This window comes from Drosophila ananassae (assembly GCF_017639315.1).
Source record: "Drosophila ananassae strain 14024-0371.13 chromosome 4 unlocalized genomic scaffold, ASM1763931v2 tig00000061, whole genome shotgun sequence".
NCBI classification, from domain to species: domain Eukaryota; kingdom Metazoa; phylum Arthropoda; class Insecta; order Diptera; family Drosophilidae; genus Drosophila; species Drosophila ananassae.
The window spans coordinates 669,487-741,575 of record NW_025319038.1 but is presented as its reverse complement, the minus strand read 5'-3'; the positions used below and the strand labels follow the sequence as shown (position 1 = coordinate 741,575).

The 72,089-nt window shown below is 41.7% G+C and overlaps 1 protein-coding gene and 1 long non-coding RNA gene across 2 annotated transcripts; one reads left to right on the top strand and one right to left on the bottom strand.

The window, feature by feature from the left end:
- Positions 1-12,855: 12,855 nt before the first annotated feature.
- LOC123257767 lies at positions 12,856-37,966 on the top strand. Its single transcript, XM_044717746.1, has 3 exons — positions 12,856-14,788; positions 37,339-37,571; positions 37,844-37,966. The coding sequence occupies exons 1-3, from the start codon at positions 12,856-12,858 to the stop codon at positions 37,964-37,966; spliced, it is 2,289 nt and encodes a 762-aa protein (XP_044573681.1).
- A 16,224-nt stretch (positions 37,967-54,190) lies between these two features.
- On the bottom strand, positions 54,191-69,253 carry LOC123257764. The gene is made up of 2 exons (XR_006507878.1): positions 68,734-69,253; positions 54,191-54,225 (listed from the first exon to the last, which is right to left on the bottom strand). It is a non-coding gene; the product is annotated as an uncharacterized LOC123257764 (long non-coding RNA).
- Positions 69,254-72,089: the final 2,836 nt, after the last annotated feature.

Here is a 72,089-nt window from a genome sequence, read left to right as displayed (position 1 = left end):
CCAGGAGTGGCCAGCTCGCCTTCCCTGAACGTCGCTATGGAACGTAACGTTCTCAGTCTTCCTTACCTTCATCGGCAGAGTGAACGTAACCTGTAACACATCAAGGAGTTCGGAGAGTCAAATATATCAGATATCAAATATATCAGATGGTGTTCATAGCAAGAGAAATATGCTGCGCTTTGACTTGCATCGGCATGGCCTATCGGCGGGTCACTCAGGCCCGAAGAACCGCGGTCCAACTAAAGGAAATGATCGCCTAAATAGGGTCGGCCGAGGGCGGCCTCATTCTTGAAGGGGGAGTAGTTAACTGAAGTTAACCGAGCAGTGTACAATTCGCGTCTGGCCGGATGCCCGTGCATAGACGGGGAACACTGCATATTTTTGTGGCCGCTATGAAATATATCTTGTTAGCTTTAAGTTTCAGTTTATGTTTGAGCTTCATACATTAAAGAAGTCTTAAATCAATACTCCGGCACAAGCCGTAAAAGTCAATTTATTTGTAAAATTGATTACTTAGCCTCAAGGGCAGTAACAACGGATTAAGTAACTCCCACCATAACTTCCAGCAAGAAGGAAGAACCCCCTAGGCAACCGCCAGGGATAACCACATTACCCGCACCTGAGGACATCGTCATCAGCAATGGACCAATAACTACTACTACTACCTAACATAATTAACTTGTATACATGTTATGGATTGTAAAGCTAATAGGTAGAAAAAAAATAAGGATGACAGTATGGGCTAACTTATAAATTATGTATCGACAGTTCCTAAACAATCTCATTTAACATTTTGGCGCCCCCGGGTGGACTTTGTTTATTATAATTTAATAATTTAAAAGCAACTAGTGACAGTGACACATAAAGAATATATATAAAACAAAAATTAAATTTTTTTTTTTTTTTTTTTAATTAAACTTTGCTTTTATTTATTGGATCTTCTTTTAATTTTGAGACTAACAATAAGTTTTCAAATCTTAACATTAACATTTAACTAACAGTAGACTAAGACTGCATTCTGGTTGCGCGTTCCTCAAGACGGTCGCTGGGTGGGTAGGTCATTGCGACGAAGTCGTGATTGGTTGCTCAACCTTGTTAGACCTCTCGCCAGGTGGTTAGGGTGCGACAATAGCTTGCTAAAGTACTTTTCCTTCTGTTCTGCGATCACATCTTTGACTGGAAGAATGTTTAAGTCGCGATGTATGTTTTCGTTGCGAACGTACCACGGTGCCCCGGTGATTGTTCTCAAGATCTTCGACTGAGCTCGCTGGACTATGTCAATATTGCTATTGCTGGCATTCCCCCATAACTGGGAGCCGTACATCCATATAGGTTTAAGTACCGAGTTATACAGCAGGACTTTATATTCAAGGCAAAGGGGAGACCGAGCGTTGATAAGCCAATGAAGGCTGCTGGCTTTTAGCTTTAGGTGGGTTCTTTTAGCTTCTATGTGCCGACGCCATGTGAGTCTTGTATCGAGGTGTACTCCTAGATATGTTACCTCGTTTGCTTGCGGGAGTAGGGTGTTGTTTAGCGTAAGGGGCGGGCAGTTTTGCCTATTCAAGGTGAACGTAACGTGCTTGCATTTTTGTTCGTTTACTTTAATTCGCCAGTCTGATAGCCATTTTTCAACATCCACCAGATGAAGAGCTAGCTGCGCAGTTGCTTGCATCGGGCATTTTGAGCGGCTAAGAATAGCTGTATCATCAGCAAACGTAGATGTTGTTAGTCGTGTGCTTGTCGGGATGTCTGCTGTGTAGAGAACATATAATGTTGGTCCGAGTACACTTCCTTGAGGAACTCCGGCTCCAACAGTGAATTCGTCAGATATATCTGTGTTGCACCTCACAGCAAATTTTCTGTCGTAAAGGTAAGACTCTAAAAGCTTGTGGGTATTACAAGGGAGCATTGTCTTGATCTTGTACATTAGACCTTCTAGCCAGACTCTATCAAATGCTTGAGAGACATCTAGAAATATTGCGGTACAGTACTCGCGTTTTTCGGATGCATTCCGAATTTCTGCTGTTATCCGGTTGACCTGCTCAATTGTTCCGTGCTTTTCACGAAACCCAAACTGATGTGACGGGATTCCTTCCTGGATCCTTAGGTATGTGTTTATTCGAGTCAGAATGCATTTCTCAAAGAGTTTAGATAAGCATGAAAGTAGGCTTATAGGTCTATACGACGTGGGAATTGTGTGGTCGTTTCCCGGCTTTGCTATCATTATTATAATTGACTTTTTCCATCTCGCTGGAAAGTAGCCAAGTCTTGCGATGGCATTGAAGAGCTGGGTGATAGTGCAGACGCCGCAATATGGAAGCTCAATGATCATTTTGGGAGTTATGAGGTCGCAGCCTGGTGATTTTTTCGGATTTAGTTGGTTTTTGATGATATTAGCGATTTCGTTTGGGCGAAACTCGATTGGTTCATGTTGAAGCTGAGGCTCATATGGTAAAGTCGGCAAAGTAAAGGCACTAGTGGCCGGATTTGGTTGGAAGATATTTTTAAGGTGATTGGCAAATGTGCTGGCTCTGTCTGCATCGCTGCGCGCCCAGCCGCCTGTGGGATTTCTAATAGGCATCACGTTTTCTTTCGGTGAGCTTAGAGTTGGGTGAGCTCTCCATAGTGAGTGTTTTGTACTAGAAGTTGACAATTGCTCTATATAGCGGCGGTGGACATAATCTTCTTCTTGCTGTAGGGCTTTAGTAAGTTGACGTGAGGCATGTCTAAAGCTTTGCTTAGCAGATGGCGATCTGTGGAATTGCCACTCGCGACGTAAACGCCGCTTTTCGAGGACGAGCTGTTCGATTTGTAGATTTGTCTTTTTATTGCTTTGTGTATTTATAGTTTGCGATGTTGAGGCTCGAGCTGCAGAGACGAGTACAGACTCAAGTGAATTAACAAAGCTGTCTACGTTGGCTTCATCGTGGAGATGAGGACTTAGCTCAATGTGTGAGCTGATATATTTTCTGTACTTAACCCAATTGGTTTTCTGTGAGGTCAATTTTAATGGTTGTTCCAATGTTCCTGGATGTCGCAGTAGAATAAACAGGACAGGCGAGTGATCAGATGAGAGATCCGATAGGCAATTGGCGCTTATCAGATTTTTAGGGATGTTTTTGGTAATCGCAAAGTCTATTAAATCTGGTAGTTTCCTTGGGTCTGCCGGCCAGTATGTTGGTGTGCCAGAAGAAACATAGTCGAGCTTGTTCTTGGCTTTGATAATTGCATTATAGAGCTGCTTCCCTTTTGGGTCACGAGACGGGATCCCCAGTGTGTGTGCTTGGCATTGTAGTCTCCTGCTGCTATGAAGTGGTCTCCAAGTGTGTTGAAAAACTGCATAAACTCATCTTCAGCTATATTGAAGCGAGGGGGGCAGTATACGGCGGCTAGTGTAAGTTGGTTGCCAGTATTTAGTTGTATATTTATAGATGTGGCCTGTAGGTAGTTTTTAGCAAATTTGTTTTGATAATGGTGCTTTATGCGGCTTCTGATTAGAATTCCAGTCCCACCATGTGCTTTACCATCTGGATGATTTGTTCCGTAGAATGAATATCCTCGTAGTTGAAAATTGTATTTGTTTGTAAGGTGTGTTTCCGAAAGCAGTATTACATCGATATGATTGTCGAGTAGGAATTGAGCTAACTCAAGTTTATGTTGCGAAACGCCGTTAGCGTTCCACGTAGATATCCGTAGGAAAGCCATTATTTGGATTGTTGTGAAACCAGCATTTGAATCAATAGATTTTGGTTTCGCATTAAATCTTGCATAGTTGTGCGCATAAACGACATAAATTCCGTCAGGCTTTGTTGTAGGCTGCATATCATAGCTTCAAAGTTGCTTTTTGGCTGCTCTGTTGGTTGATGTTGCTGAGCCGTGTACGGTTCTTGATATGCTGATTGCAGAAATGAGCTTCTTGAGGCAGGTGTCGCCGGTCCTGATTTTAAGGCACTTGCATATGTCACGTTTTTGTCAGAGTTAATGGGTCCTAGTGAGGATCTGGCTGCAGTCGAGAAGAAGACTTCAGGGTTTGATCTGGACGCCGTGAACTGTCCATTTTGGGTGCGGGCAGCTATTCCTTTCTGGTGGATGCGACTTTTCAGCTCCTTATAGACTGGGCATCCTCTATAATTAGCAGTGTGGTTGCCACCGCAGTTGCCGCACTTTTTCGAGTTGCTGTCATCTTTACTCGCTGGGCAGTGTGCGGAGTCATGAAGCTCTCCGCAAACTACACACACCGGGCGCAGTTTACAGTATGACCTTGTGTGGCCATATTCCTGGCAGTTCGCACATTGTACCGGGCCATTGCGTTTGTGCGGTTCCTCAACTGTAATTCTGCGGTGCAGCAGGTACTGAAGATTGTATATTGGGTGCACTTCGTATTTCTTCAGGAGCATGGTTTCTGGTTCGAGCTCAACCTTAAAGAGTGGCTGCGGCTTTCTATCCCTGTTAAGGATATTAAAGACTGTCTTGGCGCTAAAACCCTTGTCCTGTAGCGCCTTTTTTATCTCTGCAGGCGTTACTTCAGGCTCTATGCCCTTAAGTACGACTTGCAGGCCCTTGCTGCTTTTTAGCTGATATGTGTAAAAGTTCTTTTTATTCTCGGTTAGATATTTTGATAATACTCTGTAGTTATCTTCAGACTTCATTTGAACTTTTGTTTCTTGAATGTTGCCCTTTACAAGGGGTATTATGTGGAAGTTATCCTTACCAATAAGCTCAATAATTTTGTTGACAAGAACATTGGAACTTTTTTCGCGTATATAGATAGGCGGGATAGATAAAAATTAAATAAAAACAAGAAAGGAAAGCTAACTTCGGGCGGAGCCGAAGTTGATATACCCTTGCAGTTCAGTCGCAGTCCGCTAGGTGGCGCCACCCATCTTATTTTATTAGATATATAGCGGATCGTTTATAGTCGGCCGATCCTCATGAAAATTGGCAGATCAGATTGTTTTCCCCAAAATAGAATCTGTACCAAATCCCATCTTTCTAACTTAAAAAACACCAAAGCTATGCCAATTCCGATCGTTGTATGAAAGCTATAGGATATAGTCGGCCGATCCTTATGAAATTTTGTACATAAGATATGTTGGTCAAATATAACATGTGTGGAAAGTCCCAACCCTCTATCTTAAAAAACAACGAAGTTATGGCATTTCCGATCAATCAGTTATATGGCAGCTATAGGATATAGTCGACCGATCCCGTCCGTTCCGACTTATGTACTACCTGCAAGGAAAAGAAGGATGTGTGCAAAGTTTCAACTCGATAGCTCTAAAACTGAGAGACTAGTTTGCGTAGAAACCGACAGACAGACGGACAGACGGACAGACGGACATGCTCATATCGACTCAGGAGGTGATCCTGATCAAGAATATATATACTTTATAAGGTCGGAGATGTCTCCTTCACTGCGTTGCACACTTTTGACCAAAATTATAATACCCTGGGCAAGGGCATTATAAAATAGAAGCGTTGCTCGCGACGGTAGTGCTGTGAATTTTAAAAACAATAAACAACAAGAAAGGAAAGCTAACTTCGGGCGGAGCCGAAGTTGATATACCCTTGCAGTTCAGTCGCAGTCCGCAAGGTGGCGCCACGCATCTTATATTATTAGATATATAGAAGATCGTATATAGTCGGCCGATCCTTATGAAATTTGGCAAATCAGATTATTTTGTCCAAAATAGAATCCGTACCAAGTCCCATCTTTCTAACTTAAAAAACACCAAAGTTATACCAACTTCGATCGTTGTATGACAGCTATAGGATATAGTCGGTCGATCCTTATGAAATTTTGTACATAAGATATTTTGGTCAAATATAACATGCGCGGAAAGTCCCAACCCTCTATCTTAAAAAACACCAAAGTTAAGGCATTTCCGATCAATCAGTTATATGGCAGCTATAGGATATAGTCGACCGATCTCGGCCGTTCCGACTTATGTTTTACCTGCAAGGAAAAGAAGGATGTGTGCAAAGTTTCAATTCGATAGCTCTAAAACTGAGAGACTAGTTTGCGTAGAAACCGACAGACAGACGGACAGACAGACAGACGGACAGACGGACCGACGGACAGACGGACAGACGGACATGCTTATATCGACTCAGGAGGTGATCCTGATCAAGAATATATATACTTTATAGGGTCGGAGATGTCTCCTTCACTGCGTTGCACACTTTTGACCAAAATTATAATACCCTCTGCAAGGGTATAATAAACAAAAACCATTTAAAGTTCCGCTTCGCGAAACAACAATTATTAATCAACTGGCAACTGGATTTATTCAGCATCTTATTAACTGGAAGGAGTCATCGTCATCCACGTGACCTGAACCTGCATCGACTGTACCAGGAAAGTGACAGCAGGATTAAAGGATCCGATCTCCAAACCGCAGGTATATGTGCAAAAAATTTAAAGTCGAGAAAAGACAAATTAATATTCGTCTTGTGCTGGAATATTGCACCCTCCTTTCAATTCTTGGCTCATACGTACTTCAAAATATTAGAGCTAAAGTGAATAATAAAGTTGTATATAAATTTCATTAAAATATTACCATATAAATGAACAAATGTTCATTTAGAGATCCCGCGAGAGAGCGAGACAAACGCTAGCGCAAGACGGCAGATGCAGGTGGCCGATCGAATGCACGAGAGCGGGCGACGAGAATAGAGCAGGAGACGCGAACATAAATATAAGAAAGTGACGTCTTGAGTTCAATAAAATATTGCCGGCCAAACATTTTTCCGGGGGCTGCTTGACCCGACAGTCAAAAAAATTGATAAAGTGCAGCCAAAAATTATTTATATATTTGTGCATAAATAATTTGGTGAACATACAAATAGATGCAGCGGTGAACTTATCGTTTTCGCCTCCCTCCGTTATCCACTGCTGTATGTATGCACGTATATGCATTTTTGGCGCCTTTTGTTCAATGGAACGCCAAGTGACGCGATACACTACAATTTGGTTCGGTACATTGCTTTCAGTATCACTGGTGAACAAATATTTAATTACTCAGTGCCTCGTCTATAGATTTATTCGACTATCAATTAATTAACTAATTATTTTCTTTGGTTGAAAATTAATAATTTATTCTTTAATTTAAAAATAATAAAAAATTATAATTCGCAGTATTACTTTAAAATAAAAAATTTTAATAAAAGTAATATTTATTAAATTAATTAATTATTGTCGTTTTCGTTTGTTTTGTACCGAAATTAAAATTTAAATTTATTTAAATTTATAAATTGAAAAAAAAAATATTTAAATAAATAATTTTTAAATATTAAAATTTGCATCAGATTCGCTCCATTTTAGAAAATAAATTATTTTTATAGAATGGAGAGGAATAAAGCCAAGCTTAATTCCACGACCCTTCATGTTTTAAAAAGAAGATTAAATGTTAAAGTAAAAAGCATTCGCCGGTTAGAGGAACGTTTGGAAGCTGGATCACTTCCTCTAGAAAAGACCTAGCTAGAGTGTAGACTTCAGGTTTTAGATGAGACAATTTCCAAAGCAAATGAGTTGCAAGACCAGATCGAGCAGTTAGACGAAATGGATGAATTTGGAGTCGAGTTGGAAGAACTAGCAATAACAACCAAGGCAAGGATTATGATCTTATGTAATGGCTTCAATACAGCTGAAGACTCACGCTTAGCTACTGCAATTTCTGCAGCCCAACTCGAGCTAGACTTCCTTTGTTTGGCATTACCAAAATTCAGTGGAAATTATTCGGAGTTCAAAAATTGTAAGTCTTCGAGACCTTGGTACACAAAGATGTGAACATTCCTGTTATTGAGAAATTTAATCATTGAATTTCTTGCCTCTCTGGTGAAGCCTTAGGAACTATCAAGGCATTCCAAGGCACCGAGAGTAATTATGACAAAGCTATCACTAGTCTAAAAAGAGTCTATGATAACGAATGTCTCATCTTTGCGAACCAAATAAGTCAATTGTTCGGCCTTCCAAAAATTTCCTAGCAGTCTGCGTCGTCGTTGAACACTGTGTCATCGATTTATGGATCATTATTATCCATAAGATATGACACTAAAATTGCAAACTCTATAATTATATATTTAGTTTTGAGTATAGTAGATCCAGTGACCAGGGAAAAATGGGAAGAGTCACTAGATTATGAGGTCCGGTTTCGAAAAAATAAATCTTAGCTACCAGCACCTATCCGCTGAAGTGAGGGGCAAAACAAAACAGGAGAAAACTGGGTTTAGCAAGCAACTTAATAGAAGTTCGTTGGCTTGCTCCTCTGCCAACACCAAACCAGCTTGCAGTTATTGCAACGCTCAAGACCATTTTTTGGCCCAGAGCAGTCCGTTCGCTCGCCTTGCTGAATTGCAAAGGTTTCAGTTTGTTAAGTCAGCACCTCTCTGTTTAAATTGTCTACGAAAAGGTCACACTGTAGCGAAGTGCCAATCGACTAGATGTAAAATCTGTGCAAGATCCCACCATAAACTTCTGCACCGATTTACAGTGACTGAAAATAACTTAGCGTTACCACCACCAACAGAAAATTCTCCTCCAGCGTTAACGAATGATGGCCCTTCTACTTCACATGCTTTGCATGCGACGGCTCTAGAAAGGGTATTGTTAGCGACGTCGATCGTAAGCGTTCAAACAAAAAATGGCGAGCACATATTGGCCCGAGCATTACTTGACTCAGGGTCACAAATGAACTTTATTACTGAAGATCTTGCTCAACGCTTACAGATCCGCAGGGAGGAATCGTGCACAACTTGCTTGGAATTGGCCAATCCAATTCACAAGTAAAGAAAAAGATACACACCGTGGTAAAGTCGAGAATCAATGGTAGCGAGTTTCCGTTCGACTTTTGGATTTTAAAAACCATTTCAGGATATCACCCTGACCAGTCAGTGAACGTGAAAGATTGGACCCTACCAAAGAACTTCCCCTTAGCAGACCCATATTTTTATAAACCTCAGCGGATAGATATTGTTGCCGCCGTAATAGAATTTTGATTTAAATTTGAATTGTTTAGAATAAGCACACATATGTAAACTTATCGATAGGTTTAGTAACGGCCAAAAGAAGGCAAAGCGTCGGCCATCGCTATAAGAAAGAACAAGAGAAATACGGTGAAGTTAACGTGTGGATAAAACACGAAGTTTTTTAGCGCCTTTACACTTTTTGTTTCAAGCTTTTGATTAATAAAGATTAATAAAGATTATTATTAAGGAACATTAAGTGTTTGCTAAAGGAACGTGGGAGCCATACGTCCCGGAGACAACATTTCTAAAAAACTTCGTTCTATAGGACCCAGTTCTAAAAAACTTGGTTCTATAAGACCTCGTTCTGGAAAAACTTCGTTACCTACGGATCAAAGCGTCGGATTCCCAGCAGATAACAGCTAGGTCGAGCTGATCACGTCGATTACAGGAACGAAAAGACTTTGCGGATCAAGGCAGAGGTAAAGGCGTGGCTGCCCTAGAAAGAAAAGCTAGGTAAGCATGCAGATCGAACGAAGAAGCACACGTATACATGCAGACGCGTCAGAACACGCACGCCAGTTAGAGTGGAGCATGAACATAGAAGTGTGCCAAATTTGTGAGAACAAGAACGAGACAGCGTCAGAGAATTGGGTTCAGTGTGACGTTTGCGGAAGGTGGTACCATTTTGAGTGTGCCGGCATAGAGGACGACATTGAGAGCAAGGACTGGAGTTGCGATTTCTGCCTTGCGGGTTGCAGCCACATAGCACCGTACGGCAGTATGCAAAGATCACCGGTACAGCCTCAAACACGCGAAGACGCAATGGCCACCCCCGAACCGCACGACAAAGCGCTAGCTGTCGATACTCTAATCGATATGGCCGGCAGCGGAGAGAACACACACGCGCAGGAAGGAAATCCGGAAAGGAATAGGAACCAATTGCTTTTAAAGATGCTAGAGGAGAAATGGCAATCGGAGGCAAAGTTTATAGAAGAAAAGTATAAACTTCTCATGCAGATGAATCCCACCGATGTACCGGAAGCCGGGATGGTTCGAGCTACAGATTCACCAACGAGCAGTCAAATAGCGGCCCGGCAAGCTATACCAAAAGATCTTCCAACATTCAGTGGAGATCCGGAGGAGTGGCCGTTATTTATCAGCACGTTCGAACACAGCACCTCAGCAGCTGGATACACCAACGTGGAAAACATGCTGCAAAAGTCGCTTAAAGGAAAGGCTCGTGAACTGATTAGAGATAAACTTCTACTTCCGAACCTAGTTCCAGATGTCATCAGCACTCTGAAGATGTTCTTCGGCAGACCAGAGCATATCCTAGAAAGAATGGTGGAAAAGGTGCGAAGACTGGCACCACCCAAAGACAGATTGGAGGCGTTAATAAAGTACGCGCTAGCAGTTCGCAACGTCTGTGCGATTATGGAGGCATGCGAACTGAAGGCACATCTTAACATTCCAATGCTGGTTAAGGAGCTCGTAGATAAGGTGCCCAACCAACACAAGCTAAACTGGGCAATGCAACCTCGCGATGATAGGATAGCAGCAGTTAAAGCATTCAGCGATTGGTTGTACAAGATCCCAGAGGCAGCATCTTCAGTAGTGGCGCCATCGTTTTACAAATCAGGCGCAGTTAACACTCACAACAGTCGCGCAACGCAAGGACAAGCACGATCGAACGCGAGCCAAACGGAAGCAGCTCAGCAGCAAGTTCAATCGGGGTGCGTGGCGGGCGGCGACATCAGTCACCGCCCACCACAATGTCAGGTGTTCTTGAACCTCGACACGCAGCACAGGTGGCAGATAATCACATCGAGTAAAGCATGTTTCTGCTGCCTCAAAGTACATCGCAATAGATGCCGAACCGGAAACTGTGGAATTAACGGATGTACAAGGCGGCACCATGAGCTACTTCACACGGAACAAGGCAGTACACAAAATCTCGTGAGTACGCATCAAGACGACAACTACGGAAGTCAATTCTTTCGCATCATTCCAGTTAAGCTACGCAATGACAGCAGGATGATCGAAATCTATGCATTCCTAGACGAAGGATCATCCGTGACTTTAGTAGACGCATCTGTATTCCAAAGATTAGGAATAAAAGGCCAAGCTGCGCCAATGTGTTTACAGTGGACCGCAGAAACAACTCGAATTGAGAGCGAATCCGTAAAAGCATCAGTCCCAATCTCTGAAACCAATTCCGATAGATTTTATTGGTTGAACAACGTCCAGACCGTTCAGAACCTAGCACTGCCAAAACAGACAGTCGAGATGAAAGAACTACGTAGCAGATTCCAGCATCTGAGAGACTTACCGCTAGAGTCCTGTTCTGCCCAGCCGACATTGCTAATCGGGTCGAACAATTGGAAGCTAGCAGTCCCTCGCAGGATCCGAGAAGGGAAATGGAACGAACCGATAGCATCGAAGTGTATGCTAGGATGGACCATCCAAGGATCGACGAACCCCCAACGATCTATTGTCATGCATCACTGCGACTGCGATTGGCAGGAGCTTCATGACGACATCAAGGACCATTACAACCTCGAGACGCTCGTACCACGTAAGCTATATTCAGCCGAAGATAAGCTAGCAGTCAAAATATTAGAGACCACCTGCCAAGAGAAGTCAGGAAAATACGAAGTCGGTTTTCCGTGGCGTGGTGGCATCGACACACTGCCAGAGAGCCGCGGTAACGCTCTGAAGCGCCTTACCTGCATAAAGAAAAAGGTATCTCAGGAACCTGATATGTACGAAAAGATTGACGCCCAAGTCAGGAACCTTCTAGACAAAGGATACGCGGTTAAGCTATCCCAGGAGGAAACCTGCCGTGAGAACAGCCGTACGTGGTATCTGCCGATATTCATAGCGCGAAATCCAAATAAGCCGAGTAAGCTAAGGCTGGTATGGGATGCAGCCGCGAAGTCACACGGATGTGCACTGAATGACTACTTACTTAAGGGACCAGATTGCCTGAACCCACTCATAGAGGTCTTACTAGCCTTTCGTGTCAACAAGATTGCGATTTGCGGAGACATTGCGGAAATGTTTCACAGGATCAACATCCGCGAGGAGGATATGCACGCGCAACGATTCTTATGGTATGACAGAAGCAGCGATAAAGTAGAAACCTATGTTATGCGGGCTATGACGTTTGGGATCAGTTGCGCACCATTCATCGCTCACTTCGTTCGAGATAAAAATGCAGAAGCCCATCAAGAAGATTTCCCATTGGCCTTAAACGCCATCCAAAAGGCGCACTACGTCGACGACTACATCGATAGCATGAGAAACGAACAGGAGGCCATCCAGACCACCAGACAAGTCATAGAGGTTTATCGAAGAGGCGGATTCGAGATCCGCAACTGGTCTTCTAATTCAAAAGAAGTCCTTAAGAGCTTGCAAAGCAATGGCAATGTTGGTAGCCAAACACCTGTGGATTTTTGTTCGACTGAAAAGATACTTGGTATGTCCTGGGACCACCATAAGGATGTGTTTAAGTTTCTCTGCAGATTTGCAAGGCTGAAACGCGACGTCCCGGCAGAAAACGTAATCCCGACCAAGCGAGAAGTTCTGCAAGTCCTTATGTCGATCTTCGATCCATTAGGATTCTTGTCGTGCCACACGATTGGGCTGAAAATACTTCTCCAGCGTATATGGCGGCTAAATATCGACTGGGATCAGGAGCTGCCCGAGAAGATTCTGGAAGACTGGCGCCTTTGGAAAACTCTTTAAGGACTGATCAGGATTTTCGAGGTGCCTAGATGCTTTAGGTGCTTTTCCCCAGACGCATCAGATCCACGTAAAACGGAGCTCCACACATTCGTCGACGCCAGCGAGTATGCGTATTCTGCTGTCTGCTACTTGCGTGTAGCAATGGATGATAAAGTCGACGTCTCTTTGGTGATAGCGAAGTCGAAGGTGGCACCTTTAAAACCACTCTCGATTCCGCGTATGGAGCTGCAGGCAGCAGTTATGGGAGCACGCTTAGCCCACAAGGTGATGAGCACGCGCAACCTGCGAATCGACAACGCCACATACTGGTCAGATTCAAAGACGGTACTGCAGTGGCTGACTATGGACCCCCGTAACTTTCATCAGTTCGTGATGCACAGAGTCGCCGAAATCCTAGAAACAACGCAAGTCGAGCAATGGCGGTGGGTACCCTCGAAGCTGAACGTAGCAGACGGAGCTACAAAGATCACCGACCAAACCCAGCAGAAGACGTGGATAACGGGCCCTGGGTTCCTAAAAGCTGAATCCAGCCATTGGCCAACATCGACAAAGCAGGAGAGCATCATCGATACTTTAGAAATACGGAAGCATGTGATGACAACGTATGCGAGATCAGCGGTTATGTTCAATGCGCACCATTTCTCGAGCTGGCGGCGGTTGTATAGAGCAGTGGCGATAATATTCCTGTTCGTCGATCGGCTACGAGCGAAATGCGCCAAGCAAGACATGCCAACAGCCACGACGATGGACCATGTGAGGAAAGCGAAAATACTACTTTATAAGCAATCCCAAGCCATCGCCTTCACCGAAGAGTTGAAAGTGCTATCCGTGGGAGAGACGCTGCCGAAAGGAAACAGATTGTTCAGATTGAACGCATATGTAGACAACGATGGAGTACTGCGGACTAGAGGCAGACTGAACTCAGATGACATAGCTGAAGACGCAATTATACTAGCTCCAGGATGCCGGATAACTAACCTAATAGCGAGGAGCTTTCACGAGAAGTACCATCATCTTGCTCACGAGACTGCAATAAACGACATCAAGGCTTCGTTTTACATCAGCCGCCTCCGAGTGTTGTATAAATCCGTGCGGAGTGCATGCCAACGATGCAAGGTTGACAGTGCAGCTCCCAGACCACCCCAGATGGCACCGATTCCGAGAGCGAGAATAGGAAGCTTCCAGAGACCGTTTACCTACACAGGCGTCGATTATTTTGGCCCGTTATTGGTGAACGTCGGCAGGCGCAAGGAGAAGAGATGGGTAGCTCTGTTCACCTGCCTCACGTTGCGCGCGGTGCATTTCGAGATCGCCTATAGTCTTGACACAAGTTCATGCATCATGTGCCTCTCCAATTTTATGGCACTTCGAGGGACTCCGAAGGAAATATTCTCAGACAATGGTACGAACTTCAGAGCCACGGAAAAAGCCGTGCGAGAAGAGCTGAAAAAGATCGAGCACGATAAGATCACCATTAAGTTCGATGGCATAAAGTGGCGATTCAACCCACCAGGAGCACCACACATGGGTGGAGCATGGGAGAGACTTGTCCGGACAACAAAAGGAATTTTGAAAAACATTTGCCCAAATTACTCCTTCAACGACGAGGGCCTGAGAAATGCATTGATGGAGGCACAATTTATCATCAACTCGCGACCGCTCACGTTCGTAAGTCTGAACACTGAGGATGACGCCGCTCTGACCCCGAACCACCTACTGTTGGGGTCAGCGAATGGATACAAGCCACTGTCAAAAGAAGGGATGAATCTGCAGCGTAGATGGATTGAGACTCAGCGCTTCGGGGACCGTTTTTGGCAGCGATGGATTAAAGAGTATGCGCCCGTATTAACCAGGCGCACTAAATGGTTTGAGAAGGTACCTCCCATAACCATTGGGAGCATCGTAGTCATCGTAGATGAGCTTCTACCCAGGAACTTGTGGTTAAAGGGACGAGTGATCGACACAATGATGGCCAAGGATGGACAAGTTCGACGAGTAACTATAAAGACCCAGCACGGCGTTTTGGAAAGACCAGCAACGAAGATAGCGGTTTTGGACGTCGGCTTGGAGGATGGTAACTGACCACGAACCGGGATCAATTACGGGGGAGGGAATGTTGCCGCCGTAATATAATTTTGATTTAAATTTGAATTGTTTAGAATAAGCACACATATGTAAACTTATCGATAGGTTTAGTAACGGCCAAAAGAAGGCAAAGCGTCGGCCATCGCTATAAGAAAGAACAAGAGAAATACGGTGAAGTTAACGTGTGGATAAAACACGAAGTTATTTAGCGCCTTTACACTTTTTGTTTCAAGCTTTTGATTAATAAAGATTAATAAAGATTATTATTACGGAACATTAAGTGTTTGCTAAAGGAACGTGGGAGCCATACGTCCCGGAGACAACAGATATGTTATTAAGAGCTGAATCATTTATCGAAGTTTTGTCCGTTGGCCAAATAAAGCACGGTGCGAACCATATCATACTGCAAAAAACGCTCCTTTAATGGATTGTATCGGCAAATTCAGGTCGATTCGAAGACAGACTTCCATTTAAATCGGATCTAAGCGTTTTGGGCAATTCAGTCGAAATAGCCAAGTGCCGTTTTCTGTCGCTCGAGAGAAGATTATCTCAAGATCAGAACTTAAAAAAATGTATTTGGAATTTATGAAAGAATACGAATCCCTAGGTCATATGTCCCCTGGTAGCAATGATGCTCTTGCTAGTCCACACGACGTAATACCCCACCAGTGTGTCTTACGGCCTCAAAATACAACGACCAAACTACGAGTCGTTTTTGATGAGTCGTGTACATCCACACAAAACTGTTTAAATGATTTTTTGATGGTAGGTCCAACAATTCAGGAAGAGCTGTACTCACTTTGATAGCCGACATAAAAAAGATGTATCACCAAGTAATGGTGAATGAAGCAGATAGGCAATACCAGTTGATGGTGTGGAGAAAAGACCCATCTGAGAACTGGAAATTGTGCATGCTCAACACCGATACATATGGCACTGCACCAGCCACATTTCTGGCCATAAAGTGTTTGAGGAGGTTGAGTAAATTCGCGAAAAATGCATTCGCTCGAGCTGCTAAAGTTATTGGGTCTGTCTTTTACGTGGACGACATGTGAACGGGTGCTGGTTGCGTGGAGGAGCTAAAGACAATTAAGTTTGAAGTAACTCAGGTTCTTCAAAACGCTGGGTTTTAATTGAGTAAATGGTTTTCAAACTCGCTTGAAGTTACTGCATCCGAAAGCACCATTAAGCCAATAAAACTTTCGGACTCGGAGCTGACTAAGGCATTAACAATCGCTTGGGTTCCCAAAGATGACGTGTTTAAATTTGAAATTGATACTTCAGTCATGGGTCAAAGGGCGACTAAGCAAAACATTCTTTCCGTGACATCAAAGCTATTCGACCCCCTTGGCTTATTAAGCCCAATCCTTATTAAAGGAAAGATCCTGTTGCAGGAGCTTTGGCTTAATAAGCTAGATTGGGATGATTCGATTCCACTGCATTTGAAATCAGCGTGGATAAAAATTCGGCTTGCCTTGTCATAGTTAGAAGATATGTCAATACCGAGATTTTTGATGAGTGACCCTATGTCACCAATTCAAATTCATGCCTTTTCTGACGCATCGATGCGTCTATATTCGTTGCTAATCTGCGGAAGGTATTAAAGTTTAGTTGTTGACTGCAAAGCCCAAAGTAGCGCTGCTCAAGACAAAGACGCTCCCCCGTTTGGAGTTATGTGCCGCTCACCTTCTCACAGACCTCTGCCGTAAAATCAAGCCTCTTATATAAGTACCGATCGAACGCAGAACATATTGGTCATATTCAGAAGTTTGTTTTTATTGGATACGTTCCCATCCATCGTCGTTGTCAACGTTCGTATCAAATAGAGTTGCTCAGATTCAAGAGTGGTCAGAGGATAGCACGTGGCGGAATGTACCAACTAAACAGAACAGGATTTCATCCTCAGATACCCCGATTATAAAATGGCACTTGATCTAACGACAGATGCCTCAGCATACGGCATTGGCGCAGTGCTTTCCCAAAAGGGACGACCTATTACTATGATCTCTAGAACCTTTAAGGGCAGAGAGTTTAACTACGCTACCAACGAAAGAGAGCTGTTAGCCATAGTTTGGGCACTAGAAAAGCTGCGCCACTACCTATATGGGGTCAGAGACATAAATGTCTACACTGACCACTAACCGCTGACCTATGCGGTGTCGGATTTTAATCCGAACACGAAAATTGAAAGGTGGAAAGAACGCATCGATGAGTGTGGTGCCAAGGTTCATGCCTGGCAAAGACAACCTCGTTGCAGATGTCATCTCGAGGCAGCAACTCAACGCTGTAGAAGAGGAAGAGGCATTTTCAAGCGCGGCCACAATTCACAGTGAGCTGTCGCTAACCCACACCATCCCAATTGCTTCCAAAACCAGATAACTCTGAATGAAGCCCGCTTTTCATCAAAATGCAGCTTTGTTCTCTTTGGAAACATGAGACGGCATAACATTGACTTCACTTGCGAGGAGTCATTGCTGGAAGAGCTCGCGGACGTAATAGTTCCTAAAGGCGTAAACGCCATTCATTGCGATTGCGATTGCGATTTTATTGCGAGGTACTCTCCGAGTACTACTTCCCGAAAATGACCAAAATGCCGAAGGACAAGCTCCGGAACCGGGAAAACGCTTCCCGAAAAAATAGACTGTTCGAGGTTGGCGAAAAAGTTCTGGTGAAGTCCAACAAACGCCTCGGCAACAAACTCTTACCTTCGTGTGAAGAAAAAACCGTTGAAGCGGACATGCGGACCACAGTCCTCATTAAGAGGAGGGTGGTCCACAAAGACAACCTTAGGTGGGCCGAGAGTGACTATATTATCCCTCGCCTGATCATTTTAAAATTTTGTTTTCCATGTTTTCTAGCCACTTGGCATAAGTTTTTTGCTTTCATTATTATTTTAATCACGCTTTGGTGGTGGGCTACCCAATTTCAACAAAACTTACACCACATCCAAATTACAGGTTCTCAACCATATCCCTGATTTTCCTTTTGACCACAACATTGACACGCGTCACGGACTATTCTAAAGCCAAATACATTCCCATCGTTGATGGCCGAATTCTAGTATGGGAAGAATTCGCGTTTGTAAAACAGTCAGCGAATCTTTCGGAATATAGGCGCCTCATAGAAGAAACTAACGGGATGACCGACATGTTCCCTCAGTCTCACATGCAGAAACTCTTGATTGTTGATGTCGCCCATCTACGCGACCTGCTCGACTCGTTGAGCATCGATCATAGGGTAGCAAGAAGCTTAGACTTCCTAGGGACCGCGTTGAAAGTAGGGGCAGGAACGCCGGACGCGGAAGACTTCGAGAAAATTAAATTTAGAGAATTCCAATTAACAAATGCAAACAATAGGCAGGTCAATATTAACAATAAGGTGCCAATTCAAATTAATAAAATTTCCGCTACCGTCAACCAACTTCTGAGGCCAGCTAAAAAGCTGCCAGCTGTCCCAAATTGATACAGAGATGCTTTTAACTTGAAATAGGATGATAACAATGGAGCTGCAGGGTTTAATATTGGCAGTAGCACTTGCCAAAGATAATGTTGTTAGCCCTAGCATCTTAGATCATGCAGACCTGGAAGGTGTGTGGATGGAAGAGCCCACCGATACCGCGATCATCCGTTAAGATCTTACAATCCAATAACATCTTACACTTTATCATTAAGTTTCAAAAATTAAGTCGGCCTGCAACAAGATCACCGTTTTCCCGGTGTCACATCACGACACCATATTCAGGCTGGAGGACAACGTTATTGCTGAATGCGACAGCAATATCCACACGGTAGAAAAAACTGCTCTTTGACAACAGGGGCTACATTTTGTCGGCTGGCGCGAAGAAGATCATGCGCTCAAGAGATCCAGCAAAGCGACTTACACCCCATCACCTACGTTGATGAGGGGATTGTGATTATAAATGATAGCCCGGCTCGAGTGTGTGTGGATAATGGCACCTGTGCCCATGTAAGGGGCACATATCTCGTCACCTTTGAAGAAGGTGCCATCGTCAATGAAACCCGATTGGTCAATCATGACACAGCCCAGAAGTGGGCTCCAGGAGTGGCCAGCTCGCCTTCCCTGAACGTCGCTATGGAACGTAACGTTCTCAGTCTTCCTTACCTTCACCGGCTGAGTGAACGTAACCTGTAACACATCAAGGAGTTCGGAGAGTCAAATATATCAGATATCAAATATATCAGATGGTGTTCATTGCAAGAGAAATATGCTGCGCTTTGACTTGCATCGGCATGGCCTATCGGCGGGTCACTCAGGCCCGAAGAACCGCGGCCCAACTAAAGGAAATGATCGCCTAAATAGGGTCGGCCGAGGGCGGCCTCATTCTTGAAGGGGGAGTAGTTAACTGAAGTTAACCGAGCAGTGTACAATTCGCGTCTGGCCGGATGCCCGTGCATAGCCGGGGAACACTGCATATTTTTGTGGCCGCTATGAAATATATCTTGTTAGCTTTAAGTTTCAGTTTATGTTTGAGCTTCATACATTAAAGAAGTCTTAAATCAATACTCCGGCACAAGCCGTAAAAGTCAATTTATTTGTAAAATTGATTACTTAGCCTCAAGGGCAGTAACAACGGATTAAGTAACTCCCACCATAACTTCCAGCAAGAAGGAAGAACCCCCTAGGCAACCGCCAGGGATAACCACATTACCCGCACCTGAGGACATCGTCATCAGCAATGGACCAATAACTACTACTACTACCTAACATAATTAACTTGTATACATGTTATGGATTGTAAAGCTAATAGGTAGAAAAAATATAAGGATGACAGTATGGGCTAACTTATAAATTATGTATCGACAGTTCCTAAACAATCTCATTTAACATTTTGGCGCCCCCGGGTGGACTGTGTTTATTATAATTTAATAATTTAAAAGCAACTAGTGACAGTGACACATAAACAATATATATAAAACAAAAATTAAATAAAAATAAAATAAAAGAGTTGCTCTCGACGGTAGTGCTGTGAATTTTAAAAACAATAAACAAAAACCATTTAAAGTTCCGCGTCGCGAAACAACAATTATTAATCAACTGGCAACTGGATTTATTCAGCATCTTATTAACTGGAAGGAGTCATCGTCATCCACGTGACCTGAACCTGCATCGACTGTACCAGGAAAGTGGCAGCAAGATTAAAGGATCCGAACTCCAAACCGCAGGTATATGTGCAAAAAATTAAAAGTCGAGAAAAGACAAATTAATATTCGTCTTGTGCTGGAATATTGCACCCTCCTTTCAATTCTTGGCTCATACGTACTTCAAAATATTAGAGCTAAAGTGAATAATAAAGTTGTATATAAATTTCATTAAAATATTACCATATAAATGAACAATTGTCTGTGGACAAAATAAAGACGCATAAATTATTCCACAATCACTGTCGCCCCCTACCCCTCGATCTCGATATTGTGAATATTTGCCAATGTTCAGTTACTGAGCGTTTTTGGTAGCTTTATTTTTTCTGTTCTAAGTATAACCTTTAATAAAAACAACCACAGTTCGATTTAATGATGTTGATACCATGTATTTAATTGTTTTGGCGTTTCTACAAATTATATATTTACATCTGTGACTGATTAGGGTTGACGACCGAATTAGAATGATGTCGCGGGAGCGCGGCTCAACGCTTGATGCTGCGGAGCGACCGAGAGATCCCGCGAGAGAGCGAGACAAACGCTAGCGCAAGACGGCAGATGCAGGGGGCCGATCGAATGCACGAGAGCGGGCGACGAGAATAGAGCAGGAGACGCGAACATAAATATAAGAAAGTGACGTCATGAGTTCAATAAAATATTGCCGGCCAAACATTTTTCCGGGGGCTGCTTGACCCGACAGCCAAAAAAATTGATAAAGTGCAGCCAAAAATTATTTATATATTTGTGCATAAATAATTTGGTGAACATACAAATAGATGCAGCGGTGAACTTATCGTTTTCGCCTCCCTCCGTTATCCACTGCTGTATGTATGCACGTAATATGCATTTTTGGCGCCTTTTGTTCAATGGAACGCCAAGTGACGCGATATACTATTTGGTTCGGTACATTGCTTTCAGTATCACTGGTGAACAAATATTTAATTAGTCAGTGCCTCGTCTATAGATTTATTCGACTATCAATTATTTAATTAATTATTTTCTTTGGTTGAAAATTAATAATTTATTCTTTAATTTAAAAATAATAAAAAATTATAATTCGCAGTATTACTTTAAAATAAAAAATTTTAATAAAAGTAATATTTATTAAATTAATTAATTATTGTCGTTTTCGTTTGTTTTGTACCGAAATTAAAATTTAAATTTATTTAATTTTATAAATTGAAAAAAAAAATATTTAAATAAATATTTTTTAAATATTAAAATTTGCATCAAATTCGCTCCATTTTAGAAAATAAATTATTTTTATAGAATGGAGAGGAATAAAGCCAAGCTTAATTCCACGACCCTTCATGTTTTAAAAAGAAGATTAAATGTTAAAGTAAAAAGCATTCGCCGGTTAGAGGAACGTTTGGAAGCTGGATCACTTCCTCTAGAAAAGACCTAGCTAGAGTGTAGACTTCAGGTTTTAGATGAGACAATTTCCAAAGCAAATGAGTTGCAAGACCAGATCGAGCAGTTAGACGAAATGGATGAATTTGGAGTCGAGTTGGAAGAACTAGCAATAACAACCAAGGCAAGGATTATGATCTTATGTAATGGCTTCAATACAGCTGAAGACTCACGCTTAGCTACTGCAATTTCTGCAGCCCAACTCGAGCTAGACTTCCTTTGTTTGGCATTACCAAAATTCAGTGGAAATTATTCGGAGTTCAAAAATTGTAAGTCTTCGAGACCTTGGTACACAAAGATGTGAACATTCCTGTTATTGAGAAATTTAATCATTGAATTTCTTGCCTCTCTGGTGAAGCCTTAGGAACTATCAAGGCATTCCAAGGCACCGAGAGTAATTATGACAAAGCTATCACTAGTCTAAAAAGAGTCTATGATAACGAATGTCTCATCTTTGCGAACCAAATAAGTCAATTGTTCGGCCTTCCAAAAATTTCCTAGCAGTCTGCGTCGTCGTTGAACACTGTGTCATCGATTTATGGATCATTATTATCCATAAGATATGACACTAAAATTGCAAACTCTATAATTATATATTTAGTTTTGAGTATAGTAGATCCAGTGACCAGGGAAAAATGGGAAGAGTCACTAGATTATGAGGTCCGGTTTCGAAAAAATAAATCTTAGCTACCAGCACCTATCCGCTGAAGTGAGGGGCAAAACAAAACAGGAGAAAACTGGGTTTAGCAAGCAACTTAATAGAAGTTCGTTGGCTTGCTCCTCTGCCAACACCAAACCAGCTTGCAGTTATTGCAACGCTCAAGACCATTTTTTGGCCCAGAGCAGTCCGTTCGCTCGCCTTGCTGAATTGCAAAGGTTTGAGTTTATTCAGTCAGCACCTCTCTGTTTAAATTGTCTACGAAAAGGTCACACTGTAGCGAAGTGCCAATCGACTAGGTGTAAAATCTGTGCAAGATCCCACCAGAAACTTCTGCACCGATTTACAGTGACTGAAAATAACTTAGCGTTACCACCACCAACAGAAAATTCTCCTCCAGCGTTAACGAATGATGACCCTTCTACTTCACATGCTTTGCATGCGACGGCTCTAGAAAGGGTATTGTTAGCGACGTCGATCGTAAGCAATCAAACAAAAAATGGCGAGCACATATTGGCCCGAGCATTACTTGACTCAGGGTCACAAATGAACTTCATTACTGAAGATCTTGCACAACGCTTACAGATCCGCAGGGAGGAATCGTGCACAACTTGCTTGGAATTGGCTAATCCAATTCACAAGTAAAGAAAAAGATACACACCGTGGTAAAGTCGAGAATCAATGGTAGCGAGTTTCCGTTCGACTTTTGGATTTTAAAAACCATTTCAGGATATCACCCTGTCCAGTCAGTGAACGTAAAAGATTGGACCCTACTAAAGAACTTCCCCTTAGCAGACCCATATTTTTATAAACCTCAGCGGATAGATATGTTATTTAGAGCTGAGTCATTTATCGAAGTTTTGTCCGTTGGCCAAATAAAGCACGGTGCGAACCATCCCATACTGCAAAAAACGCTCCTTTAATGGATTGTATCGGCAAATTCAGGTCGATTCGAAGACAGACTTCCATTTAAATCGGATCTAAGCGTTTTGGGCAATTCAATCGAGATAGCCAAGTGCCGTTTTCTGTCGCTCGAAAGAAGATTATCTCAAGATCAGAACTTAAAAAAAGTGTATTTGGAATTTATGAAAGAATACGAATCCCTAGGTCATATGTCCCCTGGTAGCAATGATGCTCTTGCTAGTCCACACGACGTAATACCCCACCAGTGTGTCTTACGGCCTCAAAATACAACGACCAAACTACGAGTCGTTTTTGATGAGTCGTGTACATCCACACAAAACTGTTTAAATGATTTTTTGATGGTAGGTCCAACAATTCAGGGAGAGCTGTACTCAACTTTTCTTCGGATTCGGCTAAGCAAATTCGCTTTGATAGTCGACATAAAAAATATGTATCGCCAAGTAATGGTGAATGAAGCAGATAGGCGATACCAGTTGATAGTGTGAAGAAAATACCCATCTGAGAACTTGAAATTGTGCATGCTCAACACCGATACATATGGCACTGGACCAGCCCCATTTCTGGCCATAAGGTGTTTGAGGAGGTTGAGTGAATTCGCGAAAAATGCATTCGCTCGAGCTGCTAAAGTTATTGGGTCTGTCTTTTACGTGGACGACATGTGAACGGGTGCTGGTTGCGTGGAGGAGCTAAAAAAAATTAAGTCTGAGTAACTCAGGTTCTTCAAAACGCTGGGTTTTAATTGAGTAAATGGTTTTCAAACTCGCTTGAAGTTACTGCATCCGAAAGCACCGTTAAGCCAATAACACTTTCGGACTCGGAGCTGACTAAGGCATTAGCAATCGCTTGGGTTTCCAAAGATGACGTGTTTAAATTTGAAATTGATACTTCAGTCATTGGTCAAAGGGCGACTAAGCAAAACATTCTTTCGGTGACATCAAAGCTATTCGACCCCCTTGGCTTATTTAGCCCTATCCTTATTAAAGGAAAGATCCTTTTGCAGGAGCTTTGGCTTAATAAGCTAGATTGGGATGATTCGATTCCACTGCATTTGAAATCAGCGTGGATAAAAATTCGGCTTGCCTTGTCATAGTTAGAAGATATGTCAATACCGAGATTTTTGATGAGTGACCCGATGTCACCAATTCAAATTCATGCCTTTTCTGACGCATCGATGCGTCTATATTCGTTGCTAATCTGCGGAAGGTATTAAAGTTTAGTTGTTGACTGCAAAGTCCAAAGTAGCGCTGCTCAAGACAAAGACGCTCCCCCGTCTTGAGTTATGTGCCGCTCACCTTCTCACAGACCTCTGCCGTAAAATCAAGCCTCTTATATAAGTACCGATCGAACGCAGTATATATTGGTCATATTCAGAAGTTTGTCTTCATTGAATACGTTCCCATCCATCGTCGTTGTCAACGTTCGTATCAAATAGAGTTGCTCAGATTCAAGAGTGGTCAGAGGATAGCACGTGGCGGAATGTACCAACTAAACAGAACCCGGCAGATATCGTGTCAAGAGGTGGAGACGTAAAGGAGACGGTGGTATTGATCTGGTTTTCAGGTCCAGCTTTATAAAGAAATAAAAAATTAGTAGTTTTTTTTGATAGTGTACCTTTACCTATCCAATATAAAAAAGCTTTCAATAAAATTGTCCAGATAGTTCAAGAGCACGAGTATCAAGAGGAAATTAAAAATATTCGAAAAAAACCTGGTTGTTACTCCAGTCAACAGAAGCTAAATCCATTTGTCCATTTCAATTTGTCCATTGCTATGTCCGATACTTGCACGAGTCGAATTTTCATGTGGCTCCACGAGAACTGGTGAGTCTTTTGCGACAGCGTGTTTGGATAGTAAACGCGCAGGAAGTCTGTAGTCAGATAGTACGCTGTTTTGAATGCAAGCCTCATCTGATGACTAAGGGGGAGATTTACCCTTAGATTGAATCCGTGCTCTGCGTCCATTTTCCATATGTGGTGTGGGTTTCTGTGGCCCTATTGAAACGACATTGAAAATTCGTAGTAGGCTACCCTACAAGTCCTACATTGCCCTTTTTGTTGGTTTCGCGTCCAAGGCAGTTAATTTAGAAGAAGTATTTGATTTATCAACTGATTCCTTTTTATTGGCATTTCAGAGGTTCCTTGGGCGCCGAGGATCCGCAGATCGTCTGCGACAACGCGACAAACTTCGTCGGAGCGAGTCGCCACTTTGCGGCACTGCGTTAGAAAATCGAGGACGAAGCGAACGGACTGCGACAATACGCATCAAAAAAAAAGGATAGGTATTTGCGTTCATACCGCCGAGGGCTCCGCACATGGGCGGTGTTGAGCGATCAGAGTTTTGATAACGACCGAATTAAAGACGAGATTCAATAGTTTATATTCAATTTATTAAGCTAATTCCGCACAATAAAACAAAAAGCGGCCCGTCAATAACAACTCCCAAAATACAACGAGAAGAAGAACCGCTTTGGCGCAGAAGCTCTTCCAAAGCTCCCAAAAGCGCATGCGCTACAAAATGACAACAAAGTGCATGCGAATCTGGGAGACAAAAGAGAAGATTAAATGCCGCTGCAGATAAACAAATTATCAATATTCTAATTAGCCTATCTGGTGGCTGCTTAGCCCAACATCCTCCCCCCTATTGAAGTGCGTGCCTTCAATAACAATTTTGGAAGGGCAGCAGACACATCTTTTAAGGGATATTCCACAGGTTGCGTAGTTTCATTAAGAAGATTAAGAACTCACAGGGCGAAAAAGGCACACCAATTTCTTCCAAACCCTTGACCATGCATTGCTCCCCCCAATAGACCAATGCGGGAGTCGAGTTCTCCTAACGAGTGCAGGGGGACCGGAACGTTGATTCTTCTCCTCTTCTCCTTCTGCATAGGGCAATCCAGCATCCCGCGATAGTCCATTGCGTCCAGAAACCACCCATCCAAATAGTGTATTTTGGACAACTGGGAGGCAGTGACCTAATTGGATTTGGCCAACTGACAATAGGTTGAAGAACAGGCTGGCTCCAATTAGCAGGTCCACACCTTGCGGTCTGTGGAAGTTGGGATCAGCCAGCTCTACGCCGCGAGGAATCTTCCATTTCGAAATATCAATTTTAAGGCTGGGCTGACAGTCCGCAATATGAGACACTATAACCGCCTCTAGGTTCGCACAATATGTGGTTAGTCGAGACTTCACACACACATTAACGGAGGATCCATCCGTAGCAAACTCAGTGCCGCCGAGACCTGCGACCGTTACACAGCTTTTGGTGCGACGAAGCTGAAGTTGACTTGCCAGCCGCGATGAAATAAGGTGAACTTGTGAACCAGAGTCCAATAACACTCTGCAAGGCAGGAAGGCACCTGATCGACCACGGACGAGGATATTGGCGGTTGGCAGAAGCACTTCAGTAGGGCGATCCTGCGTCAAGATCGTGTTGATTGACTGGGAAGGTGGGGCAGCAACGGCAACACCAGCGGCGGAAACCAAACCTCGTAGTGGTGGGGAATTGTTAGAGCTGGGCAGCTGCCCGCAATGGTGCAACATAGCATGATGTCGGCGATTGCACTTTGGACATCGGGCAGCTGAACATCCGCGTGCAAAATGACCATCCTCCAAACATACAAAGCAGCGGGTCAGCCGTCGCACTTGGCAAGGCAAGGAAGCTGGGACATGTAGGAAGCGCGTGCGCCAAAACACCACACAGGGCGCATAGAGCTGGACGAGCGTTGATAATCATGCACGACGATCGGTTATTCGTAGATCTCCCTCGGCCCACTTGGTTAGCTGGTGGATACGCAGCCAAAGAAAAGTCGACGCATTCAAGAGTCCGGCACCTTTGCTCCAAGAATCGTGCCATGGACTCCCAAGACGGAAGGCTGTCGTTGTTTCCGGCCAGAGTGTCTTCCCACTTGGCTTTTGTGACAGGATCCAACTTCTGTAGGACAATCTGGATGAGCAAGCATCCTTGGATCTCGGCAGCTGATCCGGAACTCATGAGAGCACGCATATGCCCATTGAACCGATCCGACAGCTCCCGCAACGTAGCAACAGATCCGGGCTCGATCACACGAAGCTGCAGGATCTCGTTGATGTGAGACTGGAAAATTAATCGCCGATTACTAAACCGATTGCGCAAAAGGTCAAGAGCCACATCGTAGTTCGCGTCAGAAATTTCCAGCGCTCTCACCTTCTCCAAGGCTGACTCGCGCAGGCATGAAATGAGCCACCGGAGCTTTTCCATTTTTGTTAGGTGAGGATGGCTGTCAATCGTCGTCTTAAAAAGGGCAAAGAAATCCGGCCAGTCAACATAGCCGCCGCTAAATGTTGGCATCGGCAACGGTGGTAAGGATGGGGCTGGCTTGTATGGCATGGGTGAGACACCGGCACCGTCGAGAAGTGTGGAGTGGGCAGCGATTCTCATGGAGTGCTTGGCAACCTCCACCTGAATGTCCACCTGCACATCAGTCGCCAGCTGCGAGAATTTCCAATAAAGCTCACTCCCGATCTCGCTGAAGTTAAGCTCCTCCAACTCTTCTTGAAGCGCGGTGAACCGCTCACGCAAACGCTTCTCCACTGACTCCAGCGCCATAATGGTGCCATCCTCATTCCGCGCTGCAGCCTTCACCTTATGATGCAGCGCCTCCATCTCCTGGCACGTCACCTCTGCTCTTCTCCGCAGCGTCCTTTCCCGGCTTGCGGCAGCAGATCCAGTAGTTCCACATCCAGACTCCATCCCGCAAATCTCCAGTGCGAGCGATGCAAATTGACAACCAAGAGATGTTTTTTTTTTTTTTTTTCTAATTTTTGTGTTTTTCGTACCGCAGTTTTTTCAGTTTCTCGGGAAATTAAACTGATTGAACTTCGGGCGCGATCACGTCGGGGTCACCAATGTTGAGCGATCAGAGTTTTGATAACGACCGAATTAAAGACGAGATTCAATAGTTTATATTCAATTTATTAAGCTAATTCCGCACAATAAAACAAAAAGCGGCCCGTCAATAACAACTCCCAAAATACAACGAGAAGAAGAACCGCTTTGGCGCAGAAGCTCTTCCAAAGCTCCCAAAAGCGCATGCGCTACAAAATGACAACAAAGTGCATGCGAATCTGGGAGACAAAAGAGAAGATTAAATGCCGCTGCAGATAAACAAATTATCAATATTCTAATTAGCCTATCTGGTGGCTGCTTAGCCCAACAGGCGGACTATGAGAGGCAGGTGTCAAATCTGCAAAGAACCTACTCCTACGAGTGGTGGGCAGCGCGAGGTTATCCGCAGAGGAGCTGCAAGCCGTCCTCGTTGGAGTCGAGGCCGTGATGAATTCGAGGCCCCTGGGCGCCCTCAGTCAGGACCCAAGCGACGGCAAGGCATTGAATCCCGGGCTTTTATTGACAGGCGGGCCGCTAAACGCCCCACCAGCACCGCGGGCCCCAGGCCACCAGGGTCTAACGTGCTTGCGGCGATGGCGATTTGTCTCGTCAATCAAGCAAACGTTTTTGCAGCGATGATCCCGGGAGTACGTCTTGGGCCTACAGGTGCGGTCACAGCGGCATCGGGAGCAGGAGGACGTCAGGAAGGGCGATCTGGTCCTCGTCGCAGAAGATCACCAGCCGCCAAAGCAGTGGATCACCGCCAAGGTCGTCGAAACTCACGCCGGCGCGGAAGGAAAGGTCTGGGTCGCCGTCGTGAGAAATAGCGCTGGAGCTATATTTAAGAGGGCAATTCATAAGCTGGCGAGGCTGCCGGTTGGTTGAAGCCGGATGGAGGCCTTCAACGGGGCCGGTGTAGCATAATTAGAAAAAAATACTGAAGTCTAAAACAAATAGAAGTCTAGTCTAAGTTAGCATAGAGCGGAGCGGGAGCGAAATAAAAGCTCAGTTCCGCTCTTTTGCGAATTCGCCCCCTTCGACGCAACAGATAAGCTAGGCTTAAGATATTTTTGTTGAATACATATCGAATTATAACGTCTAAATATCGAATTTACGTCGTTTTCGTCAATAAACAGACACCTTTCGTTTTTAAATTTGTTGAGATAAACTAATCTCATTTAACACCTATTGTATAATTACACAGGCCAACAGCAAAAAATCTCCACGCTTAATTTCACCTGCTCCATAACCTTTAAGCTCCCTTGAAGCAAAGTTCAGAACAAACATAGGTTCTATCACCCACAGTTTCCGCGGTACATCTAAGAGAAGAAATTGATAAAATTTTACCATATATTGAATTATGTAGGCCGTGAAATGGAGATGACCATCATTGTTTCTAGTACATATCATTTTTGAAATGTATATGTACCGACGAAAATTAAAAAATGGTATCTAGTAGTTACCATATCTTTGGAATACTCATCCAAAGTTAAAATTTCAGATTTTCTACATTAATTTTTGGTCTTCTATGATTTTTTCCGAAACATTTTTTTTTTTTTTTTTTTTTTTTTTGATCGGTTCTCACTGCATACGTACAGCCCACCTCCCGTCCAACCGACCGAGGGACGCTGCCGCGTGACGTACGGCTCGAATCGCGGGAATAGATCCGAGATAGTTAAGCGAAAAGTAGGAGAAAGATATCACGAGGAAGAGTGTTCCACAGATTAATATAAGCAGTTAATATAAGCAATTTAAGATTGTTGTGGCTCATCTCCACGATGAAGCCAACGTAGACAGCTTTGTTAATTCACTTGAGTCTGTACTCGTCTCTGCAGCTCGAGCCTCAACATCGCAAACTATAAATACACAAAGCAATAAAAAGACAAATCTACAAATCGAACAGCTCGTCCTCGAAAAGCGGCGTTCACGTCGCGAGTGGCAATTCCACAGATCGCCATCTACTAAGCAAAGCTTTAGACATGCCTCACGTCAACTTACTAAAGCCCTACAGCAAGAAGAAGCTTATGTCCACCGCCGCTATATAGAGCAATTGTCAACTTCTAGTACAAAACACTCACTATGGAGAGCTCACCCAACTCTAAGCTCACCGAAAGAAACAGTGATGCCTATTAGAAATCCCACAGGCGGCTGGGCGCGCAGCGATGCAGACAGAGCCAGCACGTTTGCCAATCACCTCAAAAATATCTTCCAACCAAATCCGGCCACTAGTGCCTTTACTCTGCCGACTTTACCATATGAGCCTCAGCTTCAACATGAACCAATCGAGTTTCGCCCAAACGAAATCGCTAATATCATCAAAAACCAACTAAATCCGAAAAAATCACCAGGCTGCGACCTCATAACTCCCAAAATGATCATTGAGCTTCCATATTGCGCCGTCTGCACTATCACCCAGCTCTTCAATGCCATCGCAAAACTTGGCCACTTTCCAGCGAGATGGAAAAAGTCAATTATAATAATGATAGCAAAGCCGGGAAAAGACCACACAATTCCCACGTCGTATAGACCTATAAGCCTACTTTCATGCTTATCTAAACTCTTTGAGAAATGCATTCTGACTCGAATAAACACATACCTAAGGATCCAGGAAGGAATCCCGTCACATCAGTTTGGGTTTCGTGAAAAGCACGGTACAATTGAGCAGGTCAACCGGATAACAGCAGAAATTCGGAATGCATTCGAAAAACGCGAGTACTGTACCGCAATATTTCTAGATGTCTCTCAAGCATTTGATAGAGTCTGGCTAGAAGGTCTAATGTACAAAATCAAGACAATGCTCCCTTGTAATACCCACAAGCTTTTAGAGTCTTACCTCTACGACAGAAAATTTGCTGTGAGGTGCAACACTGATATATCTGACGAATTCACTGTTGGAGCTGGAGTTCCTCAAGGAAGCGTACTCGGACCAACATTATATGTTCTCTACACAGCAGACATCCCGACAAGCACACGATTAACAACATCTACGTTTGCTGATGATACAGCTATTCTTAGCCGCTCAAAATGCCCGATGCAAGCAACTGCGCAGCTAGCTCTTCATCTGGTGGATGTTGAAAAATGGCTATCAGACTGGCGAATTAAAGTAAACGAACAAAAATGCAAGCACGTTACGTTCACCTTGAATAGGCAAAACTGCCCGCCCCTTACGCTAAACAACACCCTACTCCCGCAAGCAAACGAGGTAACATATCTAGGAGTACACCTCGATAGAAGACTCACATGGCGTCGGCACATAGAAGCTAAAAGAACCCACCTAAAGCTAAAAGCCAGCAGCCTTCATTGGCTTATCAACGCTCGGTCTCCCCTTTGCCTTGAATATAAAGTCCTGCTGTATAACTCGGTACTTAAACCTATATGGATGTACGGCTCCCAGTTATGGGGGAATGCCAGCAATAGCAATATTGACATAGTCCAGCGAGCTCAGTCGAAGATCTTGAGAACAATCACCGGGGCACCTTGGTACGTTCGCAACGAAAACATACATCGCGACTTAAACATTCTTCCAGTCAAAGATGTGATCGCAGAACAGAAGGAAAAGTACTTTAGCAAGCTATTGTCGCACCCTAACCACCTGGCGAGAGGTCTAACAAGGTTGAGTAACCAATCACGACTTCGTCGGAATGACCTACCCACCCAGCGACCGTCTTGAGGAACGTGCAACCAGAATGCAGTCTTAGTCTACTGTTAGTTAAATGTTAATGTTAAGATTTGAAAACTTATTGTTAGTCTCAAAATTAAGAGAAGATCCAATAAATAAAAGCAAAGTTTAATAAAAAAAAAAAAAAAAGATTGTTAGTAGAGCAAGGTGACAAGATGTGGTAGAGACCATTGTAGTCCGAACATAATACCATGAACTGATCGTGTTGAGCATATGTCGAACTACAATGGCTGAGGAGTAGAGGACGAAAGTTTCTTGTCCTTCTACTAGGAACGTTAAAATGTATGCGTGTTAGTAAATGCTAGCTGTCTATATTTTCATAAATAAGATTGTATAGAAACATGACACCCAGCATCTTTCTACGGTTTGTTAATGATGGTTAGTTGATTAGTAAAAGTCTACTATGATAAGAGGGGAGGTAAAGATTTGCATCCCAATTAAGTCCCCTAAGCGCAAAAGTAAGGAAGTTTTTTTGTACAGATTCAATGTGATCTTGGTGTACTCCATATTGAGGACTCCAGATACACGATCCATACTCAAGAATCGGACGGACCAGTGATGTATATAACGTTTTAGTTATGTACGGGTCATTAAATTCTTTTGACCATCTTTTAATAAAACCAAGCACACCCATAGCTTTATTAACCATGGTAGATATATGGTCGGTAAATTTAAGTCTCAAATCTAATAGGACACCTATATCGTTAACCGGAGTTAATCGTTCTAAGGCGTTCCCATAGAGAAAGTACATAGCCTGGTGAGGACTAGATCGGTAAAAAGGCATGAGTTTTCATTTCGATCCATTAAACTTTAGGTTATTTGCTAAAGACCAATTTTGAAGTTTATCCAAATCGGATTGAAGTCTAGACTGGGCGCTAGTGAATTTATACTGAAGGCATAGCTTAACGTCATCAGCGTACATAAGTGGCAAGTCGTTAATAAACAGTGTAAAAAGTAGGGGTCCAAGATGGCTTCCTTGGGGCACCCCAGATGTGGCACAGACTAAACGCGAGGTAACGCGAGGTTGGGTTCTCCCAGATAAGTAGCTCGAAATCCAGATAAGAAGATCAGTTGGGAATCCCAAAAGACTGAGTTTACTTATAAGAAGCGAATGGTTAACAGAGTCAAATGCTTTACTGAAGTCAGTGTAAATGAGGTCAGTTTGTAAGCCATTCCGGAAGCCATCCGTGATAAAAGTTGGTAGTGGTGGAGCGGCGCTTCATGAAGCCATGCTGGCACGGAGTTATTATTGAACTACATAGGTGTTGCAAAAGTGGAGTGATAAGTTTTTCAAAAAGCTTTGGAATTGCTGACAATTTAGAGATGTCTCTATAATTCGTAGCGTCGGATTTTTTCCCTTTTTTATGCAGCGGAATAATGAAGGATTCCTTCCACATAAGGGGAAAGATCGAAGTTTCCAGCGATAGATTAAAGAGTTTAACGAGCTGTTTGCACAGAGCCTTGGCACAGTTCTTCAGAACACAGCCTGGTACTCCATCAGGGCCTACCAAATACACGGGCTTGACCTTAAGAAGATCCGATAACACACCACTTTGATCGAAAGATTTTCCCATAGAAGATTTTTATTTTCTTATTGAAAGTAGTAAATCGTAACATTTTTTAATTTTGGATTTAAGGAAAAACTCGAAAAAATTGTATTGAATTTATTATAGGTGGTTAAACAATATTTTCGTCAATTAAATTGAAGTTGTAATCTCATACTTTCAAAAAGTCATGGCTATCTACAATTTCTGTAAAGCTTTACTAAACCAGCTGAGCCTACAATAGATAGGTTTTGAACATAGAAACAGTTTTAGATATTTTTAAAGTCATGGGACTTTTTGAAAATATGTGATTAAAAACTCCAATTTAATTGACGAAAATATTGTTTAACCACAATTGAAGGCACAATAACAATTCTGGAAGGGCAGCAGACACATCTTGTAATGGATTATTCCACGGGTTACGTCGTTGCATTAAGACGATTATGCACTCTTGCAGGGCAAACAAGGCACACCAACTTCTTCCATGCCATGCATTCTTCCTTTGACCATGCATTGCTCCCCCCAACAGACCAATCTCCAATCAATCCCAATAGGGAATCGAGTTCTCCTAACAAGTGCAGGAGGTCCGGAACGTTGATTCTTCTCTGCTTCTCCTTCTGTACAGGGCAATTCAGCCTCCCGCGGTAGTCCATTGCGTCCAGAAAGCACCCATCACACCCATCACACACAGGTGGCACAATAGTGTACTTTGGGCAATTGGGAGGCAGTGATCTGCCAAAATGGATTTGGCCAACTGACAAAAGGTTGAAGAACAGGCTGGCTCCAATTAGCAGGTACACAACCTGCGGTCTGTGGAAGTTGGGATCAGCCAGAGCTACGTCGTGAGAAATCTTCCATTTCGAAATATCAATGGAGGATCTATCCGTAGCAAACTCAGTGCCACCGAGACCGCTACACAGTATTTGGAGCGACGAAGCTGAAGTTGACTTGCCAGCCGCGATGAGATAAGTTGAACTTGTGAACCAGAGTCCAATAACACTCTGCAAGGCAGGAAAGCACCTGATGGACCATGGATGAGGATATTGGCGGTTGGCAGAAGCACTTCAGTATGGCAATCCTGAGTCAAGACAGTGTTGATTGACTGGAAAGGTGGGGTAGCAACGGCAACACCAGCGGTGGAAACCAAGCCTCGTACAGGTGGGCAATTGTTAGGGCTGCAGCCCGGAATGATGTAACAAGGCATGATGTCGACGATTGAACGTTGGGCAACGGGAAGCTGAACATCCGCGCGCAAAACGACCATCCTCCAAACATACAAAACAGCGGGTCAGCCGTCGCACTTCGTCGTACCATTGACTAATTGGCAAGGCAATGAAGCTTGGACAAGTTGAAAGCGCGTTCGCCAAACACAGGGCGCATAGAGCTGGACGGGCGTTAATAATCATGCACGAAGATCGCTTATTCGAAGATCTACCTCGGACCACTTGGTTAGCTGGTGGATACGCAGCCAAAGAAAAGTCGACGCATTCAAGAGTCCGGCACCTTTGCTTCAAGAATCGTGCCATGGACTCCCAAGACGGAAGGCTGTCGTTGTTTCCGGCGAGAGTGTCTTCCCACTTGGCTTTTGTGGCAGGATCCAACTTCTGAAGGATAATCTGGATGAGCAAGCATCCTTGGATCTGGGCAGCTGATCCGGAACTCAGACCGTGGCTCGACCACACGAAGCTGCAGGATCAGCGCTCTCACCGTCCCCCAGGCATGAAATGAACCACCATTTTTGTTAGGTGAGGATGGCTGTCGCAAACGCTTCTCCACTGACTCCAGCGTTATAATGGTGCAATCCTCATTCCGCGCTGCAGCCTTTACCTTATGATGCAGCGGCTCCATCTTCTGGCAGGTCACCTCTGCTCTTCTCAGCAGCATCCTTTCCCGGCTTGCGGCAGCAGATCCAATAGTTCCACATCCAGAATCCATCCCGTAAATTTCCACCGCGAGTGATGCAAATCTAAAACAAGAGAACAAGAAACAGAAGCTCTTCCAAAGCTCCCAAAAGCACATGCGCTTTAAATGACAACAAAGTGCATGCGGATCTGGGAGGCAAACAAGAAGATTAAATGCCGCTGCAGCTAAACAAATTATTAATATTTTAATTGGCTTATCGAGTGGCTGCGTAGCCCAACAATATTCTTGATCAGGATCACATCCTGAGTCCATATAGGCATGTCCGTCTGTCTGTTTGTTTCTACTGCCATATAACTGATTGATCGAAAACTCCATAACTTTGATGTTTTTCAAGTTAGAAGGTTGGGACTTTCCACACATGTTATATTTTGCCAAAATATCTTGTAACTGAACGATCGGAAATGGCACAACCTTGCTATTTTTAAAGATGCTAGGGGCTGTTTCCAACATCTTTATTAGAAAATCGGCCAACTATACACGATCCGATATATATATAATAATAAAAGCTGATACATAACTGCAAGGCTATATCAACTTCGGCTCCACCCGAAGTTAGCTTTCCTTTCTTGTTTAAATTAGGTTAGGTTACATGGCTGATGGTTTCCTCCTATGGGTGCAACCACCACACTTAGACCGTATTCGGTGCCTGACTATTTTTGAGTTTCTGGTGACCGATCTGATCGATTTTATAGCCGCTGGTTGTCACTCTATATATTGACTCCTCTTTGTGTGGAGTTATATATGTGGATAGTGTGAAAGAGGCTCAGATTTCTAGTTGTTCGGAGTATATGTGTTCTTCCTCCTACTCTATTATTTAGTTTGAAGCCACGAGTGTAAAAGCTTAGTGCGTTCTGTGGGCCTGGGATTTGGTCCGCCATTCCTCTCTATTAGGAATGAGGGTCTGAAAGGTGTTTGTGTATTCTCCCTTGTTCCCAATAGTTTGTACTGTTGGGAACAAGTGGGTCATTTAGCAGAATGGTGGAGTGGCCCGTGTTGAGGGGCATCCATTGGTGGGTTTCTCTTAGCCTGATTGCCGCTACCTTCGCTTGCTCTATTCCAGCTAGTCCTGGGTTTGGTATGCTGAGTATGGCATTTAGGACTTTGTTTGGGGTGAATCGTAATGTACCACTGATGCATACTGCTGCTGCTTGCTGGATTTTTTTGTGCTTCTTAAGGTGGTTCTTCCTTTTACAATATAGGGAGACATTCCCCACTTGAGTCCCATTCCTTTTTTGCAGGTAAAGAGGGCTACAGCCGCCTTTTTTGACCTCTCTTCTATGTTAAGGTTCTAGTTGATTTTCCAATCCAATATTACCTATAGGTATTTGGCAATGTTGCTGTCTTTGGGGCGGTATTTTGTATTTCCTGCTGAAAAAAACTAACTCTGTTTTCTGCGCGTTTATCCCCAGCCCAATACTGTTTGTCCATTTGACTTGGAGTTTCCCGTTCATGAGATCGCAAAGCGTCTGTCGGTATTCGCCTGTGAACAGGAATGCGACGTCATCCGTGTATGCCACTACCTTGCAGCCTTGTTAGAGAGGATGTTAGGAGCTAATTTGAGGCAATGTCTCCTTCTTGTGGTATCTATGCCGGTATTATATCGTCTAGGCCGGCTGATTTATAAGGCTTGAAACTTTCCCAGTGTAGGGTTTTCTGGTCAATATCCAATTTGAAGTTTGTGGAATGAGCACTTGTATTGGACTTGTGCTTCAAGGGTGCAACCAGAAAATTGAGTGTCTAGCAGAGTAGCTAGAGATTCCTCACTTTTACTGGTCCAAAAGCTATTTTTTGGTTAGGTAGCCTAGAGTTGTGGCTGATTGGGATAGGATTTTCCTAATAAGCTAAGTCTAAGCCTCGCATCTTGTGTTGTGTTTTCTTGGTCATGCCCTTTTGGGGGCATTTTTGCAGGCCTAAGTGAAAGTCTTCAGACTCTCAACGGTTTACGGATAGAATGGTGGTTGTGGTGTAATAGGATTTCATAAGATTTTATGGTATTGGGCCCAGTTTGTTTTTTTTATGGTTTTGAAAGAATTCTGGTTCTGTGCCGTTAAAATGTACTAATATTTCGATGTCTTCAATGTACCTGTGGCCGGAGAAAGAGTTTCCTCTAGGACCTTTTAGAGAGTTTCACGACTTACATGACTGACTGACTGTTTCGATACTAGCGTCAGGGAATGGATTCCCTGCGATTTGCACTTAAAAATAAGAACAAATTTATGCGATTATAAATTTATTATTTTTTTGGAGATTTTTGTTTTTAATAACAACGTTTTGTTTATATATATATTATATATATATATAATATAATAAATAATATATATATATATATAATAATATTATATATATATCACCATCGTGCAATGCTATGCCCCAACAGAAGACGCCAGCGATGACATCAAAAACGACTTCTACAACGCACTCATCTCATCCCTCAACAAGGTCATAAGAGGCGACATCAAGATTCTCATGGGTGACTTCAATGCGAAAGTCGGCCCCAACAACACCGGATTGGAATCAACCATGGGCCGGCATGGTATCGGCACGCGAAGTGACAATGGAGACAGGCTGATCGACTTATGCCAGACCTTCCAGTTGGTCGTTGGAGGAACAGTATTTCCCCACAAGGAAGTTCATAAATATACATGGACATCTCCAGATGGAAATACCCGCAACCAAATCGACCACCTGTGCATAAGTAAGAGATGGAGGCGTTCGCTGAGAGATGTACGCAATAGGAGAGGCGCGTCAATAGACAGTGACCACGAGCTTGTAGTTGGAGAGATCTCAATCAAACTCCAACGAAAGCACACTGCCACCAGGGCCACAAGAAGACCGACCCCCCTGAATATACATCGCCTCAGAGATACTACCCTATCCTCCAGAATGGCAACAGCACTACGCGAACAGTTGACACCACAGCGGAACTGCCCTTGGGAACAAACTTGCAGACTACTGAGAAGTACCTCAGAGGAGATGCTTGGCACGAGACAACGCAGCTGCTCTGAATGGATCTCGGCGGACACATGGGAACTCATCAGCAGACGGAATAGACTCAAGTCGATAGCGGATCACGACGGCAGAGCCAGAGAAGAACACAGGAATCTCTGCAAATTGGTGAAAAAATCAGCTAGACGCGACAAGAGAGCCGTACTGGACAACATTGCAGAAAACGCAGTAAGAGCAGCAAATACAAAAAACATGCGCTCACTGTACCAGTTGATAGGCAAACTATCTGGAAGCTACCAGAGGCAAACCCATCCCATTCGAGACTCAGACGGTAGGCTCCTAGTAGACGACGATGCTCAACTTGAGAGATGGAGGCAACACTTCATGGAGATCAGCTGTACAGAGCAACCAGGCAACACACAGCCCGACTTCAGAAGTATCGTACCCAACAGCAGCGTTAGGATACCCCCAACCCCTCCCTCAATCAGAGAAATACGAGATGCAATCAGGAAGTTAAAGAGCAACAAAGCGGCTGGAGAGGACGGCATATCTGCCGAACTCCTCCAGATTGACCCGCAACTAATGGCCGAAACATTGCACCCTCATTTCAAAGATATATGGGAAAGTGAGAGAGTTCCTGACGCTTGGAAGAGAGGAGTAATCGTTAAGCTACCAAAAAAGGGAGACCTCAGTGACTGTAACAACTGGCGAGGGATCACCCTGTTGAACACCAGCTATAAAATATTAGCGACCCTGCTGAACGAACGACTTATGGAGAAACTAGAGCCAACAATTCGAGATGAACAAGGAGGTTTTAGACCACTTAGGAGCTGCGTAGACCAGGCAAACACGCTACGCACAATAATCGAACAAGCCGTGGAATGGCGTTCGCCACTATACCTTCTATTCATCGACTTCCAAAAAGCGTTTGACTCAATAGACAGGGCGGCGATATGGCGTGCACTTGCAAGGAAAATAGTGCCAATCAACATCGTAAACATAGTAAGAGCTATGTATGATGATGCGGACCTGGCAGTACTGCACAACGGAAAAATCAGTGCACCCTTTCAGACGAACACTGGCGTCAAGCAAGGCTGCCCTCTATCACCCCTACTGTTCAACCTGGTGATTGATGAGATCATGAGAGAAGTAAGCATGCATCGACGCGGGATAACTTGGAGCTTCACACAACACCTTGAAGACCTAGACTACGCCGACGATATATGCCTCCTATCACACAGACTCATCGATATACAAGCCAAGGCGTCCGACCTCGAGAAGAGAGCCAACGCAGTAGGCCTCTCCATCAACGCATCAAAGACCAAGGCGATGCGGTTTAATAACTCCAACCAAGGTAGCATCACCATCAGCGGTAAAACAGTCGATTTCGTCGACCACTTTACCTACCTTGGCACCATAATATCATCCAGTGGTGGAGTGGAAAAAGATGTAGAGAGCAGACTGTGCAAGGCAAGATTTGCATTCGGAAGATTACACCGCATTTGGAGAAATCAGCAAATAAGTAGAAGAACAAAGCTGCGGATCTTCAATGCGTGTGTAAAATCCATTCTTCTGTACGGAGCTGAGACGTGGCTAACCTCCCAAAGGATGATGACAAAGCTGCAGTCATTCATTAACAAGTGCCTCAGGATCATATGTGGGATATTCTGGCCCAACAGAATTTCCAACAGTGACCTGTGGCGCAACACGGGGGAGGCTCCCATCCATCACCAAATCAAGAAGAAAAAATGGAGATGGATAGGTCACGCACTCAGGAAGAAAACAGACAGCATAGTCAGGAAGGCACTGGATTGGAACCCACAGGGAAGCAGAAGAGTGGGCCGCCCCAAGCTTACCTGGCGCCGTACTATAATACAAGAATTATCCCGCAGCAACATCACGTGGGATTACGCTAAGCAAACTGCACCAAACAGAGTCAGGTTCAAAGTCCTTGTAAATGCCCTAAGCTCCCAAGCGGAGTAATAGGAGAAAAAAAAATATATATATATATTATATGAGTATATATATTATATAATATATATATTATTCATGTATTTATTATTTAAGTTAAAGTAAAGATTGTTCGTCCGTAGAGCGTTATGCGGCAACTACGTCAAACTTGAACTCACGGGAGTAACGGTAGGTCCCGGAGTCGTAGTCAAAGACCGTAAATAGTCTTGCCTAAATTTACCTGGATTCTGCAAGGGACTGTTCGGGTTGGCCAGACGCTTGCGGTGATCAGGCTGGAGTTGATGTGCTTGAAGTCCTGGGGTGGTTTTCCTCAAGTACCGGTGGTATGGTGGTTCGGCTGATTCCTTATCGGCCGGTCCTACTGGCGGTCCGTTTCACGGGAACAACACTCGAAGTAGGTTTAATAGCGCGGGGTCTGCTGGTGGTCCGTTTCACGGGAGCAACACTCGAGCTAGACTGGTATGCCGCGGGGTTTCCTCGTGGTCCGTTTCACGGGAGCAACACTTGGAGTAGTTAGGTAACGCGGGGTCTACTGGTGGTCCGTTTCACGGGAGCAACACTCGAAGTAGACTGGTATGCCGCGGGATCAACTCGTGGTCCGTTTCCCGCGAGCAACACGCGAAGTAATGAGATGACGCGGGGTCTACTTGTGGTCCGTTTCACGGGAGCAACACTAGAAGTAGACTGGTATGCCGCGGATTCTTCTTGTGAACCGTTTTACACAGGATCCCTCGAAGTAGGTTGATTTTAAGTGCCGTGGTTCAGACACTAAGTAACGAGACGATTGACTCTGATTTCGGAACTATCTTTATTTCAGAAGAACAACTCTTATATAAGATGCTAAATTAAAAAGTCAATGATATGGACGTGCTAAACCTAATGTTAATGCCAGGTTCATCCACCTCTGAGTCTGCTGACTCAGAGTGTTTGTTTTTGCCTGCATCGGTCAGTCGGTCATTTTTCCCGCTGATATGCTGATTTTGCTTCTGGCGCCGTCTACTAGTGCTGGGTTAATAGGTTGAATATAGTTTTATGCTTATTACTAATTATTTATAAGTGAGAAAATCGGTTAGTGGGTTTGTATATTGCGACATGCTGATGCAAATTGATTGGATCAAATTACTAAGTGTGCATATAGGGTAGTAGGTCTTGGCACTAAGTGCCAACAAAGATAAAAAATAAAAAAAAATTTTGATCTATTAATTTTTTTTGTTCTTATATAAGTTGTTTGTAAGCGTGGGTTATTATATTTATTTAATTATTTTCCTTAAGCCTGTTTAGGCAAGAGTTAAATAATTACCTAATCGAGTTATTTCACTATTTATTCACTTCCCTAAGCCTGTTAAGGTAAAGGTTAATGTTGGATTACAATTATTAATTTTTTATTAAATTTATTTGCACAACTATGGTTGTTGAGTACAGATTTTTGACTAACTTAAGGGTCTGATCTGGCTGCAGCTTGGGAACTTTGCGTGGTCGTACGCTATCGCTAAAAGTGCCGTTCGGCAGTTTCTCTTTGTGGGAACTGGGTGTGTTAACTTCTCCTCCCTTTAAGTGGTCGCCATCCCGGTGACTCGCTAGCCAAACGGTGGAGCATAGTTGAAAGAAGGCGAGTTGGTGAGGGAGTAGCTGAAGATGGAACCCAAGGTAAGTTCTTCTTTAAGGGTCCCGATATGGTGGAGGTTCCTAAGACTCACCTCGTGAAGAAATGGGAAACATAGCCGGTTTTGGTGTGTCGTAATGTTGGCCGACACAATTGGGTTTTTCAGCGAGCTTCCCAGCTGGTTTACGAACCAAGTTCCGTTGAGTTATCTTGTCAGAATAGGTTACCAAGTAGGTTCCAGATATTTTTTGGTCCCGTCCCTGGTCGTCGGTTATGGTCATGTTGGCGTCGTTTACTATGAGGGTGCCGTGATCTACAACCGTAACTGGATCCAGATGACCTGGGAGCGTAGAGCATGCGCAATAGCTCCAGAAACTGTTTTCTGAGCACAAGTGCCATTTTTTGAGCTCCCTGCAGAAGGTGGCGCCGACCGTCGTCTTGCAATACCCGATGTTGATGTTTCGTCTTTGGCATTCAGCGACCTGGTTTCCACTTTCGAAGTCTAGGATCTTGTTGTGGTGCTGAACCGGGTAGACCGTTATCTTCTTACATACGAGTTTGGGGTTAGGAAATTTAATAAGAAATCGGATGATATCCGAATTTTGGAAAACACTTATACTAGATACTTATACTAATATTTCTATTAAACTAGTGTTAATAGGCTACTTGACTTTAAATTCGCCAATGTCAGAATGTAGAATTGCCGGGCTTACGATATTTAATTTTGCTAGGGTTAGGCCCATTAGAATATTTTCGAAATCCGTGATTATGATTCTGTTTTTAGCCAAAATGATTTCCAAAAGGTGTGTTTCTTTATTTGTTTCGAATTTTTGAATTTGGTTCATTGCGTTTACAAGTTCGTTCAAACGTTCTTGAAATTATATATTTAATTTAGTTTGTCCTTCATCTGCTCTCATTAGTTACTTTTGATTGAATTTTATTTGCTCCCAATCATTAAAATCGGGTGTGTCTGCAATAACTTTTAAAGCTGTCCCTATTGAATTTTTAGAGTTGTTACTAACTTGGGAATGTGTGTGAGGTCTGTCATTATAACCGGTATCCAGTGGTCGTCAGTAAATGATCTTGTCAACGTTTCTGGTCTGGTCAGCGTAGTCCTCGTAAGTTGTCGTGTTCGTCGCATGTTGTAAGTATCCGTAAGATTCCCAAACTACATTGTCACCGTCCTCTATGGGGATATAATCTGCGTTCGTATAGTCATTCAGTTAGTGCCCACACTAAAATGTATTTTCCTATCCTAGAAAGATATAAATGAATAAAAAATATAATATGTATAAAAAAAGGTGAGGAGTATAGCGAGGGTTATTAGCGTAGATTGTCCTTGTGGGCCACCCTCCATTTAATTAGGACCGTGGTCCCCAGGTATGCCTCAATAACTTCCTCCGAACATAGCGGTGATAGCTTATTTCCTAGTCGCTTATTTGCTTTTAGAAAAACTTTTTCGCCGACTTGATAGTCCTAATAGGTTCTATTCTTATTTACTTGGTCCAGAATTAATTCTACAGTGCTATGTAGAGAAGAAGGTATAGATGTTTCTGGATGGATGGCGTTTGTATTTTGCCATGGAACAGGTTCTGCAGTCCGACGTCATTTCCGTTGCTAGCCGAAGCATTTTTGGGAAAAAATAATGACTAATAATTTGCTTTACATTTTCCTGTGTTGCTCGATGAGCCGTGTTGTGTTTTGCTATAACGATTTCTTTCTGCTCGGTCGTGTCCGTTATGTCTATTAAGAAGCTTTTTGTGTACTTGAAGGAAGTGCTAGGGAAGGACTCTGTTAGTCGGTGCTGGATAAATACCAAGGTTGGTAGGGTGCAATATATTGCGTTTACTACTTCAACGTTTACCACTTCCTGTAATGCATTTAGCAGGTTCTCCCGATTGGGGGTTCTAATTATGTGCCTCACCTGCTTCAAACAAGATGAACGTTTTTACTGAAAAACTGTTTCCATCCTCAATGATTATTTAATTTCAGAAACAGTTTACTGGGTTGTCGGTGGTATCGATAGTGTATCTCAGGGATTGTTCACTATGAATGGTTTCTACATCTGAATCTGGAACGTCTTTTAGGGCGTTTATGTTCTGGCGAGACAACGCGTCCGCCACGAGATTTTTCTTTCCTGGTTTATACATTACCTTTGCGCCATGATCGTCAATAATCCCCTTCCAGCGCTTCAATTTCGCGTTAGGGTTACAACAGGGGGAGAAACGCATGAGCTCATGTGCCGTTACTGTGTACACCGATGGTAGTGCGACTATACTCTCCACGTGAGGGCGGCTGGTAACAGGTCCCGGTAAGGTCATGTCTCTGCCGAGGATGCTGGCGAATTGTAGTCGGGCGGGGAGAAGAAAACTCCCTTCCTCAAATCACCCCAATCCAAGGTGGAACAGCATATGCCGAGGGATGCATGTCCGGGGGATGCACGGACGTTAATATGCGGACTCTGGGGGACCGGCCGACCCCTCAGTTTTAACCAGGCTTATCATGACAAGCGGGCTAATTCATGATGGACGAACCCCTTCCCGCCTACTCGTGGGTCCAAAAATGAACGACAATAGTAATAAAAGAAAAACAAACAGTGGAGAACGGAACTCCCTAAGAAAGTCCGAAAATGGGATCTCGGATCCGTCAATCTCCAAGGCAGATAGAGGCCAAAGAGATGCTGGGATGGCGAAGCTCCCCACTGAGGGACAATATCCGGAGGCGAGCGGCGCCGGTGTAGGGGGAGATGCCAAGGCATCAACCCCCAAAACGGGGCCCACTATGGGACCACCGAACGGTGTGGGGGGCAAGATCCCTGAATCGAGCTCCTCTCGCACCGGCGGCAACCCTAAGGAAGGCCCCGGTCCGACGACTGCTGGCCCCCTGCAGCGGAAGGGCTCCTATAAAGATAGGAGGAGAGCGGCCTTCATCCTGATGAGGGCAGACCCATCGGCGGAGTCCAATCCCGATCAGGCTGAAATAATAAAGTGGGCGAGGGAAATCCTGCCTGACTTTCAGCCAGCAAGAGCGGGGGCCAGATTGGACCCAAAGAAGCCGACAGGTGCGAAAAGGCAGAGGTCGACCGACGGTGGAGCGCCCCTAGCTAAGAAGAAGAAGGTGCAGACACAAATTAACAGATCCTTCGCTGAAGTTACCAAGGGCAGGACCATCATTGGGGTCATTGATAATGGCTCCAAGCATGGCCTGATCCCCAAAGAGCTTTGGCGTAAGGTAGTGAATGAGCTGCATGGGCGCTTCATGGAGGAGATGCTCAAGAGCGGAGGACCTCCACCGGACTGCGAAGACGCAGGGTGGTACCAGGGTAGCATCAAGGTGATAGCGTGCCAAGATGCGAGGTCTGTAAGCCTCTACAAGCGAATGATTGCGTCGCTTGGGGAGGTCTACCCAGGAGCCAGTCTGGAGGCGGTGGACTGGGACAAGATCCCCAGCAAACCGAGGGCCCGCGTATGGCTGACAGAGAAGCCGGCGGACCCTGCCACCATTCTGGCCATGCTTAAAATGTGCAATCCCACACTCCCTACGGCGGACTGGAGGGTCGCCAAGGTGGAGGAAGCAGTGGGACTGAGAAGGCAGGTTGTCCTCACTCTAAATGAGGAGACTGCGAAGATCCTGGAGGGTGCTGGTAGCCGTATCAAATACGGATTCGAGCACGTGTCGGTGAGGATCTACAAGTCGGATGCGAAGAGTAAACCTGGAGGCATCGACTTGGAGATGGACCCACATGAGCTAGACTCGGGGGAACCGACCGAAGAGGTCCACCCAGAAGGAATGTCAGATGTGGAGGAGGACATTCTGCAAGGGTACACCTCAGAGGAGAGTGACCTGGCGAGGGCTCTTGGTGGCGTCGGCATGGAGGAGGACTCATTGCTGGGCTCCGACACCGAGGCGGAGGTTACTGTGGTGGAGAATCTAAAGGATGTCCCTGATATTCCTGCAGATAAACCTCCATCACAGTAAGGTGGCTTCCGCCGCCCTCCTGCTCCATCTTGCAGAGAATGGAGCTGACGTGGCCCTTATCCAAGAACCCTGGATCCACGGAGACAGGATTCTCGGTCTGGGGGCGTCGGACTTCAGGCTGTACACAGCCGATATAACAGGTAAAAAGCGAGCATGCATACTCGCAAAGAAAAGCCTTAATACCTTCTTGCTACCAAATTTCAGCAATGAAGATCACGTAGCCGCATCGATAGAGGGCCCAGACGGCCATCTAAGAATATGCTCGGCATATATGGGTCACGACCACCTAGGACCTCCACCCCATTCGCTACTCAGGCGGCTTGTGGAATACAGCGAAAGGAAGGACATCGACCTAATAATAGGATGCGATGCCAACGCTCATCACAATCAGTGGGGAAGCACTGACACAAACGAGAGGGGTGAGTCAATCTTCGATTTTATCCTCAGCTCTAAGCTTCTAGTGGGTAACAGAGGTTCAGAACCCACCTTCGTAGTCAAGAACAGAAGGGAGGTTCTTGATGTCACATTATTCTCGCACTCCCTGGCTGATGCAATCACCAGCGACCAGTGGAGAGTCCTTAACAAACACTCATTTTCAGACCATCGCTATATTAAGATAGTAGTAAATTTTGAAAACTTCACCAAGCAAGCAGTACGAAATCCTAGAAAGGCAAACTGGGAGCTCTATAAAAATATACTCGATAGATCCTTAGGCGAACCGCCTTCAGAGACCATCGAGACCTATGAGGGGCTCAACGCCATGGTAGACAAGCTTATTGCGACTAGTGCAAAAGCTTACCAGGGCCTGCCCCAAGAAAAGAATAGGTAGCAACAGATCGAAGAAGCCTCCGTGGTGGACCTCGTCTTTAGCCCCCTACAAAAATAATGCGCATAGGGCCTTCAACCACGCGCACCGTACCAACACAGACGAGGCGTGGGAAACCTATAAAGCTGAACTTAGGCAATATAACAAAGAATTGCGCAAGGCAAAGAGGGTTGCCTGGGCCAATTTCTGCACCAACATTCAGGAGACATCAGAGGCCGCCCGCCTAAGAAAGATTCTCTCTACTACAGCCCCCATCGCAGGTTACATTAAGAACACGGAGGGGTGCTGGACAACCTCAAGCCTGGAAGCCTGGAGACCCTTATCAACGCACACTTCCCGGGTTGCTCATCGGAAGGAACAACCCAGGTGATACGTAGCCAGGGTCACCAGGGCTCGCTCAACTACCTACTTAGTGACAGAAACCTTAAAGGTATTCTACCAGCTCAGTTATCCAGAGCCGGTATTAACCTAAGGAAATGGATTAAGAAAATCTTCAGCACAGTCTTCACTACTGGTATGATACCAAAGGCATGGCTGTGCACGAAGGTTGTATTCATACCCAAGGCGGGGAAACCATCCCACTGCACCCCCAAGGACTTCAGACCTATAAGTCTGTCTTCCTTTCTCCTTAAGACTATGGAAAGATGCTTAAGTCTCCATCTACAACTTAACATTAACCCAAATGACATCTCATGCTCTCAGCATGCTTACGAGAGGGGCCGATCAACAGAAACAGCCCTGCACGAAATCACTATGATCGCCGAGCGAGCGATCAACTTTAAGGAATACGCACTTGTTGCTTTTCTAGACATAGAGGGGACCTTCAACAACATCTTGCCGTGCTCAATCATAATGCAATGACGGGACTTGGAATAGACGACCGATCAATTGACCTAATACGGCAGATCCTGGTCAACAGCAGTGTCGAGGCTACTCTTGGAGGTTCGACTGTTCGAAGATACGTCAAGAGGGGCAAACTAACTTCCGAAACTTCTAGGGGAATCACTAGTTCTTAATGATAGTGCGAAGTACCTAGGCATCACTCTAGACAGGAAACTGGACTGGAAGCTGAACACCGCAGATAGGACTAAGAAAGCGGCAATAGCACTCAATACCTGCCGCAAGGCGGTAGGCCTGAAATGGGGAATGTCCCCCAAAATAGTCAGATGGTTATACACAGCGATCATCAGACCAATCTTATTCTATGGAGTTGTGGTCTGGTGGCCAGCCCTTGACAACTCCTTATGCAGGGAGAGGTTCAGGAAGACTCAGCGTATGGCGGAAGTCTGTATAACAGGCAGTCTACGCACTACGCCTAGCGACGCCCTAGATATCATCCTTGACCTACTACCAGTAGAACTGATGGGGGTAAAGATAGCCACACTGGCGGCAATAAGACTGCGAGAGGCGAATCTATGGAGCAAGAATACTTTCGGTCATACCAGACTGGACCTACACCATTTCATGCCTGAGGGGGGTACGGATTACTGCGTGCCCGTCGACCAACCCACCACTAACTACAAAGTCTTAATCCCCTCGAGGGAGGAATGGGATGCCCGGATACCGGGACCGGAGGGCTCCATTCATATCTATACAGATGGATCAAAACTTAACGGCCAGGTGGGAGGCGGTTACTTTTGCAAGCATCTGAGCCTAAAGAAGTCCTTCAGACTCCCCGACCACTGCAGTGTTTTCCAGGCTGAAGTAGTAGCCATTAAGGAAGCACTTGAATCCCCAGCTCTAAGGGGCAATCGGGGCACAATATGTATCTTCTCAGATAGTCAAGCAGCACTCAAGGCACTTGACGGATTCTCATCCAACTCCAGGACAGTCAATGACTGTCGCAGATCTCTCAACGAGATGGCTGAACAGCATGACATCTACCTCATCTGGGTTCCCGGTCACAGGGACCACGAGGGAAACTGTGCTGCAGATGAACTAGCTAGGGCAGGGACTACCAACACTCTCCTACCGGAGAAAGAACTTGTAGGCATACCCTTGGCTACTTGCAGGCTAAAGTGCAGGGAGTTTTTCGACCTGGCAGCCAATAGGAAATGGAGTAATCTCCAGACCTGTAGAACATCACGTTTGATCTGGCCGACACGCTCTCAGAAAAGATCGGCGAGACTTATTGCTCTGACTAGACCGGAATGCAGCCTAGCGATTGGGGCAATCACTGGGCACTGGCTGATAGGCGAACACGCAGCCAGGCTTGCAGTCCCCCACAATGATTTCTGCAGGAGCTGCAGGGACGAAGAGGAGGTAGAATCGGTATCGCACCTCTTATGCCACTGCCCGGCACTCGAACGCAGCAGACTCAAACACTTCGGGGCCGAAGAACTCTCGGACCTTAACGATCTCTCAGAGATCTCTCCACGCGGATTGGTTGCCTTCATAAAGAAAGCAGGATGGGACCATGGGCCGCCATAGGTAGGCATATATATGCACCCTGGTAGACAGGAAGGGGGGGGGTAGCATCTCGGTGAAACCCTTGCTCCAGCGGCAGCACAAGGAGCCCTAGCGGCTCAAGTGGAAGCGAGGGGGTATTCTATGACCCTCTTGCATCACCGCCCTAATCTAACCTAACCTACGTAGGTTACATGATATCATTGTGATTGGGCGGCCATCCTGGGATAGTACCACCCCATGTCCGAAACCTGACGCGTCCGTTGTTAAATCAAAGGGCCTCTTAAAGTCTGATTTCTTAATGACTTCTACCTTTTCGGGTGAAGTTCGGAGTCCCTCTTTTGACACTATGAACCCCAAGTATTCAACGCTCTTTTTAAAGAACTTGACTTTTCCTGGGATACTCTCATGCCTGCTTCTAAGAATTTTGTTAAGACCCAATCCAATTCCTTTACGTGGTCTTCTATTGTTTTTGAGAAAATTATGACGTCATCGACATAAACATAGAGATTCCCTCTTTTAGGACGTCCTTTGAAAGATGCTCGGAGCATTTTTAAGTCCGAATGGGATTCTACAAAACTCGTATTTGCCACTGTTTATAGAAAAGTCAGTTTTTTCCCTATCTTTTTCCGCCAGCTCTATCTGATAAAAGCCTGATTTGAGGAAGAGCGTTGTGAAAAATTGTGACTCGCCCATGTTCGACTGTATTGTCGAAATTGTAGGGATAGGGTATCTATCATCCACGGTTCTTTGGTTTAGCTTCCTGAAGTCTATAACCAACCGCTTCTTCTTAGCCCTGTTTGGGTCTGTTCCCTTTTTATCTACAACCCAGGTGGGGATGTTGTATGGGGACTTGGATGGCCTTATTACGCCGTCCGTTTATTTTAAATGGCAGCGCTTCGTCCGGATCGGCGAAGGCTTTATGATTTTTTACAATCATTTTATTAAAGGTGGCTTTTATTGCCAGAGGAACGTCCTCATCATCAATTTTAATAAAATTTACGTTTTCTTCCTGAGTGAATCTGATATTTTCATTTATATTGTTTGTGTGCAGAATATTGCCGGTAAAATCGAGTTTCGCATTCACTTGTTTAAGCAAGTCGAGCCCGATAATGCCGTCAAAGTCTTTGAAAAAGGGTGTTTGTACGTTAAACACAGAAACTAGACATTTTTTGTCTATTTTGGTGAAGCCATGGATACACTTCACCGTGAAGGGTTTCTCCGCTGCCACGATGCCTTTCAGCCCCGGGATTGGAGTAATGTAATTTTTAGACGTACCTGTGTCTAAAAGTAGTTTTATTTCCTTTCCTGCTACCGTACGTGTGATGTAAGGGAGCAGGAATTTTACCCTAGAAAATTACAGGAGTCTTCTGCATCCAGCTCATCTTCTATTTCAGTAGCACAGGCTTGTGCTTCAGAGTCATAGTCTTCGTCGTCGGTTTTTCTTCCGGCATGAAGTTTATTTTTTTTTGGAATCGCCCCTTGGCCATGTTGTGGGCTGCCTAAACCTGGAAGAGGTGTCAACCTCCATTGGCTCCGGAGCTGGCTGACCCTGAGTGTTGTAGGGTCTTTTAGGTCCTAATGAAGTGAGAGGTTTTTTATCGCCCCAAAGTTTTGGGTCTGTTTGTAGTGGGTTTGGGGATTATTCCAACCTGTTTGCCGGTGGATGTTCGGCTTATGTGTTTTCTCTTCATTGTGTCGGACGAAAGTGGCCGCAAAGGCGCTTCATTCGTTATTTGATTCGGCCTCTTGTGCCAGTGCTAATGCTGTTGGCAAGTCTCGTGGCTTTGACGGAAAAAACGGCTATTTTTAGAGGTTTTTTTAAGCCAGATACGAACGCATGCAAAGCGTCATTTCTGTGTTGTTCATTTAATACGGCCGCTGCGGCTGCGTTATGCGTCATAATTGTCTTGTTAGTTAAAAGCGTTAACTTTCGTTCTACCTCGTCGTAGTACTTAAGCAGGGGCAGTTCCCCTTGTCTGCACAAGGTTAATTCTTTTAGATGGTATCTATACGTTTAAGTGAATTCAACTCCTTTATAACTGCGGCTAATTTCCTATCAAAAAGTTCCTGTTGCTTTTGAAGTGCGCCAGTTGTGGCGGCTTCCATACTCGCAATTTGTTCTTCCTGCATTCTTTGTGTCCACTGCTGGGTTTCTTGGTTTGTGACGTTGAGAGCGCTGTCAAGAATTTTGTTTTTTGGTTTTCTACTTTTGTGTTGAAAAGCGCGAGAACCTCTTCGTCCGACGAAAGCTCTTTGTTAACTCTGTGCATGGGTGTGACGGAATTGATTTCAGTATTAACATTTTTTCCCAATGATTTACAAAATATGAATTCTATTTGAACTTTTTTTATGAGTACTACAAAATTCAATTATGAGCTTGATGAATATTTTTTATTAAAAATTAAATACCAAAAACTGTTTTTTTTTTACAAAAAATATTCTTTAATTGATACCAATTTTGTATAATGGAATTAATAATGTTCCCTCTGCTAGATACTGGCCAAAAATTATTCTCTGAATACCTTATTTATTGGCGAAGAGTTTTAGACAAGAAGCCTACTCACATTTCTTAAGATTATTATGCTGTCGCTGCTACTGCTGTCGTCACTGCTGCTGCTTCTGCTGTCCCGGGGCGAGAGGTAATTTCACAGCTCCCTTTGTTTTTGTTTTTTGTTAAAATAAATTGCAAGCCCGATGGAATTGCAAATTTTTAGTTATTTTATTGTTTGGAATTTACTTTGTAAATGCACTGTACTATGTCGCGCGAGTACTTGAAACTCCGAATTTGCAGTTACTTCGTAAAATCACGGGATTTTTTGTATTGGGTGCGGGTTTTCAATACATTGGGGCGCCAGTTATTTGTAAGCGTGGGCTATTATATTTATTTAATTATTTTCCTTAAGCCTATTTAGGCAAAAATTAAATAATAAACCAATCGAGTTATTTCACTATTTATTCACTTCCCTAAACCTGTTAAGGTAAAGGTTAATATTGGATTACAATTATTAATTTGTTAATAATTCGTTAGCACAACTATGGTTGTGGAGTACAGATTTTTGACTAACTTAAGGGTCTGATCTGGCTGCAGCTTTAGGCCTTTGCCTGGTCGCAGCACTGTCGCTAAAAGTGCCGTTCGGCAGTTTCTCTTTGTGGGAACTGGGTGTGTTAACTTTTATAGCCACACTACAAATAACTAATCTACAAACATTTTATTATCTTTCCTTATGAACAGTTTGTTTTTTATTTTTTCTGTTAGTAATCGTAATGTTATCTTTTTTCCTATTTCCGTAACTGTATACGAACCTAACTTATGCCCTGATTCTTTTTTTAATAAAATTTTATTTTCTATTTCTTGGTTCGTTATTTGTCGTTAGTTGTAGGGTCATAGAATTCTTTATTGCTCTTTTTATTTTCTTCTATCATAATTGTAGCTCTTTTATATGCTATTTCTAATCTGTACCTACTTTTTTTTGAGTAATCTTTTATATTATAGATTACATCTATATAGTATTCATAGTATTAAAATGTTTTAGCAAGTTATTAGTTTTCTCAAAGACTAATTCATATAGACAATAATTGTGTGCCATAGAAGGGGTCGTGTTGAAGCAGAATAAAAATATTGAAACCGAAATGATGATATGGTATATGATATATATGTCCGAGATGAACGTCTGAATTGGCCCGTACCTTAATATAAAAGATATTATGTAGTGACATATTTAGTCATGCCTTCCCAATCTTTTGACCTTGGCCAAGGTTTTGGTAATGCCTGTGTGACCTCCTTTTGTAGGATCATTGTGGAACATAGCTTCTTTTCATTTTCTATTAGGGTTGTTGGCACCTAGTGCCAAGACCTACTACCCATTCAAGATGCATCAGCAGGTCACAATATACAAGCATCAGACCCACTAATGTTGGCACCTAGTGCCAAGACCTACTACCCAATCAAGATGCATCAGCAGGTCACAATATACAAGCATCAGACCCACTAGCCTATTAATAAATTAACGATAAGCATAAACCAATATCCAACCTACTAACCCGGCACTAATCGAGGGCACCGGAAGCAGAATCCGCATTATCAGCGGGAAGAATGACCGACTGACCCAAGCAAACAAAACCAGCCAGCTAAGCCGAAATGCGTGTGCAAGCAGTACATGAACAAACAATCTGAGTCAGCAGACTCAGAGGTGGGTGACCCTGGCATTAACATTAGTTTTATCACGTCCATAACATTGACCTTTCTTAGATTTAAAGATGTATTATTTAGCATCTTATATAAGAGTTGTTCTTCTGAAATAAAGATAGTTGCGAAATCAGAGTGAAGTCTCGTTACTCAGTGTCAAAACCACGGCACTTAAAATCAACTTACTTCGAGTGATCCTGTGTAAAACGATTCACTATGTAGGACTCTCTAAAAACTATCTACTTCGCGTGGCTCCAGTGTAAACGGACCACAAGTAGAATCCGCGGCATACCAGTCTACTTCAAGTGTTGCTCCCGTGAAACGGACCACCAGTAGGACCGGCCGATAAGGAATCAGCGGAACCACCATACCACCGGTACTTGAGGAAAACCAGCACAGGACTTCAAGCACCCCACATCAACTCCAGCCTGATCACAGCAAGCGCCTGGTCAACCCGAGAAGTCCCATGCAGAATCCAGGTAAACTTAGTCAGACTATTTACGTTCTTTGGCTACGACTCCGGGACCTACCGCTACTCCCGCGAGTTCAAGTTTGACGTAGTTGACCGGGTTGAGTAGCGCTTCTCTCAATAATTTTAATATTTTGTTGTCCATTTTCTTAAAATTATCAATTGAAACTTATTCAAAGATATTTTCTCACGGTGTGATTTTTAGTTTGCTGATTTTATATATACCGGCTTGCACTTTAAGCCTTTGGAAAAACTGACATAAGTCAAGAATTCCATTGCTATATAAATCGCTAACATCATATCTTTGAGAATACTGTTTATTCAACCTTGGAAAAAAAATATTTTTCCATGGTTGAATAAACATAGCATATTTTTTACGTGCAAGGTCACTACTTTACGTACCTCGCGGCGGTTAATGAGTTAAAACACGTTGGGCTTTGAAGCTTTTTTTATAGATTGCCTAGGCAATTATATTTTTTTTTCTCCTGAGGTGGTTTTATTTATACGTCTGTTAATGTTTTTTAGTTCTTCAATGGATTTTCTTGATAACGCACCTGCGACATTATTATCTTTACCCCTTATATACTCTACTGTGAAGTTATATTACTATAATTCAAGTCTTATTCGTGTCAATTTGAAATTAAGATTTTCCATTGAAAACAAATATGTAAGTGGTCTGTGATCTGTTTTGATATTAAAGTGTCTGCCATAAATACATATATAGTCTGAAGTTGGTATTGCCCAAGGAATTGTTGCCAGATCTCGTTCTGTTGTGCTTTTCTTGCTTTCACTTTGTAAATGTTTTGCAAATTTTTGGGAGTTGGAGTCCATTTTTATTTTGAGTTTAAACTGCTCCACACGCTTGCTTACTTGCATCTGTAATTATACAAAATTCTTTGCTTAAACCTGTGTGTTATAGAATAGTAGGGCTTATTAGTGCCGATTTTAGATGTTCGAAGGTAGTTTGACAGTTAGCTGTCCACTCGAATTTTACATTTTTATACCCTTGCAGAGGGTATTATAATTTTGGTCAAAAGTGTGCAACGCAGTGAAGGAGACATCTCCGACCCTATAAAGTATATATATTCTTGATCAGGATCACCTCCTGAGTCAATATGAGCATGTCCGTCTGTCCGTCTGTCTGTCGGTTTCTACGCAAACTAGTCTCTCAGTTTTAGAGCTATCGAGTTGAAACTTTGCACACATCCTTCTCTTCCTTGCAGGTAGAACATAAGTCGGAACGGCCGGGATCGGTCGACTATATCCTATAGCTGCCATATAACTGATTGATCGGAAATGCCATGGACTTTCCACACATGTTATATTTGACCAACATATCTTATGTACAAAATTTCATAAGGATCGGCCGACTATATCCTATAGCTGTCATACAACGATCGGAATTGGCATAACTTTGGTGTCTTTGGTGTCGGAATTGGCATAACCGTCTGTCTGTCGGTTTCTACGCAAACTAGTCTCTCAGTTTTAGAGCTATCGAGTTGAAACTTTGCACACATCCTTCTTTTCCTTGCAGGTAGTACATAAGTCGGAACGGCCGGGATCGGTCGACTATATCCTATAGCTGCCATATAACTGATTGATCGGAAATGCCATGGACTTTCCACACATGTTATATTTGACCAACATATCTTATGTACAAAATTTCATAAGGATCGGCCGACTATATCCTATAGCTGTCATACAACGATCGGAATTGGCATAACTTTGGTGTTTTTTAAGTTAGAAAGATGGGATTTGGTACAGATTCTATTTTGGGGAAAACAATCTGATCTGCCAATTTTCATGAGGATCGGCCGAAGTTAGAAAGATGGGATTTGGTACAGATTCTATTTTGGGGAAAACAATCTGATCTGCCAATTTTCATGAGGATCGGCCGACTATAAACGATCCACTATATATCTAATAAAATAAGATGGGTGGCGCCACCTAGCGGACTGCGACTGAACTGCAAGGGTATATCAACTTCGGCTCTGCCCGAAGTTAGCTTTCCTTTCTTGTTTTTAGATAATCTTATTATGTGACGGGAATAATCGGCGAAGTTTTTTAATTTTGACTACTACTATTTGTTGTGCTAAGTAGTCAAATAAAAACATTTTCAGGGGATGCTATTGTAGTTGCTATGTATATCCTATGTTCAATTTCTTTGTTTGGAATCAATACACTGTCTTCTATTGAATCTATTTTAATTTTTCGGACAACTTGGGATCTTTTTGGTAGAATTATGGAGTTATTACCATAACTGTATGTTATTGGAACATAAATTGGAAAATTTAAGTTATTTGGTTTAATTATAAGTCAATCTTCGGATGGCTTGAAATCTAACTGACAGTTGTATTTTTTGATAAAGTGGATTTGTAATATTCCATCACAGGGAATCGCGAATTTTAAATTTACAATATGAAATTTATATGGGATTATATATTTAGTAGTGTGTATTTCAATGGATATTTGTCCTATGGATTTTGTAATTTCTTGACTAATTCCTTGTATGTTTATTAAATAATCAGATTGAATGTCAGCAAACACATCGGAATTTTCTTTGAGTATTAAAATTTCTCCAGCAGTGTCTATTAATAATAAAAGTTCTTTTCCTATTGCGTCATTTTTGAAAGTTTCAAATGCATTTAAACCAATATTGATAGTATGCAGTTTTACCTTATGTTCAAGCATTGAACACGATAAGAATTCCAAACATAGAATGTAGGAGATCGGACCCATGTGAATAAGTGATTAACAGCATGGTTTAAAAGACGATCTCCTGCAGTCTAACCAAATATTTATGTGGTGCACTTGAAGCACTTAAGAAAGGGTCACATAGCATGTCAGCGAGCAGTCCGTTGATAAGTAGTTTTAAATAGATTTAAGATTTTCATGTATGTTTCTTGTAAGAGACTTGAAAGAAATAAAAACAGTTTTAAAAAGGAACTCATTGGAGTATCACGAATATTTACGGGGCTCCTCTTAACATTTGGTCCATCGCGACACCCTGACGTTTTCCCCCCTGTGGTAAGAGACTCAGGTTTTAAAAAACTGGCACCTATAAGTGGCTGTTGAAAAAATTAAAATTCTCAGCCCAAGGTAGCTAAAAAATAAGGCTGCGATCTGAGTAAAAAAGAGCTCAGTTTAAATATCGTAGTCCTCTGTTGTTTCCCCCCAAGAGGTAAGGAACACAGAGAATAAAATAATATAAATGCCAATGAGCATAATTGAATAGAAAGGAAAAACAAAAATAAGTAAATATTTCCTTCTATCGTGTTTTCGGGAACGACACCGGAATAATAAAAAATATATATATTAAAATATATATAAAAAATAAAATTTGTGTGTTGGCGTATCCGAGGCCTACATCGGAAAAGTTAAAAAGTAATTGTGAATACTTACAATACAACCGAACTTAAAAAAAAAAACCTACAAATATTAAATGAAAAAATATATATATTATATAAAAAATATAAATATAATTATTAAATCGGAAAACATAAAAAAAAAAAAAAAACACAACATCAGCATCAGTATCAGCATCAGCCGTGACTAGCAGAGGAAACATCAGTCACAGCAGCAGTGAACACCCCAAGCAGGAGCACATCAGGAGCAATATCAGCCGAAGCAACAGCACCAGTGACGCAGAAGCAACCTCCGCAGCGACACCAAGTTCAACAGCAACATCAGCCAGCAACAGTGACAACATCCCAAGGAGAAGCAGCATCAACAGCGCAGCGACAAGGAAATCACCAAACCATCAGAAATTATATTCATCGGCAAGTTTGGTCTTTTAGTTTTATAACTTTTTAGTTTTATAACTTAAATATAATTTAAAAAAAAAAAAAACCAATATGTCTACAAAGGAAAAAATCGCGATTATAGAAGACCAGGTGCGTCTCACCCGGCAAGTAGATGCGCTTCTCGCAAAAAATTCTTATTTAGAAGAGGATAGGGATTCACTTAAAAACATCGAGCTTAGAGCCTGTACGAACCATAATCATTTGGTTCAACTTGGTGCTGTAGAGCACGAATATTTTACAAAAAATCATTTCGATAGCATGCTATCAAAATTCAAGTCCGCTAAGGAAAAAATTAAAAAAAATTATTGGCCAGGATGAGCTATTTTCTAGGCTTGAGGGTGCCATAAAGAATCTCGAGGATTACCTCGAGCAAACTTATATAGAAATCCAGGAAAGGAAAGCTGAAACCTTTCCGATAAGAGTTAAAAAATTAAAAATGTTTCTCAGCAGAGTAGAAACGGTGTCCGATCTAATAAATATTGAAGGGCTTAATAATAAAGATATGCCCAAAATAAAAGAGCTCAGAGAAGATGTGGAAATACACATTGAGCTCATGAATAATAAAATCGAAGTGGGTCGATTAGAAAAGGTAGAAGGTAGTAATCCTAAAATGGACGAACTACCTACCCTACCAAAAATTGAGGTTCCCAGTTTCTTTGGAAACTCCAAAGATTGGGACCATTTTTATGAATTATTCAAGGAGCTAGTGCATTCAAGAATGGATTTAAGCCCATCCTTGAAGCTAAGCTACCTTAAAAGTGCTCTAAAAGGGGAAGCACGAAATGTGGTCTCCCATTTATTGCTTGGCTCAGGCAATAATTATGATGCAGCCTGGGAGTTGCTCATAAAAAGGTATGAGAATAATAGAAAAATATTTTCAGACCAATTGAATCGCCTGATTGATCTTCCAAAAATAAATTTGGACTCATATAGGCATTTAAAAAATACAATTGATTCTATAAATGAATCAATTTATATGATGCGTCTCAAAGCAAATCTGACCGAAGAATCAGATTGCATTTTTGCGCATATTATTATAAAGAAATTTAATATTGAGGCTCTGCAACAATATGAGGGCCAAGTAAAAAAGTCAAATGACATTCAAAACTTGAAAGAAAGTTGGAAAAGAGTTGCCAACTAGAAAAATAATAAAAAATAGTCACACAAATAACCAAGCATGCCCGATGTGCAAAATGCCCGGGCATCAATTAAGTTTTTGCTATAAATTTAAAGCATTAAGTCCTCAGGAAAAAACGAATATGGTTAAAAAATTGAATTGGTGCTACAGATGTTTAAAGCACAGTTCAAACTCAAAATGTCCAAGCGAGCTAGTATGCTCGTATTGTCAAAAACTACATCATAGCATGTTACATTTTAACAAAGAGAATGTAAATACATGCATGACCTCTGAACCAGCGTTGTTGGCCACGGCGTATGTTCAGATTAAAGGTCAAGATGGTAAATTCGGGAAATTTAGAGCATTGATTGACAATGGGTCACAAAGCACTCTAATTTCTGAAGAAGCGGCACAAAAACTTAAGTATCAGCAACAGATGCCTGTGTTTCAAATCACAAATTAAAATTGACAATCAAGAATAATTCTAAATATTCAAAAGAAGTGAGCACAAACGCAATTGTTTTGCCAAAATTAATGAAAAGTCTTCCCACAAATAAAATTTTTATAAATAAGTCGGATTGGAAAGGATTCTATTTAGCGGATCGCAATTTCGACAAACCTGGTCGAATTGACCTGGTAATTGGTGCGGATTTATATCCACAAATTTTACTGCCGGAGATAACCAAAAAGGGTATGCTTCTTGGGCAAAAAACTATCTTTGGATGGACAGTGTCAGGATGCACGAAATCCAGGGGTAGTAATTCAATCGTAGCAACCAGTATCGTGCTCAAACAAATGGACCGATATTGGAAGGTAGAAAAAGAGGATAGCAATGACATAAAAACAGAAATAGGTAAAACTAATTTTAAAAAATTTACTAAAAAAGATGATAGTTGCCATCCAGCGAGGTGGCCTCTAGGGAAGTCAAGAAGCATTAGCTTCGGCTTATATAGGAGAAATAAAAGAGATTCCGAAAATAGCTTGGGACCCTCTAAAGCCTCCTGTTATGAACCATACAGCAGAAATAGTTCATCTGGCCAAACAAATAGAAGATTTGAAAGCAAAAAATTTAGAATTGAAAAATATCGACTTTCATCATGTGTCAGGTCATAGCTCCTTAATTTTGATAATGATAATCATAACTGTACTGATTATATCCTATGTAAGAAAATTAAAGTCGAGAAGACAATTGATGGCTATAGCATTGCCAACCCCAATGCCGAATGTTTAAAAAAAAAAAATGTTTATTTTATATGATTATTGTATAATGTAATGGTTTTATACATATGATTAAGTGATCAATTAAATAAAAAAGAAAAAGCTATATCTAAAGAAAAAATTAAAAAATATATATAATATTACAGTCCACTAAAAAATCGAACAAAAATAATAATTCATTTAATAATGTAAACACAAGTCAAGCACTTTTGTGGCCCCTTGCAGGATGTTCAAACATTAAGTTGAACATGGGAGCTAATAAAATAACTTAAACAATGTTAAAATATTTAAAAATATGTAATAGAATGATATAATTAACGACATATTGTTATCAAACAATTATAATAATAATAATTTTCTAATATTGAAGAAAACAAATTTAAAATATATAAAATGTACACCTTTTTTGTGGCCCTTTGCAGAATGTTCAAGCATTGAACACGATAAGAATTCCAAACATAGAATGTAGGAGATCGGACTCATGTGAATAAGTGATTAACAGCATGGTTTGAAAGACGATCTCCTGCAGTCTAACCAAATATTTATGTGGTGCACTTGAAGCACTTAAGAAAGGGTCACATAGCATGTCAGCGAGCAGTCCGTTGATAAGTAGTTTTAAATAGATTTAAGATTTTCATGTATGTTTCTTGTAAGAGAATTGTATGAAATAAAAACAGTTTTAAAGCAGAACTCATTGGAGTATCACGAGTATTTACGGGGCTCCTCTTAACACCTTATCTATTGCTAGGTATCTAAAGGGTCATGGGAATTTCTCGTTGTTGTTTTTATTATTATTGTTATTATTACGGTTATAACCTCCATTTTGTTAATTATTTTTTCCCTATAATTTCCTCTGATATTGCCTCGGTTATTTCCATTATAGTTATTAATACAGGGGTAATAATTATTGTTTTGGCCGTTATTCTTATTATAATTGAAAATAATATAATAGAAAATGGTGCTCGCATTTCCAGTCATTTCTGTGCTACAATTGATGTATTTGGTCACAGCTTCGTTCATTGTGAACATTTCAACTTCGAGTATTGATTTAAGCTTTTGCTGGTCGAAATTTTTTGTCATGACCCATATAGCTTCCTTTGTGCTAAACTTATCTGCATGCTCATAGGGCAATCCCTCATTGATATATGCAGATTCCAACAATTTTCGAAGATTTTCAATGTCTGTTGTAAATTGCGTGACAGTTTTTTGGTACATTTTTTTGGTACATCAGAGGTTTCACCTAAAATAGTATCCTTTAACTTTCTGGTAATGGCTTCTATAGTGGTTTTATTTATTTTTTTTTTATTTTATTGAAGTAACAAACATCTGTTTATATATACAATTTTAAAATGAATTAATTATAATTAAGAATTAGGAAAATTATTCTAAAAGAAAAACAAACAATTTAGATTTTATTACATCAAGGGATAATTCAGGGGAAAATAAATGGGACAATAGATTATAATTTTTACAGATAACACGAAAACGATCATGGTCCGCAAAATTTGATCTACAAATTGGTAACCAAAGGGGTCGGTAGGACCTGGTTGACCTATTTGGAACAGAAAATTTTATTTTTTCAAGTAAAAGATTAGAGTCAACTTGACCAAGAATGATTTTATGAAGGAGCATGGCCCCAGCACAAGTACGACGTACCTGCAATGGTGGCAGGTCTAATAACTTTAGCCGACAACGATATGGTGGAAGAAGACCATCTGAGTCCCAGTTTAAATATTTTAAGGCAAATAAAAGAAACTGCTTTTGCACTGATTCAATACTTCTTTGATGAACCATATACTGCGGACTCCAAACGCATGAACAGTATTCAAGGATCGGACGAACCAAAGAGATATACAACGTTTTAGTGGTAAAGGGATCATCAAACTCTTTTGACCAGCGCTTGATAAATGCGAGAGAATAGAGAAATATGTTCGTTAAACGACAGCTTGTGATCGAAAAGAACTCCAAGATCATTCATTAAGGAAACACGATCTAAAAAGTGATTCCCAAGTGAGATTTCCAGTCATTTCTGTGCTACAATTGATGTATTTGGTCACAGCTTCGTTCATTGTGAACATTTCAATTCATTATAAAACAGATTTAATTCCGATAATTCCTTTCCGATAAGAGTTAAAAAATTAAAAATGTTTCTCAGCAGAGTAGAAACGGTGTCCGATCTAATAAATATTGAAGGGCTTAATAATAAAGATATGCCCAAAATAAAAGAGCTCAGAGAAGATGTGGAAATACACATTGAGCTCATGAATAATAAAATCGAAGTGGGTCGATTAGAAAAGGTAGAAGGTAGTAATCCTAAAATGGACGAACTACCTACCCTACCAAAAATTGAGGTTCCCAGTTTCTTTGGAAACTCCAAAGATTGGGACCATTTTTATGAATTATTCAAGGAGCTAGTGCATTCAAGAATGGATTTAAGCCCATCCTTGAAGCTAAGCTACCTTAAAAGTGCTCTAAAAGGGGAAGCACGAAATGTGGTCTCCCATTTATTGCTTGGCTCAGGCAATAATTATGATGCAGTCTGGGAGTTGCTCATAAAAAGGTATGAGAATAATAGAAAAATATTTTCAGACCAATTGAATCGCCTGATTGATCTTCCAAAAATAAATTTGGACTCATATAGGCATTTAAAAAATACAATTGATTCTATAAATGAATCAATTTATATGATGCGTCTCAAAGCAAATCTGACCGAAGAATCAGATTGCATTTTTGCGCATATTATTATAAAGAAATTTAATATTGAGGCTCTGCAACAATATGAGGGCCAAGTAAAAAAGTCAAATGACATTCAAAACTTGAAAGAAAGTTGGAAAAGAGTTGCCAACTAGAAAAATAATAAAAAATAGTCACACAAATAACCAAGCATGCCCGATGTGCAAAATGCCCGGGCATCAATTAAGTTTTTGCTATAAATTTAAAGCATTAAGTCCTCAGGAAAAAACGAATATGGTTAAAAAATTGAATTGGTGCTACAGATGTTTAAAGCACAGTTCAAACTCAAAATGTCCAAGCGAGCTAGTATGCTCGTATTGTCAAAAACTACATCATAGCATGTTACATTTTAACAAAGAGAATGTAAATACATGCATGACCTCTGAACCAGCGTTGTTGGCCACGGCGTATGTTCAGATTAAAGGTCAAGATGGTAAATTCGGGAAATTTGGAGCATTGATTGACAATGGGTCACAAAGCACTCTAATTTCTGAAGAAGCGGCACAAAAACTTAAGTTGCCAAAAATAAAAGCGCTGAAATAAGTGGAATATCAGCAACAGGTGCCTGTGTTTCAAATCACAAATTAAAATTGACAATCAAGAATAATTCTAAATATTCAAAAGAAGTGAGCACAAACGCAATTGTTTTGCCAAAATTAATGAAAAGTCTTCCCACAAATAAAATTTTTATAAATAAGTCGGATTGGAAAGGATTCTATTTAGCGGATCGCAATTTCGACAAACCTGGTCGAATTGACCTGGTAATTGGTGCGGATTTATATCCACAAATTTTACTGCCGGAGATAACCAAAAAGGGTATGCTTCTTGGGCAAAAAACTATCTTTGGATGGACAGTGTCAGGATGCACGAAATCCAGGGGTAGTAATTCAATCGTAGCAACCAGTATCGTGCTCAAACAAATGGACCGATATTGGAAGGTAGAAAAAGAGGATAGCAATGACATAAAAACAGAAATAGGTAAAACTAATTTTAAAAAATTTACTAAAAAAGATGATAGTTGCCATCCAGCGAGGTGGCCTCTAGGGAAGTCAAGAAGCATTAGCTTCGGCTTATATAGGAGAAATAAAAGAGATTCCGAAAATAGCTTGGGACCCTCTAAAGCCTCCTGTTATGAACCATACAGCAGAAATAGTTCATCTGGCCAAACAAATAGAAGATTTGAAAGCAAAAAATTTAGAATTGAAAAATATCGACTTTCATCATGTGTCAGGTCATAGCTCCTTAATTTTGATAATGATAATCATAACTGTACTGATTATATCCTATGTAAGAAAATTAAAGTCGAGAAGACAATTGATGGCTATAGCATTGCCAACCCCAATGCCGAATGTTTAAAAAAAAAAAATGTTTATTTTATATGATTATTGTATAATGTAATGGTTTTATACATATGATTAAGTGATCAATTAAATAAAAAAGAAAAAGCTATATCTAAAGAAAAAATTAAAAAATATATATAATATTACAGTCCACTAAAAAATCGAACAAAAATAATAATTCATTTAATAATGTAAACACAAGTCAAGCACTTTTGTGGCCCCTTGCAGGATGTTCAAACATTAAGTTGAACATGGGAGCTAATAAAATAACTTAAACAATGTTAAAATATTTAAAAATATGTAATAGAATGATATAATTAACGACATATTGTTATCAAACAATTATAATAATAATAATTTTCTAATATTGAAGAAAACAAATTTAAAATATATAAAATGTACACCTTTTTTGTGGCCCTTTGCAGAATGTTCAAGCATTGAACACGATAAGAATTCCAAACATAGAATGTAGGAGATCGGACTCATGTGAATAAGTGATTAACAGCATGGTTTGAAAGACGATCTCCTGCAGTCTAACCAAATATTTATGTGGTGCACTTGAAGCACTTAAGAAAGGGTCACATAGCATGTCAGCGAGCAGTCCGTTGATAAGTAGTTTTAAATAGATTTAAGATTTTCATGTATGTTTCTTGTAAGAGAATTGTATGAAATAAAAACAGTTTTAAAGCAGAACTCATTGGAGTATCACGAGTATTTACGGGGCTCCTCTTAACACCTTATCTATTGCTAGGTATCTAAAGGGTCATGGGAATTTCTCGTTGTTGTTTTTATTATTATTGTTATTATTACGGTTATAACCTCCATTTTGTTAATTATTTTTTCCCTATAATTTCCTCTGATATTGCCTCGGTTATTTCCATTATAGTTATTATTACAGGGGTAATAATTATTGTTTTGGCCGTTATTCTTATTATAATTGAAAATAATATAATAGAAAATGGTGCTCGCATTTCCAGTCATTTCTGTGCTACAATTGATGTATTTGGTCACAGCTTCGTTCATTGTGAACATTTCAACTTCGAGTATTGATTTAAGCTTTTGCTGGTCGAAATTTTTTGTCATGACCCATATAGCTTCCTTTGTGCTAAACTTATCTGCATGCTCATAGGGCAATCCCTCATTGATATATGCAGATTCCAACAATTTTCGAAGATTTTCAATGTCTGTTGTAAATTGCGTGACAGTTTTTTGGTACATTTTTTTGGTACATCAGAGGTTTCACCTAAAATAGTATCCTTTAACTTTCTGGTAATGGCTTCTATAGTGGTTTTATTTATTTTTTTTTTATTTTATTGAAGTAACAAACATCTGTTTATATATACAATTTTAAAATGAATTAATTATAATTAAGAATTAGGAAAATTATTCTAAAAGAAAAACAAACAATTTAGATTTTATTACATCAAGGGATAATTCAGGGGAAAATAAATGGGACAATAGATTATAATTTTTACAGATAACACGAAAACGATCATGGTCCGCAAAATTTGATCTACAAATTGGTAACCAAAGGGGTCGGTAGGACCTGGTTGACCTATTTGGAACAGAAAATTTTATTTTTTCAAGTAAAAGATTAGAGTCAACTTGACCAAGAATGATTTTATGAAGGAGCATGGCCCCAGCACAAGTACGACGTACCTGCAATGGTGGCAGGTCTAATAACTTTAGCCGACAACGATATGGTGGAAGAAGACCATCTGAGTCCCAGTTTAAATATTTTAAGGCAAATAAAAGAAACTGCTTTTGCACTGATTCAATACTTCTTTGATGAACCATATACTGCGGACTCCAAACGCATGAACAGTATTCAAGGATCGGACGAACCAAAGAGATATACAACGTTTTAGTGGTAAAGGGATCATCAAACTCTTTTGACCAGCGCTTGATAAATGCGAGAGAATAGAGAAATATGTTCGTTAAACGACAGCTTGTGATCGAAAAGAACTCCAAGATCATTCATTAAGGAAACACGATCTAAAAAGTGATTCCCAAGTGAGTACGAGATGACATGAGGCATGCTACGGTTAAACGTCATAACCTTGAATTTTGAGCAGTTTAGTGAGAGGAGATTATTAGAGCACCACAAGAATACTTCATCAAGGTCAAACTGTAGATGTCTATGAAGAAAGTGGTCAGAGTAAGAAAAACAGAGCTTCTTATCATCAGCATACATACATACATCAGCATACATACTTCCCATCTCTTGGGAAGGCATAAAAGGTCCAAAGATAAATTGAATAGGGTAGTAAGAGGATAGCGTAGGATATCGGAGCAGTACCTAAGAATACAGATCAAGATGATTAAATTTAGACAAGTACATATTGTTTATATACGGAATATTATAAGGGTATGTAGAATTTAAATTATAAGAATCGGACGAATAAGTTGATTGAAAGAATGATGCAAAGCGATTTGCAATACCATGATCTGAAGAATCAGAAATATTTTTATAAGATAGGGAAGGAGGAAAAAGACTGGATTTACGTTTCATATTGACAAACGAATAAAAGGAGTGTAGCCTGTAACGGTCTTCTGCGCTGTTTGGGAAGGATTCGTACTTGCGAGGGCACGCTATAGAGTCCGGCTCTAGCTCGTCGGCTTTGGGGATGGAGATCTTGCTTCGTACAAATCCTAACACTGCCACATTTAATATCAAATAAAGTCCAGAATTGAGCGTGCTGGCGACAAGATAGATAGCTAGATACTAAACCGGAAGAACGGAAGAATTAATTCGACGCGGAAGAGATAGAGTTCGAAAGAGAGAGAGAGGAGAAAGGTAGAAAGTTTGCGATGCCTTAGATGTAAATAGGCTCGCGTACTGCCCACCCTACCTTTGGTCACAGTCCGATAAAGCATTGCTTTAGTGACCCCTTTGAACACCCTACAACCGTGGAGTCATCAGCTCAGTTCAAACAGGAGGTATTCAATTCATTATAAAACAGATTTAATTCAAATTAAAACTAATAAAAATTTGGCTAAGGCTAAAGAGGCGTTTGACATTATTTCTAAACGGTTGCTTGCATAAAACAAATCCTAATTATACGGGAGGGAAACTTATATGTAAGATTTATAAAAAAATATAAATTAATATGTAAATGTTTAAAGAAATAGGGGTATATATGTAATATAATAAAAGTTGGTATGAGTAAATATCATTTTTTGAAAGTAATAAAATAAATTTAAAATAAAGGTATTAGAAAAATGATAATATTTAAAATTCACTAGGATAGAGTATTCGTTAGTCATCAATTAAATCATTTAAATGAAATTCGTGCTGTTTTTATTTTTGTTTGTGTTAAGATGAAGGATGAATGCATTAAATTATAGAATTAAAATTCAGTGGGACTCGAAAAATTTTTTACAGTGTATATGTAAAAGGTAAATAAACCACTCACTGTAAATCCATCGGCGAAAGATCGATCTCTGCTTTGGGTTGCTGTAAATGAGTGTAATGAGGGCTTTGTACACCATAGAATTTTAAAACAAACTTATTTCCGCACGAGAATTAAAAAATTAATCAATTTAAAAATAAACTGTAACCATTTTTGTTCGCGAAAGTTTAAAAAATAAATATTATCTTCATATTTTCCAATTTTCCGCCGCCACTTCACTAAAAGCCTGTAATTAATTTAAATTTAAACTTAAAATTAAAACTATTGAACAAAGAAAATAAAGTTTAAAACAGTTTTATACTCTCGTGATTTGGGGGATGAAATGTAGATGAGAAAAAAGAAAAGACAATGATCGCCACGAGTTTGGAGCTGGGCGGCTGGGCTAGTGGATTTGATAATTTCTCTTTTGCTCCCTATTCCATGGCTGGTGGGGTCAACGGCTTTTCGTTTAACGGGTCTTGACTTCGTGGGTTTGCAAATTCCCTTATTCCATCCCTGCAGTCAGTTTTCCGGCTACTGGGTGTTAATTTTCCGCCGCCACTGTATTATTAGATGAAGATGATGATGATGATGAGGGGGAGGGGGACGAAGTTCACGGACTAACCGATCGAGGTTTAGCCGCTCCTGATCTGGGAGCCTCCACCAGGAGGGCTCCTGGGGTGCTTTGATGTGGACCGCCTGAATCTTTAAAACGGCCACAATACGTACCCTGGAGGTATTAGAAAACATATTTTATATTCACCTGATAAATTTTGATAAGGCCGCAACGAGGTCGCGCTTTTATAAAGCCGCGAAACAAAAACAAAAAACCCACAAACACAGGCTTAGGCTGCCCTTATCACCGTTGCAAATCTAGATAAGCGTATGCATGTAAATACAATAAAAACGATAAAAAAAAAATAAACACTTTGCACTTGCGCTGATCTTGCGCTGATAAAATTTACACTCGCAGAGAGAGATATTATTAGGCGTCTGCACTTCGTGGGGGTTTCGATAGAAAAGACCGAGCATGGAACAACCTACATGCCATTTAGGTTACCGGAAATGCAGAACAGCTGATATTGCAGCTTTCCTAAGCCTCCCTGCTGCAGCTGATTCCGCTTAGCAATTGGGCAACTCCCGAAGTAAAAGCTTCACTTTAACTTTCGGTTATAAAAAAACAAATTTACAAAGCCGATATGTATATCGTTTGTATTTGTTTACAATTTTAGTTTTTTTATTTATTGTTATTTAGAACGATACTGAGCCTCATAGTTATGAATATAAGGGACATCAATTAACACCGAAACCAATAGTGTGGGGTGGTGTACGTCTTCAGGAAGCGATTGTATTACAGAAAATAAGGTCTAGGGACCTGCTAAGTGTGTTAAGGATGGGGTTAATTTGGGAAAGAGCAATTTCAATTAATTCATCAATGAAGTCGTTATGGCAACTAGAATGCAAGGAATTGTCATCTTCACACGGGATCCAGGAGATTTGGGGAAGGTTGAAATCACCCATGATTAGGACAAATTTAGAGTCATTGACTAATGATAAAACGAGCTTGATAGCATTAAGGTGATGAAAGTATACCGTATCATCAACCGATGGAGGTATATAAGAACAGGTCATGAAAATATGAGACGGACCAACAGTTATTTTTACTGCGATAAACTCGATTCCAAACTGATTCGGGAAAGTATTTAGTTCAGCTGAGTATTTAATGCTAACAGCAATGAGGACACCACCACCGAAAGATGGCCTATCCAATAATTACTCACTTTGTGTAAGGTTGATGCACTTATTTTTGATTTAATCAGCTCTACAGCGAACGATTCATAGTTATGTCATTGTTAGGTTATCTAGTTAATTGCTGTTATGAATCGTTGCGGGTAAATTTTATTTCCATCAAATTCTAGGACTGCATGTGCAATGTCTTTTATGTATGCCCATTTGGCTGCGCCTTCAGCTTCAACTTCATTCAAAAAAATGTTGTTCAGACGATTCGGATGTCAGAACCGCAGGTATTGTCAAATCGTTTAAGTATTTTTCGTCTTTGTTAACGTTTGGGGCTAATTCTTCATCAGAATGTGTCTTTAATTGATCCCCTTCCTCTATTGTACAAGGTTTGTTTTCTGTACTTCTGCCTTCTATTGCTTCGTCTGTTTCACCAATCTCTATTATAGATGGGGTATTAATACAGACGGTATTATTATGTTTAAATAAAATTTTTTTTGGTTGAAGCTAAATTTAATTTAAGTTTTATTAAAAAATTTGACAACTGTGCCCAGTATTCCTAGCTTAATTGGAATTTGTTATTATGAATTATACGTACGTATACAAAACCTGTTTGGCCTGTTTGGTAATATGCATTTATACGATTTGTCAAAGCTCTCTTTTTAAACCCTTGCAGAGGGTATTATAATTTTGGTCAAAAGTGTGCAACGCAGTGAAGGAGACATCTCCGACCCTATAAAGTATATATATTCTTGATCAGGATCACCTCCTGAGTCGATATGAGCATGTCCTTCTGTCCGTCTGTCTGTTTCTACGCAAACTAGTCTCTCAGTTTTTAAGATATCGAGTTGAAACTTTGCACACACCCTTCTTTCCTTTGCAGGCAGTATATAAGTCGGAACGGCCGGGATCGGTCGACTATATCCTATAGCTGCCATATAACTGATTGAGACTTTCCACACATGTTATATTTGACCAAAATATCTTGTGTACAAAATTTCATAAGGATCGGCCGACTATATCCTATAGCTGTCATAGAACGATCGAAATTGGCATAACTTTGTTGTTTTTTAAATTAGAAAGATGGGATTTGGTACAGATTCTATTTTGGGAAAAAAAATCTGATTTGTCGAATTTCATAAGGATCGGCCAACTATATCCTATAGCTGTCATATAACTGATTGATCGGAAATGCTATAACTTCGTTGTTTTTCAAGTTAGAAGCATGGGATTCCTCTTTTGGCAAAATAATTCGATATGCCAAATTTCATAAGGATCGGCCGACAATATACGATCTGCTATATATCTAATAATATAAGATGCGTGGCGCCACCTAGCGGACGGCGACTCAACTGCAAGGGTATATCAACTTCGGCTCCGCCGAAGTTAGCTTTTCTTTCTTGTTTGTTTTTTATTGCTGTACAGATTTCTGGCCATTTCGTACTGCTTTTATCACTATAACATTACCTATAACATTATATAGTTTTAAATTATATCTTTTAATGCATTCGTTTTCTAATTCATTGATTGATATTGGAGAATTGTGCAATTGAAGAATGGATTGCACTCGCTCAGGGAATTCAGTGTCCTTTCTTGAGGTTTGCCTTATGGGAATATTCGTTTACATAATTATTTTGAAGATATCTGCAAAAAAAATGTTTAAGTTTTTATATTAGGGTACTTAGGGTAGGGATATTAGGGTGCATAGGGTACTATAATTTTGGTCAAAAGTGTGCAACGCAGTGAAGGAGACCCTATAAAGTATATATATTCTTGATCAGGAACACCTCCTGAATCGATATGAGCATGTCCGTCAGTCTGACTGTCTGTCCGTCTGTCTGTTTCTACGAAAACTAGTCTCACAGTTTTAAAGCTATCTAGATAAAACTTTGCACACATCCTTCTTTTGATTGCAGGCAGTATATAAGTCGGAACGGAGAGGTCGGATCTTTCATTGCCTTGCACACTTTTGACCAAAATTATAATACCCTCTGCAAGGGTATAAAAAAATCAGAATATTTAAATTTTAAATCTAATAATATAATCGCATAAAAAAAAAATTTTAATTAAAAGAAATTTGTTAAATGCTTGCTATTTTTTTACATGCAACTGATTTACAATAGTTTGCTCTTTATAAATCAATATAAGTTGCATAGTTTTAGTATACAGCCTGTGTTGAGTTGTTAGTGTTTTTCAAGCAGAGCTTAGACGCATCGGCTTTGGTCATTTTTTTTTAAATGAAAGCAACTTAGGCATTGGCATAAATGCAGCCCTCGTTGCGTTACTTTGCTCTTTTGCAAAGTTCTTTCTCTGATTTTAATGTTTTCTTTATGGGCTTTCTTCCATTTTTGAGTATTTTCTATTTTTATGTAGTCCCTTATTAGCCGCCGCTGCTGTAGGAGCTTTACACTTTTTCCGCTCCTTTTCTTCTTTTGGATCGGTTCGTTTCGCTCCTGACGTGCCCAGTACTCAGCCATTGTGAGGGGGCGAGATCCATCTTTGGGACACAACTGCAGAGCTTCTTCTAGGCTCGGCGCGTCTCATTGCTCAACAGGAGCAGATACCTCCCACGACGGTGAAGAGGACAGATTGCCTTCCACACTATGTATTTCCGATAATGTAGTAGTGTAATATATTTCGATAATGTAAAAGGACTTGGCATTCCTTCCACACGGGTAATTTTTTGCTGCTGGTGTCCGGGGCCTATGGGGTCAGGCGGTACCGGTGCCGGTCATCGCATAGGTTTTAATTGTTTCCCACTGATACACAGGTTGAACTCTGCTGCTGTTGATATTGTTGATGCTCCCTGCCATGAAACACATACTAAAAGAATTTCTTATGGTTTTAGTTTTGAGATGTTTCATTTTTAGCGAATTCCTTTGTTTTTCATTTTCTCGGTACTTCACATTTTATGTCACTTGGTCTTTATTAGAATCTCGCATGGAAAAATCTGCGATCTATTTTTGTAATCCTTAGCAACAACAACAACATGTCACGGTCGCCATGTTATATAACTGGTATTGTTTTTAATAAGATAGTTAAATTATCCCATTAAAAGTTTAAGTTAAAAGAAAAAAAACGGCAGATATGCCAGTCTTCTGTCTGAGCTCTCATTTGTTAATGCCTTGAATTCTCATACAATTGTTCCTATCGCTAAAGATCGCGGATCTGCGCCGCCGGTGACGCCGACACAGGAGCGGCCAGTTTTTTATATATTAGTGGATGTATATAAGTCAAGGCGTGCGAAAAGCTGCCCCGCCAGAGAAGAGGTATTATGTTCACAGTGCCAAAACCTTCTCGCATGTCAAAAATGCACACGCAGCATTTCCCAGTGCTATTGCACTTTACAGCAGTCACATAACCGGGCCCTTGAGGAAATGCTGAGACTTGGATTCTTATA

Excerpts from the sequence above, each read along its gene's own strand:
- LOC123257767 (XM_044717746.1), top strand. The coding sequence starts at position 12,856 with ATGGATGATAAAGTCGACGTCTCTTTGGTGATAGCGAAGTCGAAGGTG. Across the intron at positions 14,789-37,338 it reads GGACGTCGGCTTGGAGGATG|AAGACGCCAGCGATGACATC; the intron begins GTAACTGACCAC and ends ATGCCCCAACAG. Across the intron at positions 37,572-37,843 it reads AGTTGGTCGTTGGAGGAACA|AATGGCAACAGCACTACGCG; the intron begins GTATTTCCCCAC and ends CCTATCCTCCAG.